Raw genomic sequence first — 60,326 nt, 5'->3', positions numbered from 1 at the left:
GTGGACCTCTTGGCCCACATGGCTGACATGGAGCCAGGAAAACAAATGGGATACGGAAAGGTCAGGGTTTTGTATCCCTTCTTTTCTTCTTGATGGATGGTCCCATCTTTGATCCATGGACTCTCCAAGGCCGATGGAACCGTGCCAATTTGAAAAATAAATACTGATCTCTGTGTGGGACAAGTGGGAAGGAACCTGGAGCTAAGGGTCAGAGCCACAGCAGAACAGAGGGCTGGAGCTGGGAGCTATAAAAACCACACCAGTGCCCTGCCCAAGTGTTGGGCCATGCTGCTGCTGTTGCTGCTGCTGCTGCTGCTAGCTGGTACCCGCTGGCTGTGGGGCCGGTGGAAGCTCTGGAACCTCCACCTCCCACCTCTGGTCCCGGGGTTTCTACACTTTCTACAGCCTAACCTTCCCATCTACCTGCATGGCCTCACTCAGAAACTTGGGCCCATCTACAGGATCCGCTTGGGGCTACAAGGTAAGCCAGTCTTCTGTCTTCATGGGACCCCTTCTTCCCTGCTGACACTGCCCTTTCCCCTCAGATGTGGTGGTGCTGAACTCTAACAGAACCATTGAGGAGGCCTTGATCCAAAAGTGGGTGGACTTTGCTGGCCGACCCCAGTTACTAAATGGTAAGGGTTGGGGCACAGCTCTTCTTCCTTCTCCTCTTCCTCTTCCCCTTCTCCTCCTTCCTTCTCTTTTTTTCCCCTTCAAGCTTGGATCTTACTATATAGCCCTTGCTGAGCTGAAAAACACTATGTAGACCAGGCTGGGCTCAAACTCACAGAGATCCACCTGGTGGGGCCACTGCCCCGAGTTAAGGGCACTTCCTGGACTTTGGGAGGCAGGTAAGGCCTTTTGTTTCCTTGATTGGTTATCAACATGTCTTTCTACCATCCCTCCTGCAGGAAGGATGGATTTGGACCTGTCCCTGGGAGATTACTCTCTAATGTGGAAGGCCCACAAGAAGCTCTCTCGTTCGGCCCTGATGCTGGGCATGCGAGACTCCATGGAGCCTCTGGTAGAGCAGCTGACCCAGGAATTCTGCGAGGTGAGGCTGGGCTCTTGTGGCCTGACCCTCTGGGGTCAGCTTCCCGCTCCCCCAGTACCCTCTGCAGTCTGTCTCTCCTCCACAGCGCATGAGAGCCCAGGCCGGTACCCCCGTGGACATCCATAAAGAGTTCTCTCTACTCACTTGCAGTATTATCTGCAGCCTCACTTTCGGAGACACGGTCTGTCCCCTTGCCCCTCAGGCCATCCCTCAGCCCCTCCTGGCCCTCTGCGGGTCCTGAACTCGGAAGCATGCTCTCCTGTTCCGGCAGGACAGCACTTTGGTGCGTACCATTCACAACTGCGTCCAGGACGTGTTGCAAGCCTGGAACCACTGGTCCATCCAAATATTGAATATCGTTCCCTTTCTCAGGGTGAGGAACTGCACCCCAGACTCCCCTGGGTTGTGGGGGAGGGGGCACTAGTCTCCACCCTGCACAGCTGACTCCCCTTCCTGCCCCAGTTCGTCCCTAATCCAGGCCTCTGGAGGCTGAAGCAGTTCCAAGAGAGTAGGGACCGTATCGTAATGCAGCAGCTGAAGAGGCACAGGGTGAGCGCTGCAGGGGGAACAGCTCCTCTGGCCTCATCCAGTGATGTGCCTGCCGCCCCCCCACATCACCGCTGGGCAGGCTTCCCTCCGCACGCCAGACACTCAGCTTCCCCTGCCTCTGCAGGACAGCCTGGTGGCAGGCCAGTGGAAAGATGTCATCGACTACATGCTCCAGAGAGTGGAGAAGCAAAAAGATGCCAAAGACACCGGGCAGCTCCACGAGGGACACGTGCACATGTCAGCGGTGGACCTTTTAATCGGTGGCACCGAGACCACAGCTACCACACTGTCCTGGGCTGTGGCCTTCCTGCTTCACCACCCTGAGGTGCGCTGTGGGAAGACAAGGCTCCTTCTGGGACCTTGGTCCAGTTGCTCTGCTCTTGACTGCTTGGCCTGGGCTATGCTCACAGAGGGGGTTCTAGGCTCAGCTAGATGGCTGGAGGGAGGGACCACAGGCCAGGCAGCTGTGAGCCACCTGGGCAAAGTCTGGTCCCTAGAGTCCAGCCTTGCCCCTCCTCCTCAGATCCAGAAGCGACTGCAGGAAGAATTAGACCTCAAGCTGGGCCCCAGCTCCCAGCTTCTGTATAAGAACCGGGCGCAGCTGCCTCTGCTCATGGCCACCATTGCTGAGGTGCTGCGTTTGCGGCCCGCGGTGCCCTTGGCCTTGCCCCATCGTGCAACTAGGGCTAGCAGGTGATTCCCCCGGGATACGGGTTGAGGAAGGAAGGCTTCACTGGGCGCTCCTGACTCTACCCTTCCCGCAGTATCTCTGGCTATGACATCCCCGAGGACATGATCGTCATCCCCAACCTCCAAGGCGCCAACCTGGATGAGATGGTTTGGGAACTGCCCAGCAAGTTCTGGCCTGGTACGAGGCAGACGGGAAAGGGAGTGGGAGAGACCCAGCCTCTGCCGGGACCGGCTTCTCTAGCTATCTGCCTACTACCCACAGATCGCTTTCTGGAACCTGGCAGGAATCCCAGAACACCGTCCTTTGGCTGTGGGGCTCGTGTGTGCCTGGGAGAGCCTTTGGCGCGGCTGGAGCTCTTCGTGGTGCTGGCTCGCCTGCTCCAGGCCTTCACGCTGCTGCCGCCACTAGATGGCGCCCTGCCCTCCCTGCAGCCCCATTATGCGGGCGTCAATCTGTTGATTCCTCCCTTCCAGGTGCGGCTGCAGCCCAGGAACCCTGCGCCCCAAGACCAGGGCCGGACATCCTGGACAGGATAGGACGAGCTTCGTGCCTCAGTTTCTCCTTTATTGCTCCATTCCCCTCCCCTCCCCCCTGTAAACATGGTGCTGTGAGATCGTGGCAGAGAAGGCTTCCTCGGCGAGCTAGGCACAGTAGAGGCACACTGGCTCTTCTCTGGGCACAACCCCTCAGTGCTCGGCAGTCATACCGGGGTGTGAGTGAGGTGGGCAGCGGGCTCAGGTGCCCCTGGAGGGGGCCTGGAAGTTTCTGGGTCTCAGCTTCATTTCCGTGAAGGGCACCGAGAACTCGAAGCCCTTCCAGTGGTACCAGCTCACTCCCTGAGGAAAGGGTTGTCAAGGGAGGAGAGTCAGGACAATGCCACAGCAATGCCACCTGATCCATCCCAGCCCTGCTCCTGTAGGCAAACTCCCAGGGCCCAGCCATCTCCCCCATGATCCCTGAGGTGGTGCCCTCTACCCACTAATAAATGGTCTTTTTGAGATCCCTCAGCAAAGTTGGCATAATTGCCTTATTTCACAGAGGAGCCTCTGAGGCATAAGAAGTTCAGCCATTTGAGCTGGAGAGACAGCTCAGTGGTTGAGAGCACTGACTGCTCTTCCAGAGGTCCTGAGTTCAAATCTCAGCAACCACATGGTGGCTCACAACCATCTGTAATGGAATCTGATGCCCTTTTCTGCTGTGTCTGAAGACAGCGACAGTGTACTCATATATAATGGATAAATTAAAAAACCCAAGAAGTTCAGCCACTCATGTGTGAGTACCCCAGCCCAGGCCACCCAGATCCCAACCTGGAGCCCCGGAGCCTCCACAGCCCCCACCTGGTGATCCACCGTGCTCCCGTAGAGCCCGTTGAGGTTAGCGTAATGACAGTTTTTGTACCACCAGGCCCCGCGGTAGGAGACAGCACAGGAGATGAGCAAGTTGTTGGGATCTCGGTCACGGGCGGAAAAGACACTGCCGCTGTGGTAGCTCATGGAGTCGCCTGGCAAGGGCATGGGAAGGGGTGGTGAGGATCACCCTCATGCCCGCCCCCACCCCATCCGGGCCTACACTTACCTGCAGTCCCATGGTAGCCCTCCAGGTGTAGACGGTAGTTCTCCTTTGCCGAGTCTACTCGGAAGAAGTCATACTGGGCGAACACCGCTTCCTTTCCGGCCCGCAGGTCCACACGCATCGAGTAGTCTCCAGCCTGTGTCAGGCTGTGCAGGGCCTCGTTGCCTGGGGTGGAGCATGCTTCATCAGGGTACTGGGGTCCACTGGACTGCCATGCCATCCCTTCCCTGGCTCCCCAGCCCTATGAGGCACGGACCCAGCCAGAATTCCCTGGAGATGTTCCCAAAACCATGGGCATACTCTTCCCAGTCTCTCCAGAAGTCCGTCTGTCCGTCCATGCGTCGCTGGAACACCTGGAAAACAGGCAGGGCCAGGGTCAACCTCTGGGTCCTGGCTTCGGCCCCCGTGCGAGCCGGGCTCTGGACGGAACCCACCAGCCAGCCGCCCCCGTCAGTTTTCATGTCACAAAACACGTCCAAAGGCCGCTCGCGGTTGCCGTTGAGGAAGATGGTGGTGGTCTTCGAGGCGCTGGCCCCATTCTTCAGCTCCTCCGCACAGTCCCGGGGGAAGGGGATCCGCAGCCCACCTGTGGAGAGGAGGTGGAAAGTCTGTTCTCTTCCCCAAATCTCAGACCCCCCGCTGCCCGCTGAAGCTCAAACCCCAGAGCCAGTACCAGTAGTAAAGGAAGTGGACACAGGGGGTGTGAGGCTCTTGTCCCAGACAGCCCGGAGCTGGGCGCTGTAGAGGGTGGAGGGGAAGAGGCGGAGAAGCCTGTGCGAGGTGGTTCCTGCAGGAAGCAGGATTTCCTGAAGACAGACAAGGGGCGGGTCAGGAACGGGTGAGATGGAGACTCTGGGAGAGCCAGAGGTAGCACCTCCAAATCTAGCCTCGGAAAGCCAGTGGCCAGTGAAGCAGGGGTGGGGTACCTGAATCTGTCCTCCAGGCGTGTCAAAGCTGAGCAGATAGCCTGTGGGTGGAACTTCAGGTGCGGTCCAAGTGAGCAGGGCCGTGCGAGGAGTCACTTCCTTGGCCTCCAAGTCCTGGGGGGGCTTTAACCCTGGAAGGGGAAAATGGAAAGGCAGAGATGAGGCCCATATCTGTTCCCTTAAGTCTCCTATGACCCACACGCACCCCTGGCTATACCTGTGGTGAAGGTAATGCTGGCTGGGGAGGTGAGGTTAGGACCCCGGAGACCATGCACGGTGGCGGTGTAATTGGTGTCAAGCGCCAGATCCGTCAGTGGGTACTCCACAGCGCTGCCCGGTGCCGAGGCCTGAAGGGGCGGGGCTGGAAGTGGGAGGGGCGTCAGTTCCCATCCGTCAGTGCCAGATCCTGTTCCCTCCTCCCTGCCTCCAACAAACCCTCTTTAGAGAAGGCTTGATCTCGCTCACCCCCAGGGGATGCCACCTGGACGTTGTATTTGTCCACCCGGTTGTGGGGTGGTTTCCACTGTAGAAGGGCAGATGTGTCCGTCAAGTTTAATGCCTGGAGCTGGGTGGGACCATCAGGAACTGGACAAAAACAGGTAGCTCAGAGGCATTCCTAGCCTTAACTCTCTCAACCCCGCCGGCTTCTTGCTCATCGGAGGCTGGAGCCCCCGGGTCTTCTTTGCCTCCTTTACACCCCTATCCCATTCTGGCTTTCTATTTCTCTACCTCTCCTGGTGCTGGGGGGGGGGGGGCGCGTCTGTCTTACCTGTGGTGAGGAAGCCTGTGAGAGGCTCACTTTCCTCAAAGCCACGGACGGAGACCACAGTCACCTCATAGCGAGTGTCTGGGATCAGCCCCTGGAGGATCTGGGTCTGGGTCCGGCCATCCACCTGCACACTGTGTGGTTCTCCTGCAAACAGGATGAACCCTGAGAACGCTGGAGAGCAGGCAGTGTGCAGGGTGGGGGAGGACAAGAGAGGAGAGCTAGGGAGGACGTGGGGGGAGGGGTCCTCACCTCCATCTGCCAGCTGGTAGGAGATTTTGAAGCTGTCCACCCTGGATGGTGGTGGCACCCAGCTGACTTTGGCTGATGTTTCCCCGATGTCACTGAACTGCAGGTCCCGGGGGCTCTCCAGAACTGAGGGCATAAGGGATGGGTACAGTGGCTAAGGCACAGGTAGGCAGGTTCCTGCCTCTTCCTGTTGTCCCTTTCTGGTAGGTTCCCCAGGACAGGTGTCACTCTCTAGGTGTCTTCAACACGCCCCCCCTCCCCCCGCTCACCACACACATTGTACTGGCTGGTTTGTGTCACCTTGACACAAGCTGGAGTTATCACAGAATAAAAAGGAGCCTCCCTTGAGGAAATGTCACCATGAGATCCAGCTGTAAGACATTTTCTCAACTAGTGATCAAGAGGTGAGGCCCAGCCCATTGTAGGTGGAGCCATCCCTGGCCCAGCCCATTGTGGGTGGTGCCATCCCTGGCCCAGCCCATTGTGGGTGGAGCCATCCCTGGGCTGGTAGACCTGGGTTCTATATAAAAGAAAACTGAGCGAGACAGTAAGAAACATCCCTCCACGGCCTCTGCATCAGCTCCTGCTTCCTGACCTGCTTGAGTTCCAGTCCTGACTTCCTTTGGTGATGAACATCGATATGGAAGTGTGAGCTGAATAAACCCTTTCCTCCCCAACTTGCTTCTTGGTCATGATGTTTGTGCAGGAATAGAAACCTGACTAAGACACACACTTTACATCCTGCGTCCTACCCTGCAAAGTACAAAGCCCGAGCGGGCCCTCACCTGGGCTGAGAGTTCGGGCTGTGCCCTGGATGCTGTCTGCTTTGTGCGGCCCACGCAGCCCATACAGAGTAAGGCTGTACAGGGTGCCGGGACGCAGGTCTCGAAGCACAGCCGAGCGCCGCACCCCTGGCACCATGAGCTCTCGCTGGAGCAGAGGGCGGGGATGTGGCTCCAGGGTACTTGGTAGGGGAACCCCAAAGCGCAGTAGGAAAGCGTCAAAGGCCCCAAGAGGGGCTTCCCAGGTTAGCCGCAGAGAACTGGTGGTCACGTCGGACACAGAGAGCTGGGACAGGCGGGGCCCGGCGTCCCCTAGGGTCTGACCCGCAGGAACTGGATCTGTGAGAAGTGGGTAGGAGAGAAGGGTTTGGAGACAGATGCTCACAGGTTCTAAGGCTTAGAGCGTGCTACTTCGTCATTTCCTCCTGATCCTATTGGTCAGTAAAGTTGGGCTAGTGAGGGTTGTTCAGTGGCCTGAGGTGGAGCAGAGGCAGGGGCGGTGGCCCTACCTGTGGTGCCCTCTGCAGAGACAGGTCCGTGGCGTGTCCCTTCACGGAGGCCGTAGAGGAAGAACTTGTAGGAAGTGCTGGGTTCCAGGCCCGAGATGAGGACTTTGTCCTGGTCTCCATCAACAAGCAGGGCCTGGGTTTGTCCCTCTGTGTCCTGGTACTGGACCACAAAGGAGTCAAAGGGGCCACGGGCCACACCCCAGGAGAGGCGCAGGGAGTCTGTGGTTGCCTCCGTCACCACCAGCATCCCCAGGCGGGGTGCGTCAGGGGGCTCAGTGGGGTTTGGGGCTGATGTGTCCACTTCGGAGGCTGTTTGGGAGAAAGCAGAGCAGAGGCTTTGTGGGGTGCCATGGGGCCCTGCTCTTGCCATTTGCCCTTCAGAGGAAGGATGTTAAGACTGGCTTGGGACTGGAGAAGATCTTCTAGAACCTTCCAGTCCTTGAACTCGTTTTAGCAGTGTGCCCCAGAAGGCCTCTCTGAGACTAGCCCCAGGATCCCACTTGGTCCTTCCTCCACCCCTCCCTGTATCTGGACCAGGGACTCACTTCCTCTCTCCCAGCCCTTGGCACATCAACTCCCCCTCAGCAGTGGCCCCTCAGGCTCTGCCATTGCCCCAACATTACAGCCTTTTGAGAGCAGGGGAAGGTGGCCCTGGCTTGGAAAATCACATTAGTTATGTGCCCCTCTGAAGTAGGTGCCAGTGGCCTCTACCCATTGGATTTTCCATTTAGGAAAACATCGGTGGCTCTCCAGGGCAGGAGGTGCATGCTTATGCTGCAAGCCTGCTCTGCGAGGAGGGAGCCGCTCCACCAAGGGAGCGGGAAGCAGCCCTTGAGGGTGACGAATCCTCAAGGCCTTTCCTTCCTGCTTTGCCTGGCTCCTGTTCTTTCAAATGACTGTTGAACATCTGGGGTGGAGTGGGCACAAACTCTCCCTCTGGTCAGTTCCTTTGTTTTCAGACCAGGCAGGACAGCCTCACCTGTCACTCCGAAGGCAGAGATGGGTCCCAGGCGCCTTCCTCCAGTGAGCCCATAGAGCAGGAACTTGTATTTCCTGCCTGGCTGCAGATCCTCTACGGTGACCTCCCGCTGGTCTGCAGACACGGGCACTGTCCGGGGCTGCCCGTCCCTGTCTTTGTACTGGACCAGGAAGGAGTCAAAGGGGCCCTGGGCCACAGTCCACGAGAGGTGCACAGAATTAGAGGTCTCCCCTGTCACCGACAGGTCACCGAGGAGGGGCTGTGGTGTCTTCTCCAGGGGAGCTGAGGGGAGGGGAGGAAGTTCCGGTTAAGAGACTTCAGGGGAGCCCAAGGGCCCATATGTGGCCTCAGGGACAGACACCCGAGGATAGCCAGGCCTTCTGGTCCTGCTGTGGGATATTGGTCACACCGGTGAGCAGTAGGCTGCTGGTCTGGCAGGGAGGAGGCAGTTGTGCAGGTGCCTACCTATACCGTGTGGCTGGCAAGGGCTGGGCCTGCCTGGTCTTTGAACCCAGGTCAGCCAAGCCTAAAAGGGCTTCCCCTGGGCCGCAGTGGAGAAAGGAAGGAAACATTGTAACTGATGCTGAGGTCCTGCCCAGCCGCAGAGCAGAGATTTGCCTTTGCTGAAAAGACTTGTAGTTAAAGACTGACGACAGGATTAGACCCTGGGCATGGAGCTATGTATGCAAGGCTGGGAGACAGGGCCAGGCTCACCTGTGGTGCCCTCCACAGAGGCGGGGCCCAGCCGCTTGCGGCCTGTAAGGCCGAAGAGCAGAAACTTGTATTTTCGATTGGGCTCCAGGCTGGAGATGGTGACCTCACGCTGGTCTGCAGGCACGGGCACCACCTGGAGCTGCCCTCCCCTGTCCTTGTACTGGACTAAGAAAGAGTCGAATTCACCCTCAGGAACAGTCCAGGAGAGACCCACGGAATTCGGGGTCATGTCTGTCATGGTGAGGTCCCCAAGACGAGGAAGGAGCTTCGTGTCTGAGTCTGGAGAGGAGAGGAGGCTGCTTAGAGAGTGTTTGAGGGGTAACGGGGCTCTGGGTTTGGTGGTCTGAAGGGAGTGATCGGGCAGGGCTAAGCGTGCCTCCCCCGTGCTGTAGGGAGCTTGGAGAAGGAGTAAAGGTATAAATCTGGGTAGACCTCCAAGGTTTGGAAGGTGAAACACGGAAACGTGAAATCCCAAGAGTTGCCACAAGGGGGCAGTAGCTGATGGGGGCTGCTGCCCGGCCCTCACCAGTCTTTGCTTCCGTGGAGACAGGGCCATGGCGCTTCCCACCTTGGAGTCCGAAGAGTAGAAACTTGTACTTGCGGGCCGGCTCCAAACCTGAGACGGTGACCTCACCCAGGTCTCCGCTCACAGGTACCATCTGGGGCTGCCCCTGTGCGTCCTTGTACTGGACCAGGAAGGAGTCGAAGGGGCCCTGGGCCACAGTCCAGGACAGGCGCACCGCACTGGAAGTCACTTCCACCGCAGCCAGCTCTCCCAGGCTGGGCTCTATGGGGGGCTCTGTGGTCAGAGAGGCTGCAGGAGATTGAAGGAGGCTAAGGAAGGCAGGCAGAACCTGCCTAGGGGACCAGGTTGTCCCTAAGCTGCAAAGTAGATTCTCAGGGCCTCTTCTAACTCTACACTCAATCCCAGCCCCAGGCAAAGGCTGCAGGCAGCTTACACCCCTCCAAACTGCCTTTAGCGTAGTGATTCTCAACGAGTGGGTCGCGACCCCCTCGACAATCCTCTAAGGTATTAAACCACCAAAAATATTTTTTTACTTTAAAATACCAAGCCTCCAAAAATATTTACATTATGATATCATGGCGGTAGCAAAATTAGTCAGGTGGTGGTGGCCCATGCCTTTAATCCCAGCAGAGGCAGGGGTATCTCTGTGATTTCAAGGTCATCCTGGTCTACACAGAGAAAGAGAAAGGACAGCTAGGGCTACACAGAAAACCCTGTCTCAAAAACAAACAAACAAACCAGTAGCAAAAATAAATTATGGTTGAGGTCACTGCGACATGAAGAACTATATTAAAGGGTTGCAAAGGGGCTGGAGAGCTGGCGCAGTGACTGGCTGCTCTTCCAGAGGAACTGAGTTCAATTCCGAGCAGCCACCATCTGTAATGGGGTCTGATCCCCTCTTCTGGCACACACGCATACATGCAAATAGAGTGCTTGTATACATAAATAAAAGTTTAAAGGGTTAGAGCATTAGGAAGGTCAAGAATCACTGGTTTGGCAGACGAACGCCCCTCTGCTGCAGGAGTTGCCACTACATTAAAAAAAAAATGCTTAAAAAAACCCACATAGTTCAGTTGGAGGCAGATTGAAACCAGGTAGCCCAAATCTGGGGCATTTTATGAGTCACCAGATACCCAGAGAGACAGCCAGGGCTGAAGGAATGTGGCACTGAATGGGGCTCTGAGGGAGGGAGGAGGAGGTGTGGGGGGCACAGCTCTGAGGACAGCGGCACTGACCTCACTCCATTCTAGGTCAGGGAAGCAGAAGCTCAGTGCATGGGGACGTGGAAGAACAGCAGACGGAAGGACAGGGCAGACAGGAAGGAGGGAAGACGGGCTGGAGAAGAAGGGGAGAGCAGAGAGGCCAGTTCTCACTCACCGGTCACGCCCACGGTGGACACGGGGCCCACTCGACGCCCCTCATGGAGCCCATACAGGTTCATCTTGTACTTGCGCCCAGGATCCAGGTCTCTCACGGTGGCCTCCCTCTCCTGGCCCCCGACACGCATCAGCTGGGGCCGCCCATCACTGTCCTTGTACTGGACAGTGAAGGAGTCAAAGTGTCCCTGGGGGATGGTCCAGGAGAGGCTCAGGGAGTCTGGGGAGGCTCCTGTCACGGTCAGCTCTCCCAGGAGTGGCTCCTCCTCGGTGGGCTCTGGGGCCTCTGTGCTGGGCTCTGTGGGGCTGGGGGGCTCTTCCTCTGCAGCTGAGGAGGAGACAGAGTTGAGCAGGGTCCCCAGGAGATGAGAATGACAGAGAAACCAAAATTACCCAGGGAGTCCTGAGCTCAGTTCAGAGAAGACCCCTTGTGTCCTGCTCAGTTGACAGCTGACCACCATGTTCAAGTCCTGGGTCAGCTGAGGAAACATACCACACAGCAAGGGTCCCTATGGTCCTGCTGCCCTGGGAGACTAGCCAACCCCAGGAGAAGGTACACAAAGACACACAAAGCAGGTCTGTGGTGCTAAGCAGATCAAGGAACTAATAGTAAGAACCCAGCCATTGATTCCTACCTGTTTGTCACCAAAAAGGGGACACCTCATTTTTGAGGGTCCACTTTCTCATGTGTCCAACCTGTGGTCTCCCAGCATCCACTCACCCGTCACCCCAACAGCAGACACGGGGCCCACACGCTGGCCACTGTGGATGCCATACAGGTTCATCTTGTACTTGTGGTCTGGCTCCAGGCCGGAGATGGTGACCTGGTCCTCGTGCCCTGGCACCCGCACCACCTTGGGCTGCCCATCCCCGTTCTTGTACTGGATCACGAACTGGTCAAACTGTCCCTCGGGGACGGTCCAGGAGAGGCTCAGGGAGTCAGGGGTGGCATCTGTCACGGTCAGCTCTCCCAGGAGCGGCTTCTTAGGAGGGGGCTCAGGAGTTGTGGTGGGCACCGCCTGTGTGGTCGGAGCTTCCTTCTCTGGAGTTGGATGGACACACACACACACACACACACACACACACACACACACGACACCACATTAGCTCTTTTCTGTTCTCAGAATATACAGGAGCATTTATAAACAGTTATGAGCCACAGTGGTCCCACCACATCTCTGGTCATTCCACACACACTGCCACTCCTAGACCCCACCCAGATGTCTGCCAACACCCACATGACTTCTCTCTCTCCATCCCTTGTTTCATTTGAATATGCCCCACATAGCCACTGCCCTGGGCCCCCCAGAATTGGCTCTCTTTGCTGTCTACTCTCTTACTGGGCTCAGATCTTTGTCCTGACCACGGTTGGAAATTGCCACCCCGAGGCTGAATCCCATTTGCTGTCAGACTCTTGTTACGTTTCCCTTGGCTACCTCACTCCCCCCACCTCTTCTATCCCAGAACCTTGGCTGGGCCACCATCTCCCCTCACCTGGGTTCTGACCCGGGTCTGACCCCCCTGACTTCAGGCTCACTCCACCTCTCCCTCCAGCCAGCAGTGTTCCGTGAGGGAGCCAAAGCCTTGAATGAGGACTTCTAATGGCACATGCCAGCACGCAGCATAGAGCTGGGTATCCAGTTCTCGGGGGAACCCCAGATTTCTGAGCTATCCCCGCCTCTCCATCAACTTCTCGAGACCATCAGGAACCTCAGAGGACACCACACAAAATGTCTGTTCCCCGTGGACCAGGTAATTTCTAGCCTTCTGCTCTTTGCTCGGGGACACTTCATTCTAAACTGTCACTAAGCCTGTTGGTCTTGGTGGCCTTATGAGCAGGCTGGTTTAGGGGTCTCTATGGGTCTTATCCTTGCCCCCAGGCTGCTCCTGTTTTGTGCCCTGTGCCGAACTTGGACCTTCTGCCTGTCCCCTTGACTGTGAGCCCCATGTTGACTCGTGTGCTTTTTTTCAAAGCTTCACTCTGACAGAGACAAGCATCCGTGACTCTGCTCTGTCAGGCTGTCAGCTGAATGCCCACACAGCACGGCTCTCTTGTGTAATCATGTCGAACACGGACATCACACAAGGCCATCCGGTACTGTGATGGCAAGCTTAGAATTCTATTTGCACACAGACACACTTGAACATTTGAAATGACCAAACGGTCCGGATCAGGTAATGGGTTAAATTCTGCCTCTTCAAACAATTATGGCTTTGTGGTCCCACTAGACCCTTCCCTCAGGTGGAGTTCAGTGACCTCATCGGGTGATGGAGAACCGACCGGGGGATTCATTCAAGCTCAACCCCACTTCCTACTCTTGCACATCAGCTAACTTAAGCCCAACTCCTCTCTAAGCCCCAGAGTCACCCACACCTCTGCCCTCTCAGGGTGTCAGTCCCTGGCTCATCGCCGGTGAATCTTGGAACGCTCTTGGCTAGGAACAACGGGACTCAGCCCCATCGTTCCCAGATCAGGGGACGGATGTGTGTAAGGAAAAGTCTGACATGGAAGGAGGGAAAAAAACAAAGGAAGAGGCTTGCTCACACACAGACTACTTCTACATTCCCACCACCTCCCTGTTTCCTCAGAGATCTTCGCAGAGACAGGGCCTCTATGTGAAGAGTCAGGCCAGCATGTCCCAAGAGACAGCTGACACCTCTGCTGCGGGGCTTTGCTGCTTAGGGACTGAGCCATGAGCCAGCAGCTTGTTTCCCAGGATCCTCTTAGAAACACAGAGGAGCAGGCTCTGGACACCCTGCTGGGTCTGAGCCCAACTCCTGGAAATATCAGAAGTGCCCGGTGGCTCAGTGTGCCTCACAGGTGTTTATATGAAGAAGCTTGGAAAGGAGCATTTAGGACTGATTTCCTTACTCACCGGTCACGCCCACGGTGGACACGGGGCCCACTCGACGCCCCTCATGGAGCCCATACAGGTTCATCTTGTACTTGCGCCCAGGATCCAGGTCTCTCACGGTGGCCTCCCTCTCCTGGCCCCCGACACGCATCAGCTGGGGCCGCCCATCACTGTCCTTGTACTGGACAGTGAAGGAGTCAAAGTGTCCCTGGGGGACGGTCCAGGAGAGGCTCAGGGAGTCTGGGGAGGCTCCTGTCACGGTCAGCTCTCCCAGGAGTGGCTCCTCCTCGGTGGGCTCTGGGGCCTCTGTGCTGGGCTCTGTGGGGCTGGGGGGCTCTTCCTCTGCAGCTGAGGAGGAGACAGAGGTGAGCAGGGTTCAGTTTCCTTGGGTCTTGGGAAGGAGGCAGAAACCATAGCTACCAGGGGATCTGGATGGCCACCAGCACAATAAAACCCCCTATGGCTATGGCCCTGTTGCCTAGGGAACGGGCCAGCTCTAGGGAAAGGAAGTGAGCCACAGCCTTGACCATGGCAGGACACTAGCACCGCCCAATCCAGGGCCCTCATCCCCACTCACATCACCAAGATGCTGAGGGTCACCTGAGTTTTACCTGAGCTTTCCTTTGTCCACTCACCCGTCACCCCTGTGACAGACACAGGGCCCACACGCTGGCCACTGTGGATGCCATACAGGTTCATCTTGTACTTGTGGTCTGGCTCCAGGCCAGAGATGGTGACCTGGTCCTCGTGCCCTGGCACCCGCACCACCTTGGGCTGCCCATCCCCGTTCTTGTACTGGATCACGAACTGGTCAAACTGTCCCTCGGGGACGGTCCAGGAGAGGCTCAGGGAGTCAGGGGTGGCATCTGTCACGGTCAGCTCTCCCAGGAGCGGCTTCTCTGGAGGGGGCTCAGGAGTTGTGGTGGGCACCGCCTGTGTGGTCGGAGCTTCCTTCTCTGGTTGTAGACACAGGGACAGGTTATATCCTCAGTTCCCATGTAAAGGACATTTATAAAATCAAAGTTCCAAACAGCCCAATTACACTGGCCACAGAGACTACTGACATTTCTTTTCCTGTCTTCTACATTGCCACCTCTAGCCCCTCCCTCCTATGCTTTCCCCTCCTGTGTCTGCCATCCACTGACACCCACATGATTTCTTCCCTGCCTCCAGCACCTGACACGTGTGAACATGCCTCATGAGGCCACCACGCTGGGCCTCCCTGCGCTGGCTTTCCTTCCATTTCCTTCCTAGATGGATTCAGGGCTTTGCTCCAAAAAGGCTTGGAACATAATAGCAGCCTGACCCGCCCCTTCCAGACACAGCCCTTCCAGATGCGTCAGTTGTCAGAGGGCTCTGGCTGGGGACAACTGGCTCTTGGTTCCAGTGTGCCCAGATCAGGGCATGGGGTTCTTTGTGGAAGAAAAAAACAAATTAAGTCAGTGAAGTGAGTTAATAGGTGTACCGTGAACCGAGAGGCTCTTTGCTATTCCCTCGTGGGCTGGGTGCACCCAGCGAGGACAGAGTCCTAAGCCAGTGCGTGCTCCAAGGAAGGCCTCTGCTATTGGCCTTCCCCAGCAGATCCTGACGGGATAGCAGGCTCTGGACACGCTGCTGGGTCTGAGTGGAATTCATGGAAGTTGGTGTAGTTTTCCCTCCTAACTGAAGCATCCCCTCCGAGTCTCTCTTCAGGAGACTCCCGGCGCTACAAGGTTTGCAAGGCCTCAGCACAGTTACAGGAATAAACAATTGTGGAGAGAAGTTGTCCGAGAGGGTCGAGCTATGTGGGGATTCTGGGGAAGTACTGTGTGGGCTGCCACCTATGCTGGAGTTAGGTTTGCAGTGATGTGCTATCTGCCGTCCGGTATCACCATGTTCCTACATGGGACCCCACTGAGCACTCTGGCTCGCTGCGCTAGACATGGTTGGAATTGTTTCTTGGGTCTGTTTTGGTGCCTCCTCTGGCATGAATAGATGTTCAGCTCTCCTCAGGAAAGTCAACCAACACAATCGGTGCTGGAATATGGACAGCAGAGCCAGAGGTGATCTGGGGAGACGTGGGTGTGTAGACACTGCAGGGGTGACCCCAACATGGCCACCTTCTCCGTGTGCCATGACATGGTGAGCCTTCTCATGGTAATGCATGCTGCCTGCTATAGGAGACGGGGTGTGCAACTAAAGCCAGGCCTCCGGAGAGCGTCCAAGTGAGAAAACTTAAGATGTCCACTTTCCTAAATTAGAAATGGTTGATGATGGTAAGCAAGTTATGGTGTCAGCTGCATGACCTCTTTGTAGGCAAGGTGTGAAACTGAGACCCGGCTGCCTTCTCAGAAAGAACTCGCCCATACGAGGGAGGAATTGCAATGGGGGAATGTCGTAAGGATGTTCTCTGGCGCAGGACAGGGGAAGTAGAGAAAAGAAGACAAGATGGAGGAATGGGCTGGCTGCTTCTTACAGTCGAGCTGTCCTAGGATACAAAATCTTGGATCCCCTGGGAGGAACTGGGTAACTGAGGGCGAGGGATCGGTAGAAGACAGCAGATCTTAGGTCTGACCTTTACGAGTGGCCTGACCGTGGAGAGAGACCGTGGAGAGAGCAAATCCATGATTCGGTACGCTGACAGGGCATTAGTAATGACTGAACCCAGGAAGCCATGGGGCAGTCAGCATATAAACTGCTTGGGAAAGACTTTCAAACTCAGTTCACAACAGCCTCACTTTGTGTGGCTGTGGATTAGAGGCAGATGGGATTAATCTGAGCGGAGATGGAGAAACAGTATCATAACAGCCCATCCCTCCTCGAGATAAAAGCTTCGTAACCAAAGGCAAAATGGGGAAAATCAATCCCCGATGGAATGGCTCATGTGAGCCAACAGGGACACTTAGTCCCCATAAATACAAGGGCCTTAGAGGCAACAAAGGGGAGAAGGTGTTGCTGGAATGAACCTGGAGTTAGAGAGGGAACAGTAATGTCTGGTTCATCAAGTCAGATAAAAGTGTATTCCCAGGCAAGCTAAGAAAGAAATCTGCAGTCAGATGTCTTCCCAGTGCTCAAGGAGCAGAGGCAGGAGGATCTCTGTGAGTTTGGGGCTAGTCTGGTCTATATAGCAAACTCTGGGCCAGCCAGAGCTACTGCCTCAGTGGCCTGCCGGGACCCAGAATGGGATGTGGTCTTAACGAGTCAGAACCTCTTGGAACTCAGAATGATTCTGAACAGCACGTAAACGATCTTTGTAAAATGCAGAAGCAGTTGAGAGGGAATGAGAAAGGCAAGGCAGACCAAAAAATCTGTTCTGATCACACAAAGGAAAATGTGCTGATATTGGTGTGCGGACAATTCCTACAGGAAAAATCAACAGAATGCCAAACGCTGCGCTAGTGAGCTCCTGATAGGTTGTACTCCCAATCAGCAGTCCAGAGAAGACAGAAATGTTGGGACGGTGCAGATTTAAAAGGTTAAACTCAGTTCTGACAAGCTCCTGACCATCAGTAACATGGAACTGGGGACCCAGCGCCAGTGGCAGGCATGGTATGTCAGAGTGGATCTACGGGTCTGAGTTGGTCCTCCAAGACCAGCAAGCACAAAGAGATACTCGGTGATCTTAAAGCAACAGTGTCCTGGGATAAGGAGGACAGTTTATGTGCAGACACAGGTATGTGCTACGGAAGGCCAGACAGGACAATGTACTTATTCTGTCCGCCTCTGTACTTAACGACCTCTCTTGATCCAAACCATTGAAAACGACCAGATCTTTCTGTGCTGTGTTGAACTTTGGCAGTGTTTCCTTACCAGCACCTTTGCTGCTGGATCTCCAAACCCACCTGCATTCCTTCGGAATGGTCAAGAATGGATCTTCAGAGCACTCCCCCAAGGCTGTCTTTCTAGCCCTGCTTTTTATCACGGGATGGGTCTGTAGCCCCGCATTGTCCACCTCTATGAAAGCGCTGGGTCACATAGATGACACCATGCCAAACTCCGAATCTTTCTGATTGTCTACAAAGTTGGCTGAAGAACGGGACAGTCATAAGTTCCAGAGCCTAAGGACAGAGCCCTCCATTGATGGGAAAGGGGGCGTCCAGAGGCTGCAAGGTTGGTGAATGAGGATCCAATGGGAGGACCAGGCTACCTTCCTATGAGGTTGGGGTTAAGTAGGCCCCAAAGCCAGGGCTGTTGGTTACAACAGGAAATCGGATAGGAGATCTCTGTCACCGAAGACATTGCACACAGGAACCAGATTTGGACTGAAATGGAAGGTCCTGTCCTGCTGGTCTGCACTTATATTACGGACAGGCACCTTGAAGGGTGCTATGGGAAAACTGTTACCAGCGGTCAGTCCTGCTTGGCTGTGAACCCTGAATACTGCAGAGCCACCCATGGAGGCCCACTGGCACAATAGAAGCACAGCTGTTATGGGGACAACATAATTAGATTTAAGGAGGGAATATACATCTTGTACTGTAAACTGGGGGTGTGGGGGAGCCTGTGGCTGGAGAAGACAGAGGCCCCAGTGGGGAGGCAGCATCAGCTGCTGCTTTGTTAAATGGATATAATACACTAATCAAATGGCCTTCTAAAATCTGTCTGCGTCCACGGATTACAGCTGCTAGCAACGTCAATTAAACATGGAAGGAAACTTATTTCCTGCAATTAGAGAATCACACGATTTCTCTTGCGATTTACTCAACTGGTAAAATTAGTGAAACAAAATAAAACAGTAGCTCTGTCATACTCAGCAACAGACGGAAGAAAATAATAAAGAATTTCTATCCCCTACTTCCAAGGCTCAGGGAAAACTGCAGAAAAGTGTGTGGTGGGGGGGGGGGGGAGGGAGGTAAAAGCCAGAGGAAGGAACACAGCATTGTGTAGCTGTTTCCTGAGAACTGAAGTATTCCCTATCGAAGGAAAGCTCATTACAATTCAGGAAGTAGCCAGCTGTGGTGTGTGTGCCTTTGATTCTAGTACTTAAGAGGCAGAGGCAGTCAGATTTCTGGGAGTTCCAAGTAAAGGTTATCTACATAGTGAATTCCAGGACAGCCATGGCTATGTAGAGAGACCTTTTCTCAAAAACAAATCAAAGCAAAACATCCAGAAAGTAAAGAAAAGCTTACTCAGAAAGCAAAGAAAACTTACAAGTCTTAGGAAGCTCCTAAAACCTACAAAACTCAGAGTCTGTCCCAACAGTAGCAATTAGTTTTAGGAGAGATGGAGAAAGTTCCAAGAATGAATCTTTTGTGAGTGATTATCCATGTGGAGGTTGGCTTTTATGTAATATACCTGCATTTGGGTCACCCATATTTCTGCAAGTAACCCCTTACCCATACTCTTATAAGTAACCTACTGATTCAGATGCCAGATTTGTTTGGAATATCTTGTTTGTTGTCAGTGTCCTATCTAGATACATATACCTAGAAAAAGTCAAGTGCCCATACAGCCTTGCTACTGTGACAATAAGTGTTTCCACAAAGACGATAGAAAAGGGAATAAAAATGGGTCATCTATGGGTATGGAGAACTGGCTCAGGGGTTAAGAGTAGTTGTTGGTTTGCAAAGGACCTGGGTTCGATTCCTAACACCCACACGAAGGATCTCCACTTCCTCAAGCACAAATGTTGTACACAGACATATGTTTAGGCTAAGCACCCATATGAATAAAAGAAATCGTGTGATTCCAAGAAGACCTATCTGACATACACTCACCGGTCACGCCCACGGTGGACATGGGGCCCACTCGACGCCCCTCATGGAGCCCATACAGGTTCATCTTGTACTTGCGCCCAGGATCCAGGTCTCTCACGGTGGCCTCCCTCTCCTGGCCCCCGACACGCATCAGCTGGGGCCGCCCATCACTGTCCTTGTACTGGACAGTGAAGGAGTCAAAGTGTCCCTGGGGGACGGTCCAGGAGAGGCTCAGGGAGTCTGGGGAGGCTCCTGTCACGGTCAGCTCTCCCAGGAGTGGCTCCTCCTCGGTGGGCTCTGGGGCCTCTGTGCTGGGCTCTGTGGGTCTGGGGGGCTCTTCCTCTGCAGCTGAGGAGACAAGGCAGTGAGGTAGGATCCCTAGCATTTCCAAGCTCCTATGTCCCTGCTGAGGGGACCTGGACAGTGACCAGCACAGCAAAGGTCTGTATAGCTTTGCTGCCCAGGGAGATTGGCCAGTACAAGGGGAACCCACACAAGCCACAACAGCCTTAGTCACAGCAGGCTTGTGGTATTGAATAGTCCTTGGCCACTGATTCCTTACCCACTAGTCACCAAAGAACAGTAGGTTCCACTTACTGATGGGTCCCACCCTGGGCTCCACATCCACTCACCCGTCACCCCTGTGACAGACACGGGGCCCACACGCTGGCCACTGTGGATGCCATACAGGTTCATCTTGTACTTGTGGTCTGGCTCCAGGCCGGAGATGGTGACCTGGTCCTCGTTCCCTGGCACCCGCACCACCTTGGGCTGCCCATCCCCGTTCTTGTACTGGATCACGAACTGGTCAAACTGTCCCTCGGGGACTGTCCAGGAGAGGCTCAGGGAGTCAGGGGTGGCATCTGTCACCGTCAGCTCTCCCAGGAGCGGCTTCTTAGGAGGGGGCTCAGGAGTTGTGGTGGGCACCGCCTGTGTGGTCGGAGCTTCCTTCTCTGGAGCTGGATGGACACAGGGACAAGTTAGGTCTTTCCTGTCTTCCATCCCCATATGAAGGACATTTATAACCACAGAGCCTTGTGAATATGGCACCACAGGCTTTCAAACCCAGCACTAGACAGGAGCAGACAGATCTTTGTGAGTTCAAGGCCAACATGATTTGTGTAAGGAGTTTCAGGCCAGGCAGGGTTACAGAGTGTAGCCCTGTCTCAAAATTAATAACAATTAACAAGATAAAAATTTAAAGGAAAACAAACTAAAAGCTAACAAAGCCCTGAAAGGCAGGGTAATCAGGCGAGGGTGGCTGCCACAGCTTCCTGCCCTCCCATACTGCCTTCCGCCATCAGACGAACACCCACTGATATCAACACCAGCTTCTTTGTGGCCTCATGTGATCACTCTGAGCCGTCCTGAGATGGTTCTCCCTGCCGTCTCCCTCAGAATGTCCTGGACTTTGCTATGCCCTCCTGTCTGCCTCACCATCTCCCACTGTCCAGACCCCCGCCCCTGCTCTTAGTCTGCCTTTCTTCCTTGCCTGCCCCTCCTTGCTTCACTTTGCAGCCTAAGGTTTTTAAACTCCCGTCTTTGATGCCAGATGCCAGCATTAACCCGGGCTTCCCGAGGTGTCCCAACTGTGTCTTAAAACTGTCCTACACCCTTGAGGCTGTCCCAGAAAATCTGGGTCCTTCTGGACCATGCTTTTCTATTTTAAAGATTTATTTACTTATTATATATAAATACACCGTAGCTGTCTTCAGACACAGCAGAAGAGGGCATGGGATCTCGTTACAGATGACTGTGAGCCACCATGTGGTGGCTGGGAATTGAACTCAGGACCTCTGGAAGAGCAGTCAGTGCTCTTAACCACTGAGCCATCTCTCCAGCCTGGACTGTGCTTTTCTAAGCTCTTTGCACACGTTTGGACTCACACTTTTTAAAGCCATCCCGACCTCATGCGTGTTAAACTGCTGTCTCAGCTGTTCTCTGTAAGCAGGCTGGCTCAGGATGACCCTTCCAGGTCCTTTCTTGTTCCCTACCACAGGTTCATGTTTGGTGTGACTATGAACCCATAGCTCAGGAACCTGGCCATCTTACAGGCTCAAGGCTGCCTCTTAGAGGCAGTCTGCACCTGGACACAGCACCTGTAACTTTGTTACTACACTGTAGGGGTGTACAGTTAAGTAAGACTGTATCCCAGCACCCCTTCACTGTTTCCATGGTGATGGAGCCTCTGTGGGGACTCCTGAGTCACATATTCCCAAGGAGTGCCATCATCTTTGTTGTCAGGAGCTGTGCTATTCAAGGCTCAGCTGTGTACTGGCCTCACAGCCAGGATCACGGGTCCTCCAGATGCCTACTTGTTAACTGATTGGTCCCCAGGGTGACTGGGGCAGAAATAGGACCCCTTAAAAGATGTGGTCTGGTAGGCGTTCCCCAGGTCACTTAGAGTGTGCCACTGAAAAGGACAGGGAGATTGAGCTTCCTCTTTTTCTCTGGTCTGCTTTTGAGGTGTTTGCTAATCCATAGCAGGTTCTGAAGGATCAGGACCAGTCCATCCAAACCAGAGTCAAAGCAAAACTTGTCAGCTGATTATGTCCGTACTTATCACCAGAGTGAGGCTGACACCACAGTTTGAGGAGGGTGCAGACTGCAGATGGACCTATTACATCCTGACCTGCTCTGTGGTGTGACCCAGGCACCGGGAAGTGCTTGCTGGCTAAAAACAAATGCTGATTACAAGGGGACAGCTTCTGAATCCAGGTTGAATGTACTCATGATGGACACAGAGGGTTCAAGGTCCCAAATGGACCCAAACAGGTACATTCTAAACTTGTGACTGGGGCTCCAGTTCCCCCACAGTCCTCCTGGCCTCCAGCTTGTACCACTGGGGTCAAAATGACTGTCCTGGGGGGTCTGGGAAGTAGGGGGAGGAGTCTGTCATCATGGGATTCCCCAGAAGTGGCTTCTCTGGGTGTTCTGTGCAGAGATCTCCTCAGGGCCTCTGACCTGAGAGAATTGGAACTAAAAAGGACACCCAGTAGCTAAACTCCTCAAGCAGAAGCCTTGGGGACTCAGGTGGCCTCACAGGGGCCATCTGGAGAGGACTGAGCCAGCCTTGCTGTCCTGTCTGAGAGTCAGACTGCCCTGTTTCACATCTTTAGGAGGCAACTGGAGCATGTGTGTCAGGAGCCAAAGAACTGCTCACTTCCTTTGACCCAACAGTCTCAGTTCTGGGCATTTATCCTAAGAAAATTATTAAAAGCAGGGAAAGTTACAGCATGGAAGAATTCATAATAAGATTATTTCATGACAGCAAAATGTGTCAGGACCCAAATGGCCCACAATGAATGACTGGCCTTCCTACAGGCCTTTCACCAGAAAGCACCAAATAACCATTAAAATGACGATTAGTGCAAACTGTGTGGTCACAAGGTAAATAGCATAGCATCCAACTGGCACCCAGAAAAGTAAGAGACAGCTGCAAGGGAGCATGGCCAGCTGCACAGGAACATGGCCAGCTGCATGGGAGCACAGACAGCTGCAAGGGAGCACAGTCAGCTGCAAGAGAGCACGGCCAGCTGCAAGGGACCACAGACAGCTGGATTTCAAGCTTTGCATTTCCTGCCATGTTCCTCACACTACAAAAATACAGGCTTGAGAAGAGATTATTGAATCATTATATCAGTAAGAGGGAGGGGGTGGGAAAGGACAATGAGGGAAACGGGTGGGAGACATGGGGGTGGGGGCAAGGGAAAGCAGGGGACATGGGTTCCTCATGGCCACTCCTCTTGCTATGAGCTGCGAATGGCTGTGATGAGAAATGACAAGAGTTACAGAGACAGGAAACTGAGCAGCGGTGAGAATAACGCTTTACCCCCAGCTGCAAACTCTAGCTTTCCCGCAATTCTGCCCAGGCCCCACAAGCCTGCAGTCAAGTCAGACCTGTCAAGCCGGGGACTGTGACATATGATTCCTCTACCTAGATGGTCACCAGGCACAGGAGACTCACAGACTGCCCGCTCTGTGGCTGAGCGGCTGACCTGCCTCACACAGCGATCCTGAGGATGGGTCTGTCCACCTCTGGTCTGCTCTGGGCAGCAGGCCCTGTGACGAAGACCCAGGGACCCAAGTGCGCATGTGATTTGTTCCCTCGCTGCTTAGGGACTAGCAAATTTAATTTTCTCATAATTAGAAATGAACCCCGTTGCCAGGGTGACAGGAAGACAGATGGGGTGCTAAGGAAGAGACACTGCTTTTTTCTGTTTTTCTGTGATTATAAAAGGAATGCGTGGAGGGGAAGGAGAAATGCTTGCCATGTTGGAACATTCACACAGTGCAGAACAGACTAAACCAGAAAAAGGCAACCCAGCAGTGCCGGGAACAACGCCGCATCCTGTCTCACAAAGCACTGCCGTGGGCGCTGCACACCCTCCGGCTCCCCAGTGCTGCGCCTGCCCGCTGGTTGTGATTAACACCCTTACAGGGCTCTCGGCTGAGGTCCCTCTTCTCTCCCTCCTCTTGCTTTTTGCTCTTTGACTCATACTTTCAGAAGTGCAGGCCCACTGTGGTGGGGAGGAGGGCAGGGAGGAGGGTGTGGTGGAGCAGAGCAGCTCACATCACAGAGGCCAGAAAGGAGAGAAAAGAAATCCAGGAGGGTCCAGTCCAAGAGACAGGTCCAAGAAAATGTCCCCAGCAAGTTACTTTCTCTGCCAAGTGCCTGCTCTACCTCTCACCAGCACCTAACAATGTCACAGAGCAACAGTCCACCCAGGCACTGACGTGGTGTGTGGTGGGTGTGTGACTGTGTGTACACATGTGAGTGTATCCACATGCTTGTGTGCATGTGTGAGTCTGTGTGTGCCCATGTGTGTGTGACTGTGTGTGTATGTGTATGAGCATCAATGTGAGAGTGTGTGTGTATTCATGTGTGTACTTATGTGACTGTGTGCATGTTTATGTATGTGCGTATATGTGCATATGTGTGTACATATGTTTGTGACTATGCATGTGTGCATGTTTATAAACATGTGTGTGAGTGTGTTTGTGTGCATGTGTGTGTATATGTATGTGTGAGAGCAGGTATGAGTGTGTATGTTTGTGTTGGTGTGTGTATGCTTGTGTGTCTGTGTTCACAACGGAGCAAGGCAAAAGCAGCCAGCGAACAAAGGTCAAGGCTGTTTAGGAAGGATGTAAAAAGGGAACCCAAACTTAGCCTTGTGGTGACAAGAGAAGGGGACCACACACCCCTGAGGAAGGAGACACACTAAAGCTCCAGTTCTCACTCACCGGTCACGCCCACGGTGGACACGGGGCCCACTCGACGCCCCTCATGGAGCCCATACAGGTTCATCTTGTACTTGCGCCCAGGATCCAGGTCTCTCACGGTGGCCTCCCTCTCCTGGCCCCCGACACGCATAAGCTGGGGCCGCCCATCGCTGTCCTTGTACTGGACAGTGAAGGAGTCAAAGTGTCCCTGGGGGACGGTCCAGGAGAGGCTCAGGGAGTCTGGGGAGGCTCCTGTCACGGTCAGCTCTCCCAGGAGTGGCTCCTCCTCGGTGGGCTCTGGGGCCTCTGTGCTGGGCTCTGTGGGGCTGGGGGGCTCTTCCTCTGCAGCTGAGGAGGAGACAGAGGTGAGCAGGGTTCAGTTTCCTTGGGTCTTGGGAAGGAGGCAGAAACCATAGCTACCAGGGGATCTGGATGGCCACCAGCACAATAAAACCCCCTATGGCTATGGCCCTGTTGCCTAGGGAACGGGCCAGCTCTAGGGAAAGGAAGTGAGCCACAGCCTTGACCATGGCAGGACACTAGCACCGCCCAATCCAGGGCCCTCATCCCCACTCACATCACCAAGATGCTGAGGGTCACCTGAGTTTTACCTGAGCTTTCCTTTGTCCACTCACCCGTCACCCCTGTGACAGACACGGGGCCCACACGCTGGCCACTGTGGATGCCATACAGGTTCATCTTGTACTTGTGGTCTGGCTCCAGGCCGGAGATGGTGACCTGGTCCTCGTGGCCTGGCACCCGCACCACCTTGGGCTGCCCATCCCCGTTCTTGTACTGGATCACGAACTGGTCAAACTGTCCCTCGGGGACGGTCCAGGAGAGGCTCAGGGAGTCAGGGGTGGCATCTGTCACGGCCAGGTCCTCCAAGCGGGGTTTCACGGAGGGGGCATCAGTAGGCGCATCTTCGGGGTCTGAGAAAGACATAAAACAGAATTGTTGCTGTTTGTGCAAGGAGTTCCCAAGTTCCAGATCTCTTAAATACAGGTCAGAAGGAGGCTGAATCTAGGCCGGTCACCCAAGCTTCCCCATGGTCTTCTCGGGACATCAGACAGGTCAGGCCACCTTGTCTTGGCATATCAGGATTCATACTTTCTTTTTTAAAGAAAATATCGATCGTTGGCCCGAACGAGGGGACGCAATGGAGGCAGGTTGGAGCTGCTGCCGTTGCTCTGACCCGCGGTAACCAGCGAGAGCCAGAACATGAAGAAACAGAGCGACTGGGCTAAGGGAAAGCGCCGAGGATGGGCTTTCTGCTGCGCCCGCGAGCAGAGGGACTCCGAGATCATGCAGCAGAAGCAGAAAAGGGCAAAGGAGAAGAAGGAGGAACCCACGTAGCTTTGTGGCTTCGTGTCCAGCCCTCTTGCCCTAGGCCTGTGTGCCTGGAGCCAGTCCCAACCACGCTCCAGTTTCTTCCTGTAGTGCTCACAGGTCCCAGCACCGATGGCATTCCCTTTGCCCTGAGTCTGCAGCGGGTTCCTTTTGTGCTTCCTTCCCCTCAGGTAGCCTCTCTCCCTCTGGGCCACTCCTGGGGGTGAGGGGGTTACCCCTTCCCAGTGTTTTTTATTCCTTTGGGGCACACCCCAAAGTATTAAAAGTAGCTTTGTAATTCCAATATATATATATCTTGGGCTGGAGAGATGGCTCAGTGGTTAGAGCACTGGCTGCTCTTCCAGAGGTCCTGGGTTCAATTCCCAGCAACCACGTGGTGGCTCACAACCATCTGTAATGGGATCTGATGCCCTCTTCTGGTGTGTCTGAAGACAGCTACAGTGTACTTACATACATAAATAGTAAATAAATCTTAAAAAAAAAATACAGCTGTCAGTGAAGAGCTTTCCTTTGGAGGAAGACAGGGCAGGACTCAGGCCAGTGAGTCCCTGATTGAAGGAGTAATCATGGACACACAGGCCTCATTGTATTCTCTCTTATATATACTTCTGGACTTAAAAAAGAAAAACTTTTTATTAGATTTACTTGTTTTATTTTATGTGAACACTTCGCCTGCATGTCTGTCTGTGTGCACACTCAGTCTGTGCACACATGTGCCTCACAGACTCTTGAAGGCCAGAAAAGGGCATGGGATCCCTGCACCTAGAGTTCTAGCTGTCTGTGAGCTACCACAGGATGCTAAGAACTGAAACGGGTCCTCTGCAGGAGCAACTAGTATTCAAACCACTGAGCCCTCTCGTGAGCCCCCACTTTTGGATCTTAAACACTGGTTTGAGGATGGGATTTGATGCTATTTCATGGAACTTGTTTTCCCTAGAGTCCCTGTAGGAAAGCATGCCTGAAACACGCTTCAGAGGCGTTGGGTCCCAGCAGCCTCCTCCAGGCCTGAGCTTACTGTAAAAAGTACTACTGGACCCAGATCCCATCTGAACTTAGGCATGGAAGTCAGGGTTGAGTCTGAGGAGTTTTGGACTCCTGAGTCTCTCCTGTAGGAAACACTGAGGACTGTAGCTGCCTGAGAAGGAACACACACACTCACCGGTCACGCCCACGGTGGACACGGGGCCCACTCGACGCCCCTCATGGAGCCCATACAGGTTCATCTTGTACTTGCGCCCAGGATCCAGGTCTCTCACGGTGGCCTCCCTCTCCTGGCCCCCGACACGCATCAGCTGGGGCCGCCCATCACTGTCCTTGTACTGGACAGTGAAGGAGTCAAAGTGTCCCTGGGGGACGGTCCAGGAGAGGCTCAGGGAGTCTGGGGAGGCTCCTGTCACGGTCAGCTCTCCCAGGAGTGGCTCCTCCTTGGTGGGCTCTGGGGCCTCTGTGCTGGGCTCTGTGGGGCTGGGGGGCTCTTCCTCTGCAGCTGAGGAGGAGACAGAGGTGAGCAGGGTCCCCAGCAGGTGTCCCTGACTCTTGAGAAGGAGAAAGATGCTAAGGTGACCAGATGGGTTCTGATGTCACTTCAGAGAAGCCCTCTCGGAGTCTGCTGGCTTTGTTTACCTAAGCAACATGCTCAAGATTTGGGGGTGACCTGATACAATCTGAGCAGCTACCAGCACTGCAAAGGTTTCTGTGGAACCTCCTCCCCAGGGAGATAGGCCCACCACAGGAAGGACATGCAGGCTACAGGCTCAGCTCTGTTACTGACCAGTTCAATCACTATTGACCGATCAAGTCTAGTTCCTCTAGCCCGAAGGTCCTGGTGAATCCCCCTTGCCCGGAGAGGACCTCCACACCCACTCACCCGTGACCCCTGTGACAGACACGGGGCCCACACGCTGGCCACTGTGGATGCCATACAGGTTCATCTTGTACTTGTGGTCTGGCTCCAGGCCGGAGATGGTGACCTGGTCCTCGTTCCCTGGCACCCGCACCACCTTGGGCTGCCCATCCCCGTTCTTGTACTGGATCACGAACTGGTCAAACTGTCCCTCGGGGACGGTCCAGGAGAGGCTCAGGGAGTCAGGGGTGGCATCTGTCACCGTCAGCTCTCCCAGTTGTGGCTTGGGCTCAGGAGTCATGGTGGGTGGTTCTGTGGACTCCTCCTCCTCCTCTTTCTCCCATGGCACTGATCATAGAAAGAGGGGCATGCCCATGGTTACATTACCACCCTCTGGACCCCTGCCGCTGCTTAGAAGGTCAGAGTCAAAAGTGTCTCTCACTTACCTGTCATGGCCTCAATTTGAGCAGGGCCGACGCGCTGCCCGTCATGGAAGCCATACAGAGTTACCAGGTATCTGTGGTCAGATTCCAGGCCGGTAAGAGTGATGTCACTCTGGTCACCCTCTGTACTGACCACTCTGAGTCGCCCATCTCTGTCAGTGTACTGGACCTCGAAGGAGTTAAATTCTCCCTCAGTCACCACCCAGGAGAGATGCAGGCTGTGAGGCGTGGCTTCTTCCACTATCAGCTCCCCTAGGCGAGGCGCAGCTGCAGGACTTGAAGTTGTGGGGACCTCTGTCCAAGCTTCTGTTGTTTCTCTGTGGCCTGTTTCAGAGAGAGAGCAGGTGGTGCTGAACTGATAGGCTGGAGCGACGTGGATGGGGTGAGGGGGGAGGGGTACAGGGAAGTGGGGGAGGGGGTGAAGGCAGAGGCCGGAGGGTTGGCACAAGCATTTGCAGTGGAAGATGCTGAGTCCCACACAGCTCCTAAATGAGATGCAAACCCTGCAGGACAGAAAGCAGCCCAGTGGCTGCCAGGGCCTGGGGAGGTGAGGGCAAAGAGGACTTGGAAGCTCCGAGCAGGAATGAAGCTGGTCCCCTGGACCATCAGACCACTGAGACAAACTCCACCCAGCCCATGCTGGGCAGGGGAAGGCTACAGCTTGGTACCAGTCAGAGGGGGAACATGTCTCCTGGGAAGAGATGTCACGTGTCTATGAGACTATGACACTTGTCAGCCCAGCAGAGCAGAGCTGATGTGTGGGACTGCTTCTTTTCTGGGGCTGCCCTTCTTTTGAACCTAAATCTCCTGCCAAGAGTTCAAAGATGGATTTGGCCTGTTCAGTCTTTGCTCCACTTCCCAACATGGCTACAGTGAATACATTTCTTTTTTTCTGACCTGTCTCTTTCTTTGGCCTACTGAGGTGGCCAGGCCCCTAACAGATCATGGGTACAGGGGTGAGGGAACTTCTCTGTACCTCCCTGAGCAATTGTTCTGTGACGTATACATTTTTCAAACCCCGTTTGGTGCTATATGTCAATTTTGCCTCAGAGAAGCCTCCCCAAAAAGAAGTGGAGCTGTCACACTCACCAGTCACAGCAATGACGGAAAGGGGACCCACACGCTTGCTGTCTCGAAGGCCATATAGTAACAGCTTGTACCTGCGGCCTGGGTCTAGACCAGGGACTCTGACCTCTCTCTGGCTGCCATCCACGGGCAGTATCTGGGACTGCCCATCCCTGTCCTTGTACTGGACCACAAAGGAGTCAAAATGGCCCTCAGAGACTGTCCAGGAGAGGTCCACGGAGTTTTGGGTCACACTAGTCACCCGCAGTTCCTCTCCCAGGCGAGGTTTTGTGGGGTGCTTTTCTCCAGTGTGCTCCTCAGCATTCCTGGGCTCTGAGGTGGAGACAAATGAGGTACAGAGCAGCTGGTCATGTCTGAATGAGGTACAGAGCAGCTGGTCATGTCTGAATGAGGTACAGAGCAGCTGGTCATGTCTGAGACCTGGAGGTCAGGGCCGGGAGAGGAGAGGTCCCGGCCACAACAATGGCCTTCTGCCCTTCACCCTGCCCAGAAGACCTCACCTGTGGTGCCCTCTGCGGTGAGGGGGCCAAGGCGCTTCTTTCCCAGAAGCCCATAGAGGAGGAATCTGTACTTGCGGCCAGCATCCAGGGTTGGGATGGTGACTGTGCGCTCGTGACCCTTGACTGGCACCACCTGGGGCCCATGTTTGTCCTTGTACTGCACCACAAAAGAGTCAAAGTAGCCCTCGGGGACGGTCCAGGAGAGGCGAAGAGAGTCTGCGGTAGGATCCGTCACCCACAGGTCCCCAAGGCGGGAAGGGGCCCCTAGGCTGGCGTCATCTCGGGCAGCTGACACAGAGAAACATTCTTGTGTTTATTTTTTCCAAAAAAAAAAAAAAAACGATTCTTTGACCACCTCCCACCAGCGCTGGAAAAATCCAGAGTGGCCCAAAGTGGTCAGTGCCTCCCCAGACACTTCTATTACCGCCCCCATCTGCTCCTCATCCAGCCAGAGCCTCCTCCACTTGACCCCTGTGGGGATGGGTCTTCTGTCCTGACTCAACCCTGCCAATACACATCCCAACTTCCCTCCTCATCTTGGCTGACAAGAGGTTCTCTCTATCCCTTAGCGGCTTCTCTTTCCACAGGGGAATAGCTTGTTGTCATTCTGTCTGTCTAGTTTTCTTCCCAGAAACCCTGGCTGAGTGACCTGACTGGTCCCTGGGGAATTCCTTGAGGGTAAAGGATCATCGTGAGAGACAAGACGGGCAAGTGGGGGAGACGGGCAAGTGGGGGAGGCGGGATGCTACAGGGGTTAAGTGTGGCCCACCTTCCTGCTTGGTTTCTCATCTCAGAACCTTGACTCCACAGGGCTTGGAGGAGGCATGGGGCTGAATGCACTGTTACAAGCTATGGGGACTAGTGTTTCAGGGTAACACACAAGAAAACGTGGAGAAGGAATCCCATGACTACCAAAGGAGCCAACTTGGGAAGGCGCTGGCCCGCTTCCCTCCTGGACAGCAAAGCTACTGATGGAATTGTTATTGCCAGAGGCTTCTGGCAATGGGGAGCCCCAGGAGGCGGAGGAGGGCCTGAACAAACCCCAAGAAAGGGTCCAGCTGGGTTGGCTTTCTCTGGTTTCCATCTCCCCAGGCTCTGAGAAGTCTAGAGAGGAAGTTGAGCCTCTACTACAAGTGGATGTGGGGACCAAGGGATGGGAGTCAGGGTGAGAACTAGAAAGACAAGCAACAGTCTCAAGCTGGGACGGACTCATCTGAGGTTGTGGGTTCCTGGTTAGTTTCATTTCTCCCTGAGAGGCCCCAGGTCCCCACAGCCCATCTCCCAGCGAAGGCCCAGCAGAACAAACGGAAGGAAGAGAGAAGATTTGAGAACCCGCCCCTGCATGTTCTCTAAGTGCTTTGGGCTAGAGTGGACAATCGGAAAAGGTGTCCAGCAGGAAGTTCAAACACTGCAGGGAAGGATGGGCCTCGGGTGGGACTCCCGCTAGATTTCACGAAGTCCTTACCTGTCTTCGCCTCCACAGAGACCTGGCTGTGTCGTTTCCCATCTTGGACCCCGAAGAGCAGGAACTTGTACTTGCGGGAGGGCTCCAGGCCTGGGACGGTCACCTCCCGTCGGTCTGCTGCCACAGACACCACGTGGGGCTGGCCCTCCCTGTCCTTGTACTGGACAGCGAAGGAGTCGAATTCACCTTCGGGGACAGTCCACGAGAGGCCCACAGAGTCCGGGGTCACATCTGTCACCACCAGGTCCTCCAGGCGCGGCTCTGGGGGCAGCTTGGAGGCCTCAGTGGCTGGAGCTGGTGCTGGTGGGAGGGGGTCTAGGATGAGAAGAGAGGTCATGTCTGAGCTCCTGGAGGGGAGACCCAGCTCTGTCTTGGGGACTACTGCTGAAGTAGGGGAGGGTTTTCTCTCAATCCTCAGTAGCCTGCAACAGCCTGGTCTTCCATGATCAGCGCGGTATCAGCAGCACTTGGGACTCTCACCAAGAGCAAGCCATGCCTTCCCCATGGCCTTAGAGTTATTCAGAAACATCAAAGCATTGTTGGCACTTAGCACCTTTATGTGAGCTGACAAAGAAGTCCAGGTATCGCCAAGTCATAAATCAGACCATGAGTGTTTTGATAACGGCACCTTGGTCTCTCGGTATTCAAGATCCCAAGCACAAGGATGCTCAATCCCGCCACGCAGGATGGCAGTCTCTGCATATCCTGAAAACTTTAAATCCTCCGCAAATACCTTACCACGCACAGTGCGAGGCAAATACTATGAAACTGTACATGTAGAGGCCTTTGGTGCTGTTCCTAAGCAGCTGTGCACCTCGTTCTCTTTGGAGACAAAGTTCCTCACTGTTCTGGGGCTCACTGTTTAGGCAAGGCTGACTCACTAGTGAGTCCCGAGAGTTTCCTTTCTGCCCCCACCCCACCCCCACCCAGTGCCGGGATTACAAGCATTCTCCACCACGCCCAGCACCTTCCACGGGTTCTGAGGGTCTAACCTCATGTTGGTGCTTCTACCAACAGAGCTATCGTCCTGGACCTGAGGAAGGACATTTTTTGTGGGTCTGGAGAAATGGCTCAGAGGGTGAAGGCACAAACCACTGAGCATGACAACCTGACTTCAGTCCCTGGAACTTGTATGGTGGGTGGGAGCTGACTCCCACCATGCTGTTCTCCGACTTTCAGTCATTCTGTGACCCGTGAGCATCTACACATATGAACACATGTGCGCACACACATGTAAAAGGTTATTATTATTATTGTTATTGTTGTATATCTTCTGCCTATAGCTGGATGTGAAACCTGAGGGCGTGGCACTCTGGTTATACCGTATGAGCAGGGTCCCTCAGGGTCATAGAAATTCTGTTTTCTAGGCGTGAGAGCAGCAGTGTTCCGAGAGAGGTCAGGGGTTCCTCCAGATGCCCAGAGGAAATGAGAGGAAGAGGGAGACTAAGGCCGGAGCTCAGGGAGGGGTGGCTTCCCAGAGGGGGGCGGTGGGATTGGACCAGAAGGAGCTGTGACTTGGACAGGTACCCGGGACCTTGGAGGGGTTCTGCTCCTTGACCCCAGTGAAGGACAGGAACAGGAGGATAACTGTATTCAAGCCACAGCTGGGCTGTAAAGAGACGGGGAGGGAAAACCAAACAGCTGTGCCTAGTCAAAAAGAGGAGGGAGGAGGAGAGAGGGGAGGGAGAGAGGCCGAATGGGAGGCAGGATCAGCGCTAGAGTGCAGATAAGGAAGCCATTGAGGGTGGGAAGGTTCCAGCCTTGGGGAGAAGCCAAAGGTTTGATGTCTGGGAGTCTGGAGGGAGGCCAGTAGGGTCACTGATACATAGGCTGGGGAGTGACCGATAGGAGTCCCAGGCAAGGACAAGGGTTTTGGGAAGAGCTGTGGGTACCCAGGGATGGGCTCTGTCACTCACCTGTCATTGCCGACACAGAGAGGGGGTCTACACATTGTCCGCCATGTAGCCCACAGAGGTTCATCTTGTATATTCTTGAAGGGTCCAGGTCAAGGACGGTGACCTCACGCTGGTCTGCAGCCACAGGCACCTCCTGGGGCTGCCCGTCCCTGTCCTCATACTGGACCATGAAGGAATCAAACTGTCCCTCGGGAACCGTCCATGAGAGGCTCACAGAATTGGGGGTTACACCTGTCACTGTCAGCTCCTCCAGGCGTGGCTCAAGGGGGGTCTTTTCTTCTGGTTGTGGGTCTGAGACAACAACAGTCAGCTAGCAAAGGGTCCTAGGAGTGTTGTGTTCAAAACTGCATTAGCCAGCTACACCCGTCTGCCCCAGCAATCTGGTGACTACAGAGCCAGAAAGATGGCTCAGCTGGTAAAATCTTTCAAGCAAGATCGAGACCCCAAGTCCCAGAAGCCACGGAAAGAGAGGGCCAGACTCACAGAGTTGTCCTGTGTACACGTGCCATGAGGCACACCTCAAATACAATAGCAACAACATACATGCATATCTGGGTTCACCAGGTCCTTGCTGCTGTCAGGCTGAGCTTATTGGGAAGAGGTTTACCAGAAAGCTGATAGAAGCCCTAGTCCTTGGCGACTTGCTCTGCTAGGCTTTCCCAAGCAGGTAAGGCCTTCCCACAACTACTCCACAGCTAGGTAGCCCTTGGCCATGGGATGTGGGACTCAGCAGGAAGGGAGAACAGAAGCGGATCCCAGCCATACTCACCGGTCACGCCCACGGTGGACACGGGGCCCACTCGACGCCCCTCATGGAGCCCATACAGGTTCATCTTGTACTTGCGCCCAGGATCCAGGTCTCTCACGGTGGCCTCCCTCTCCTGGCCCCCGACACGCATCAGCTGGGGCCGCCCATCACTGTCCTTGTACTGGACAGTGAAGGAGTCAAAGTGTCCCTGGGGGACGGTCCAGGAGAGGCTCAGGGAGTCTGGGGAGGCTCCTGTCACGGCCAGCTCTCCCAGGAGTGGCTCCTCCTCGGTGGGCTCTGGGGCCTCTGTGCTGGGCTCTGGGCTGGGGGGCTCTTCCTCTGCAGCTGAGGAGGAGACAGAGGTGAGCAGGGTCCCCAGCAGGTACCCTCAGATCTTGGGAAGGAGGCAAAAACAGTAGCTACCAGGGGCCCTGGCTCAGTTTAGGGGTGCTCCAAGAGGAACAGTGGCCTCGGTCATCTGACAGCTATCTGACATGCTCAAACTCCTAGACAGCCACCAACATAGCCATCCCAGCCAGAGACACAGGTCAGCTCAGGGTGTGGGAACACTGCACACGACAGTAGGCCACAGCTTCAGCCAAACTAGACCTATGGGTCTGACCAATCCTTGGCCACTATTCCAGGCACCAGTCTCCAAAGAACAGTAGGTTCTACTTCTTTATAGGTCCCACCCTGGGCTCCACATCCACTCACCCGTCACCCCTGTGACAGACACAGGGCCCACACGCTGGCCACTGTGGATGCCATACAGGTTCATCTTGTACTTGTGGTCTGGCTCCAGGCCGGAGATGGTGACCTGGTCCTCCTGCCCTGGCACCCGCACCACCTTGGGCTGCCCATCCCCGTTCTTGTACTGGATCACGAACTGGTCAAACTGTCCCTCGGGGACTGTCCAGGAGAGGCTCAGGGAGTCAGGGGTGGCATCTGTCACGGTCAGCTCTCCCAAAAGTGGCTTCTTAGGAGGGGGCTCTGTGGCCTCTGTGCTGGGCTCTGTGGGGCTGGAGGTCTGGTCCACAATGTCTGGTGGGGCTGAGAAGAGATCAGAGTCTCAGGCATTAACGGTGACCAGCTAATCAATGGAGTACCAAAGCATATCGCAATACGTGTTCCTCCATTGAAGGCTTAGGGCGTCTGTGGCCTCTGCACTCACTGTGCAGTCCCTGATACATCACAAACTGAGCTACTGCTGCCAGAGGGGTGGGGGACACCAAGAGAACATGGCACACAGAACCCACAAAGCAGGGCTCATAGGGGCTCACAGAGACGTCAGCAGCAGTCACAATCTGCACAAGTCTGCTCTCTGCCTTAGGTTCTCTGTATATATGTTGTGGTTGCTTAGCTTGGTGTTTTTGTGGAACTCTTAACAGTGGGAGGAGGGGTATCTATAGGTATCTAGGGGTATCTATGACTCTTTTGCCTGCTCTTGGTTCCCTTCTCTTCCTATGTGGTTGCCTCGTCCAGCCTTACTATAGCGTCTGTGCCTGGCCTTAGTGTGACCTGTTAAGCCCTGTCTGGCTGAGATCCCTGGAAGGGACCCTGGGGGTGGTTGGAGAGGGAGCAGACAAGAGGCAGTCTGTGGCAATGGTGTTAGGTGGGGAAGTGAGGAGCAAAGAGAGGGTGCCGTGGAGGCAGGGGTGCTGCACCCCAGCAGTTTGCACATGGGTGCTTGGAGCAGGAACCAACTCTGGTTATTTATTCAGTTGTAGGCAAGGTCTTACTGCGTAGCCCAGGCTATCTTGAGACTCAACAATCCTCCTGCCTCAGCTGTGATTACAGGCATGTCTTACTACACCTGTCTTGAACCTGAGTATACTAACAGCCCTATGGGGTGTTGCTATCTGGACCCCCACTTGGCAGAAGGGTTAAGTGGCTGGCCCTAGGTCCTTAGGGCAGTGAGTTACGAAGCGCCGGGAGCCAGCCAGTTGCCTCCCAAGTACTGCTCTGCTCAGTAGCAGCACAGGACCCGCAGAAGGCAGTGGTTCTGGAAGGAAGGGGCTGGGCACATGGAGAATGGGATAGATGAGACCTGGGGTCAGCTTGACTGGAGCTATGGGAAGAAGCTGGAGCAACATGGCCCCCTTGCACAGAGCAGCCACTTTGGTGGGGGTGCAGGGATGGTTAGCAGAAACACCAGGGACTGACTCGGGCCCAGAAGGAGTTCAGTAAGATCAGCAGTAAACTGTGGCGGGGGGGTGGGAGGGGCGTCTAGGGAGGGTGTAGCATAGAAGAGGGGTCCAATCTTTCAGAATGGGGAAAATGAACTTGGAAGCCATCTGAGGAGCTGGGTGAGGAATCCTGGGATGTGGGGACAGAACTGTCTAGGAGAAGGAGGCAGAGGCCTCCGCGGAAAGGGAAGGTGGGGCTGGAGTAGGTCCTGTGTGAGGCTTGGGGCCAGCAGTGAAGGGAGCCATGCAGGGTTCTGACTCACCCGTTTTGGCCACTACAGACACCGGCCCCACACGCTGCCTGCCACGAAGCCCATAGAGGTTCATCTTATACTTCCTGTTGGACTCCAGGCCGGGGATAGTGACCTCATTCTCATCCCCCTCAACGGGCACGCTCTGGGGCTGGCCCTGTGCATCCTTGTAAAGGATCACAAAGGAGTCGAAGGGACCCCGGGCCACTGTCCAGGACAGGCGCAGGGAGTCTGGGGTCACACCAGTCACGGTCAGTTCGCCAAGGCGGGGCGGCTCCGAGGACTCTCTTGGCTCTGCGGCTGTAAGTAACGGAGAAGCATGAGCCAAGTGCAGATCCAGCAACCTGGGATCGGGGCTCAGATTTGGACCTGGGAATCAGCAGTCTTCACTGTGAGTGCTAAAGCCCTGGGAAGTGGGGCACAGCCAGACTATGACACACCTCCTGGCTTCAGAGAGCACACTGAATGGGAATGAAGGGGCCTAGCTCTGCCGGGAAAGCTGGCTGCCCCTCAGCCTGGGATCAGGGCCAAGGTGTTGGGATTAGCCATTTTGCTGGGTCCTGGCTGAGGATGTGTGTGTGTGTGTGTGTGTGTGTGTGTGTGTGTGTAGAGCAAGAAGAGGTCACATGAGAGAGAGCTTAGGTGGCAGTCACTCACCAGTAGTGCCATCAGCAGTAAGGGGTCCATACCGCTTCTTATTGGCAATCCCAAACAGAGTGAACCTGTACTTGTGATTGGGGTCCAGTGGGGAGATCACCACTGAGCGCTCAGGCCCCTCCACAGGTACCACACGGGGCCGGCCTTCCTTGTCTCTGTACTGGACCATGAAGGAGTCAAACTGGCCTCCGGGAACAGTCCAGGAGAGGTGCACTGAGTGTGGGGTGGGGTCTGTCACCCACAGTTCTCCCAGGCGGGGTGGGGATTCCGGGTCGGGGTCACTCTGAAGCACTAGGAAGAGGGAACAGAGAAAGGGGGTCACGGGAGAAAGAAGTCCTGGGTGTGCTCTGCCATGCCGACTGCGAGCTCTATGGGGGCTGTGCCTGGTTACAGGAAGCGGTGGTCACCCAGTGTTTCGGTGGCTACTCGCAGCCAAGGGAAAGAGGCCGTGAAGCCAAGGAAATCTCCCGGAGGCAGCCTTCCTGCTTCCAACTTAACTTCTAGCCAGTTTTTCCTCTACTCTTGGGGGGTGTTGTTATGGGAAAGAGTCCCACACTGGGTCCTCCTCTTTGGGGTACCCACCCACCTGCTGCTCTGTCCCCGGCTGTACCCATTTTCTGAGTGTATCTGTTTCCATCTCCCATCTGGGCATAGTTCCCAGAGGATTCCATAATTTTCTGTACCCCATAACCTCCACCAGGCAGCTCTAGGTAACGTGCCATTGCTTAGTCCAGCGAACACTTACTTGAGAGTCCCAACTCCTGTGGATGCTGACTCGCTGGCCACACCCTGTTTCCTAGTATCTGGGACAACCCTGCGGCGTCTCTACCTCTACTCCCCTCATATGCTCTCTGTTCCCCACAGCTACCAGGACTCAGTGTAAGGTCTGCCAATCCCTGTCAGGTGCCTTCTGTCTGTCCCTCAGCTCTTCTTGCCTGTGACCTGGTGGCGGCACTCACGGGCGCTGTAAGACCCTGCGCTGTAAGAATGCTCTGAGCACAGCTCTGAGCTCACTGAAACACACGGAAGGTGTTTCCCCAGCGTCTCAGCCTCCCTTGCTCCCCATCTGCAGCTGCTTAGGGGTCAGAAGTGACTGGCCCAGGGACGTGGGGCTATCCTGGAGGTCCAGGCTAGCCCACTGCCATCCCTCGGTCAGCCTCAGCCATCCAGCTGTTGGCTCTCTTCCCTAGCATGCCCCTACAGCAGACACTGTTGTTTATGAGGTCATCATAAATAACGCCCTTGGGGTTCCCAAATGAGGTTGAGGCCATCTTATACAGAACCCCGAGACTGAGCCCTTCAGCACCCCACATGTTCTGCTCTCTAGCCCCAAGAGTGCTGTGCATTCTCTGGGGACCCACCCCCTCTGCTTCACCTACTCCCCGGCCTCTGCTGCCTTCCCTTCAGGGTTTAACACAGCTGCCACGGGCCACAGACAATCTCCCTGGACCCCAAGACTCTGGGCGACCTGCTTCAGCGGTACCGGGCCTAGTGTCTGCTGTCACTCACAGATCTTGGCTTCAGCCATCAAGGGGCCATGCCTCTTTTTGCCGACGAGTCCATACAGGATGAATTTGTACTTGCGTCCTGGTTCCAAGGCTGTGACAGGTGCCGAACGCTGGGGTCCCTCCACAGGTATCACCCGGGGCCCGTCTTTGTCCTTGTACTGGATCAAGAAGGAGTCAAACTCCCCCTCTGGGACAGTCCAGTGCAGGAGCAGGGAGTCGGAGGTCAGGCCTGTTACTGTCAGCTCACCCAGGCGTGGCAGGACCGATGGCTTCCCAGGCTGCTCCTCAGTCCTGTCTGGGGTTTGGGGATGAAAGCAAAGCATGCTGGACCAACTATTCCCCTTCACCCTATGTCTACCCTCTGCCCTGCCTCATTCTTCCTGTCCCTGACCCTCCTGAGAAGGAGACATTTTCTGCTAAGTCTCTGTCCCTCTTCATGTCCCTACCCCTAAGACTTTAAGGAGAGTTCCGAGTCTCCGAGTCTCCTACGGTACTACGGTACTGCGTGACAGTTTCTAGCCTCCCCACTGCTGCTGCAGAGCAGTCTTCAGGCCCCCTAACCCCCTGAGCTGCTCTCTCCCTTGCTACTCTCTCCCAATGGTCAATTTGTTCGAGAACAGGGCCAAGAGTCAACCATCCTGGTCCCACAGGCAGAACCAAGGCGGGGTATAGTAGTTAGGCATCCCAGGCCTTGTCCTCTCCTACCCATCTCTAAAGTCTCGATGTCAGTGGAATATGCTGGACCCTCTCTCTCTCTCTCTCTCTCTCTCTCACACACACACACACACACCCCAGAAGACTTTATCTCCAGGCAATTAAAGAAAACTGACCAATGCAACCACTGGTGCGGTTCCTAGGGGAAAATACATCCGAGGGCCCCATGCTGGGGCTTCATCTGCCTTAGACGCTACAGCCCAGGGCAGAGCAGAGGGACAACCAGGAAGTGAGGCACACACAGAGCCTCCTGGATGGGTCACCGTCCCATCTCTGGCTCTTCTCCATGGCAGACTGCCCCCTCCGTCTGCCTCCCCTCTGAACTCTCACAGCTTTTTCTTTCTCTTCCAGCCAGGCCTGCCCTTCACTGGCCCCGTAAGTCCTGTCCTACCTCTAGAGTCCTGAGATAGCCCCAGCTCCTCCCCCAGTCTCTGGGCTCCAAGCACAGTCCAGAATGTACCCATAATGCCTTGGTAGGTGATAGGAACAGAGGGTTTGCCCCCAGGGGTGATCCCATGGAGGAATAGCGTGTAGGGGGCTCCGGGAGGGGGCGGGGGCACCAGAGCCTGGTGGACATCTCCTGGTAGCAGTTCTTCATGCGCCCACGGCCCCTCGGCCACCTGCATGCGCAGCTGGAAGTGGGCAAAGCTGTCGGGCTGGGCAGTCCAGGCCACACGGAGGCGCCCTGCCTTGTCTCTGCCTAGCACCTTCAACTCTCCCAGCGGGTGGTGCTCCAGGATCAGGATAGGGGCCTGGGCCCCTTGGGTCGTAGAGGGGCCCGAGGGAGGAGGCTCATCAGTAGCCTCCAAGAGGTCAGAGGGTAAGGACCCTGGGAAGGAGCAGAGCGGATAAGAAAAAAACAGGAGAGTGGAACATGAGATCAGGAAGGGCACCCCTGGTCCCTAAGTGTGCCCTCCAGCCTCTGAGGGCTAGAAGGCTTCCCTCCCTTCCCCCAACAGCTCCTCAGCCTTCAATCTTCCCATTCCTCCAAATGGAATCATCCCCTGGGAGCTCATTCCGCACCCAGGCCTGGCTTAGGGCAGGCAGTGAAAGACAAAACCTGCTGTCCCTCCCTGCTGGAGGTTTCCACCACCTCAAGCTCCAAACGTCCACGCTGCCCCACCCGCCCCACCCCGCCCCCACCGGTGTCTCTCCACCTTCCATTAGTGCTGTAGTGAGAAGCCTGGAAGAAAGGAGGGGGCTGTGTTGTTAGGAAAGAGGTGGAGCGCAAACAGGGTGCGAGGTGGACGGTGGTCCAGTTCCTGTGGCGTCTGGGCCCTATGGAGGAAGAACGGGTCCACCCCGACCCTGTAGCCACAAAGCACCCTGTCCCTGGGCCAGGCATCGGTCCTGTGGGAGAAACCAGCTGGAGAGCAGCCAAGTTTGGGAAAGCGGTTCAGGAAACCGTGGTTTCACCTCCCACCATCCACACGCGGCGGATGGCTTTCAATGCCTCAAGCAGGTCTGCATCCCGCCAAGGTCAGCTTGTGGGAAACAACCACAGACCACAGGCATTAGGCACCCTGGCCGCAGTGAGTCAGAGGGAGTCTCTGGTTTCAATCCCACCCTCCGAAACTGCAGCAGCCACAGCAGCCTCCACGGTCTGCATGGGAGGTGTCCAAACTGCAGGCGCAGCTGTACGCAAAACTCGAAACTTCCTCCAAACATTGTGAGATGGTGCTTTTGTGGGTTTAGTCTGTTTGTTTGGTTGTGGGTTTTTTTTTTTTTTTTTTTTTTTTTTTTTTCCAATTAGGGAAAAAAAAAAAAAAAAACTCTCTCAAGTGCAAGGTTCTTGAGTCTGAACTTTACAGATAATTTTGTGTCACTATGTCATGACATTGGCCTTGCTTGGCAAGAGTAGGCATGGCCAAAGAGCTCGGGAACCCAGGTGTGAGCCAGTGGACTACACAAACTGGGTCTGTTTGGCTTTGGTTGTCCTCAGGAAGATGCCGGGACCCTGGGATGGGGTGTGTTTTTTTTTTTTTGTGACAGTGTAGAACAGCCTTCTCTGGTAGTATCCTGTAGCCTGGGGCCAGGTAGGCTGGGAGGTGAAAGGGCATGGTGAGGGGTGGGGGTCTAAGCAGTGAGGTAGCAGGAATAAGCAGGTACAATTCTGAAAGGAGGTGACGCTGAACAGGGGGGTGGGCAGTCCAGGGCCCCAGCCCACACTACCTGTGGTGGTGGTGGTGGTGGTGATGAAGGCGTAGGACTTGGAAGTCTGCCCTGCCCGTACCCCATGGACCTCCACGTGGTAGGTAGTGCCCGGCCTGAGGTTGGGCAGGCGGACAGTGCGTTCCGAACCATCCACAGTCAGCTCCCCGCTGGGGCCCTTGGCTGGTGGCAGCGGCCGCCAGCGCAACACCACGCGCTCGAACTGACCCCGGAGCCCGTCCAGGGACACAATCAGCGAGCCGTCAGCTGCACTGCCCAGCACCTCGGGTTTCGGGTGGCGCGCTGCAGTCACCGGGTGTACACCATCCGATGCTGGGCCCTCGGCACCCTGGTCCGAGTCTCGCTTCCTGGTGCTCTGTGTGGGACTAGTGGTGGGGTGGGGGTGACGTGGCTGGGATGCTGGGGCACCCGCTGTTTGATGGCGCTTCAGGAACTCATGGATGTGGCGCGCCACCGACGCGTAAGTCTGGTTGGCGCGCAGTGGATAGCCGTGGGCTCGCAAGTGACGCTCCAGGTCCTGTACTGTGCCGCGGAAGCGACCCAGTTCAGCCGTCAGGTTACCCCATGGCCGTCGGGGAGGCTGGGGCAGGCTCGGCCGGAGATGCCACTCCTTCTCGCCCCCCTCTGGGGGCAGGAAGGGCCGAGAGGGCCGCGGAGGCCGGGGACGGGGGTAGGGGGGCGGGGCTGGGGGGTGCACCTCCGGGTAACTGTAGTGGCCTGGTGCTGCCAAGCGAGAAAGGGGGAGGGGACAGCAGGTCAGTGTCAGGTTCCCCCACCGCACCGCTCTGTTCCCCCAACCTGGGCGAGGCCTCTTCCCTGAGCCTCAGTCCCACCTAGAAAGAAAAATTAGTGTCCCCAAGCCCCACCCACTCCTTTGCTTTCCAAGCCTGCCATTGTTGGTACCCTAGAAAGAAAAAAAAAAAAAAAAAAAAAAAAAAAGCCAGCAGGCAGGGCGTGTATCTGACGGAGAGAACAGGAAAGGGGGATAAAATGTGAGCTACTCCGAAGAGGGTGTCGCCTCGTCCCAGGAAAAGCCAAGAAAGATCCATCTGGGTGTCTGTTAAGAAGCCTTGAGTGTTGGTGGGAAATGACTGCTGAGACCCAAGCCCAGGCAACCCCAGCCCAAAAGTCAGCAGGACCATGACTATGACTTCCTCTGGTACCCACATCGAACTTCCCACTGAGTATCTAAGTTAGGATAAGAGCCACTGCCCCCTGGGTGGATCACAGCCTCTTCTGTACACTGCTTCCCTCCCAGGGGGCGGTCCCTCCCACAGTCTAACCTGCAAGCTTTCTACAGGACCCCGAGTACCTACAGGCTGTCTCCGGGGGTGCCTTCAGAACAGAGCAAGGCTGTAGCAGGTGTTCTGGGATTGCCACAGCCATCTCTGACCCTCCTCCAGCCTGGGTGCCCAAGGAAAGGACCCCCAGTCTCAGAAACCAGGCTTTTCCCTAACACCCAGAATGCCAGAACCACCGTACCTGTGTTCGCCCTGATGGAAGCTGGGTAGCTGACAGCGTGGCCTCTTTCCGCAGTGACAGTCACCACATACTCCACGCCAGGCATCAGGTCGGTTAGCTGGGTCCTGTCTGCCTCAGGGGGGACTTCCAGTCGCACCCTCTGGTTGCCAGCACTAACGTAGGACACCACAAATCGATCCACCTCAGCCTGGGGGCGCAACCAGCTAAGATCCAGTGTGGTCGGGGTCACAGCTACCACTCGGAGGTCCTGAGGACCATCGATCACTAGTGGGGTCAGACAGAAGAGGGGTCAGTAGTGAATCCTCTTTGCTCTGCCCCAAGCCGATTCCAGCGCCTGTCAAATCCAGAAAACTCCCCCCCAGCCCCCGCTCTCACTGGTAGTGATGGTCTTAGAGGCAGGAGGACCCCAGCTGGTCCCTCGGAGAGCACGGACAGTGACCTGGTAGTCCTGACCAGGCGCCAGTCCTCGCTGATCATAGGCGGAGGCAGAGCTGGGCACCCGGGCTGTGAACGGTGGACTCCCACCCTCCGTCTGCGAGAGAGTGGCAGATGCGTCAGAGCTGGGCACTCGGTTCTTACTCCCCAGTCTCTTCCTTAACAATTACAAAAGGTGTCAACATTGGACCATGTGGGACATGACCCACAAGCAGGGGAGCCAAGACAGCTAGAACCTTGTAACCATGTGTTACCTTAGCTTCGCACCACAGGATTCCTTGAACACCTGTCCTCACATGCACGTACCCCCCCCACACACACACAGACACACCGTGTAGAGGCAGGTAGCTCTCTATGGGTTTGAGGTCAGCCTGGTCTACAGAGTGAGTTCCAGGACAGCCAGGGCTACACCGAGAAATCCTATCTTGAAAAATGAAGCAAAAACAGAATAGGAGCAGGAGCAGGGGGAGGAGGAGCAGGAGGAGGAGGAGCAGGAAGAGGAGGAGCAGGAGGAGGAGGAGGAGCAGCAGGGGGAGGAAGAGCAGAAGCAGGAGGAGCAGGAGGAGGAGGAGGAGGAGCAGGAGGAGGAGGAGTAGGAGGAGGAGGAGAAGGAGCAGGAGGAGGAGGAGGAGCAGGGGGAGGAGGAGCAGGGGAAGAGGAGCAGGAGGAGGAGCAGGAGGAGGAGGAGGAGCAGGGGGAGGAGGAGGAGCAGGGGGAGGAGGAGCAGGGGAGGAGGAGCATGAGGAGGAGGAGCAGCAGCTGCTACTACTACCACCAACAGAGTTGAGTTCCCAGCATCCACAGGAGGTTGCTCACAATTGTCTTTAACTCTAGCACCAGGGGATCTGATGCCCTTTTCTGGCCTCACTGGACACCTAGATGCACATGTGCGTACACATTTGTACACAGGCAAAATAAATAATTTTTATTTTTTTGCAACAGTGTCTCTCTGTGTAGCCCTGGCTGTCCTGGAGCTCACTCTGTAGACCAGGCTGGCCCTGAACTCAGACATCTGCCTGCCTCTGCCTCTGCTTCCCAAGTTCTGGGTTTACAGGCGTGTGCCACCACACCGGAGAAATAAACCTTTCAAAATATAAGAAACCAGAGAGAGAGAGAGAGAGAGAGCTGCAGTGTGTCCCCAGCCTCTCCTCTCACAGGAAACCCCTGTTCATTTGCCAGAACTCACCTGAAGGGTCCCTCTGGTTTCCTTGGTGGCCCCAGATACCTAAACATGTCCTTCAGAGCAAATGAGGGACAGCAGAGATGCCCTTGCATCCTCACTTTTCCTGTGCCTGCTTAGCTGGCTCTTCCAGTGAGACCAGGGCTGCCTGTGTGTGACTTGGATGTCCCCTTAGACATTTTTCTTGTCTCTTCGGCGGCCTTAAACCAAGGCTCACCTGCTCAACGATCCATTAGTACATTTCCTGAAGCTGTTACACCTGGCACTGTGCCAGGTGTTGGAGCTTCAAATAATAAGAAACCATTCCTGTCCCTGGGTTGGGCATAACCTAGAGCCAAATGGAGACCTCTCTCTCCCAGTCTCGAAGTGTGGTAAATGCCCGTGAGAACTCCTCCAGGGTGTTTACAGTTATGAGATTGTGTAGAATGGCCCTGCAGGCTCTAGAGGTCCAGCTGCTGGGGAGGTGGTGGTTGGGGTGCTGGATGCCTGCGAGCATTCTAACAACCCTGGGGGCTGCTCAGCAAGGTCATCTGCTGAGGACGCTCTGTACCGCTTAGCTATGTTGGCCACGGTTAGGGACACCTCCATTCGGCCAGATGGGATTGGAAAATTTGAAAGGCACTGTCCTAAACCAAGAAAGCATAGTAAATACCAAAGTATAAAACCAGATGAGAAGCCACGTGGAGATTTTTGGGTGAGGATGAACTGAAGCTCTGTCTCTGTTTTCTTGGTGGAAAAGTTGCCCTGGGTACTGAGAATCCTGTCCTCTCTGCAGGGCCTTGGGCAGGCCTTCACCCGGCACCCATGACACCCTCCCATCTCCTGGAACCTGCCTGACCTTCACTCCTAATCTGTCTCTCCTATTACATGACCACGAAGTGTCGATCTTTCCCCTCGACAAACTCATCCCGAGTTTTTTGGTTCCTGCCACAACAGAGCCTTGGAAGTGCCTGTGCCAGCCTCACCCACACTGCCCAGCCCCATCATGCCGGTGTGAAGCAGGCACTCTGGCTAGATGCTGGTGGCCAGCACTGCTCCCTGGTAAAGTCTGGTCTCCTCACTGATTATATGGCAACCTTTGACTTGATTCTCAGTATTAGCCTCATGGTCCCGCAGGCAAAGTCCAGCTTGGATGGTTCCCAGCAATGACCTCGTTTTCATCTTCCCTCTCACAGGAGACCCAAGAAAAAGTCCTTCAAGGACCAGGTCTGTGTTCTGGTGAGCACTCGGTACAGCCCTTTTCCAGGCTGCAGAGAACACGCCGAAAAGGAACACCCAAGGGTCTCTGTTTCAGTGTTCAGGTCCCTCGGGTCACAGACTCTCTCATATCTTGTAGAAGAGAGATGGGGAGTTGGAGCTTGAGGCCATCAGCATAAATTTTTGTTCCAATGGGTTCCTACCCACCACCGCCTTCACTCAGATCTTGAGGTGGAGAAAGCATTTGAGAGCCACCAAGTCACTGTACAATCCCCACACACAGGAGGGGAGAGCTAGTCCTGAGTTCTGAAAAGTGTGCACTTGGCCAGGAATAGCAGAGTCTGTTCTGAGAGAGAGGTGTTTGGGGGTGAGGGAGGGAAGCTGGTAGGAACAAGGAAGCCATGGGCTTAGAGGATGAAGGCAGAGGACGATAAAGAGGAATAGGCTCCATATTGGAAGCCTCAGGCCCAACAGAGAGTCACCACAGGTCCTAACAGGACTGAGGACTGAACATGGGCTGAGTGTCAAACACACAGCGTCACACTAGACCTGGAAGGGTCTCATTGCAGAGCAGAGGTGAAGGGCTGAGTGAGGGCGCTTGGGGGTGCGGTGGGGGTGGGGTGTAGCCCGGTGCAGAACAACATACCCCACCCAGTTTGGAGCCGAGGCAAAAGCCGCCACACCTCTCGACAACACCCAAACATGGGGTTGTGTGTATTAGGAGACAACTGGGCCTGAGGGTTTCTCTTATCTCAACTGTTTATTTTATTTCTCCTTCCCCTGAAGGCTCATAGGAAAATTCTTCTGAAAGTCCCACCCTCCAGATTAGAGCTGTGTAAATAAAGTTCGTGCTTACCCCAGAGTGGAAGAACACATAAAGTGTCAGCGCGCTTGTTTTCCTGTCTCGGGGCCAGCGCCAACTTTCTCTTCTCCACTCGCCAAACCCTTGCCTCCCGATTAAATTATTTTTGTATAAGAAATTTAAACAGGAGAAGGGGGGGTATCTTGGTTGTGCCACCAAATAGGGACTGGAGTTTGGAATACAGCTGCAGACCTTCCCGAGGGACCTTCCGTGAGGTAAGGATGGCAGCCAACACCTTGGCACTTTCCTCTCTGCCCCAGCACTGAGGACCTAGGGCTAGGGAGTGTGTCTGTCTGGAGTCCCATCTGGGGACACTAGTATGGTCTTGCCCAGCGTTTGCGGGACGACTTGGGAAAGACGATGACTGAGAAGTGGGAGAAAGGACAGGCAATGCCAGACTGTGTCTGGGCGGTCCCCAGGGAGAGGTCACAGTTTCATCCTCATCCTCACTGAGCTCTCAAAGGAGCAAGTTAGAGGCAGAGGAATTGTGCTGGGAGAAACGGGGGCTGGGAAAGCAAGTGCACAGACTCAGAGTTATTGCTATGGTCCAGACAGCTTGGCCTAAACCAAGAATGATAACATTGAACAGAGCCTGGGCAAAGCCTATATATAGACTAAAGGAATAGCTGGGCTGACTGCTGAGGCCGCCTTCCTCTCCTCCCTCCCTTCCTCTTTCTCTCTTCCCTCCTTCTCTTCCTCCCTCCCTTTCTACCTCCTTCCTTCCCTCTCTTTTTCCCTTCCCTATTTCTTTCCCTCCCTTCCCCCCCCCTTTTTTTTGTACAGACTGGAGTTTATTTAGGGTTAGGTCATGGGGGGAGTTAAGAGGGTAGTAGGCAGAGAGAGAAGAAGAAAAGTAGAGAAGTAGAGGCCGGCCATGAGCAGGTGGAGAGAGAGGGGGAAGGGAATGGGGAGAGGAGGGAAAAAGGGGGAGAGCAAGATCCCTCCCGCCTTCCTTTCTCTCCTTCCTTTTTGCTTATCTATATTTTTTTTCTTTTTTATTTGTTTGGGGTGTTTGTTTTTGAGACAGAGTTTCTTTGCATAGCCCTGGCTCGTCCTATGTAGACCAGGCTGCCCTCAAACTCAAAGATCCACCTGCCTCTGTCTCTGGGATTAAGGGTGTGCTAATCTATCATTTCTAAATGTTTTTGTTTTGGACTTCAAACGAACATGATAAAAACCACAGAGTGTGTGTGTTGAGTGCAGGTTAATAAGTAGAAGCTGAGAAAATGCTGTGGGTCCACAGTCGGCCAGTAGCTCTCCTTGGGAGCATATACGGAAAGGCAGGCATAGGTCAGTAGAGAGTCTGAGAACAAAGCATGGGGTGGGGGGTCCTGAGAATGCGGTGGTGGCTGAGCACCCTGAGCACAGGAAGCAAGGGCAGCACCATGTACCCCGTGTGGTGTCCCACCAAGGCAAATCTATGGGTGAGGAATGGGGACTGACAGACTCAGCAACAAAAACTAACAGCAGGGCTGGAGAGACGGCTCAATGGTTAGAGCACTGACTGCTCTTCCAGAGGTCCTGAGTTCAATTCCCAGCAACCACATGGTGGCTCACAGCCATCTGTAATGAGATCTGACGCCCTCTTCTGGTGTGTCTGAACACAGGGACAGTGTGTTCATATACATGAAATAAATAAATCTAAAATGAAGGGGAAAAAACCCCTAACAATGGCTGCCACACACTGAACAGCCAGGAGTAGTGAGCCCACCATTACCATCAATTCCCTGGTTGCCACAGACCAACGTTGAGGCCTCTGTGCCAGGCTGGGGCAGGCTAAGAGGACATTTGGAGCACACTCAGGTACCAGTCATCTGGAGTCTCATGAGTGTGACTTCTTGCATGAGGCGAGCCCTCCCCCCACTCCCCCCAGTGCTGCCCGTCTTGCCTTACCACGGGGATAAACTGGATTTCATAGGCATCCACAGGACCAGGAGCCCGCGTCCACTCTGTCCGGACTGTCGTCTCCTCTAGAAGATGCATCCTCATGTTCTGGATGGCTGGTATCTCTGCACAGAATGGAACAGGACAGTATGATTAGCTAGGACCTCCCCCCCACATGGCTCCCCCCAAGCCCCCACCCCCATCACTCAGGGCCATACCCACTGACCAGATGCAGGTCCCTCCATTTCCCCATGTACTGATCATAAAACCTTCAAGGAGTTCTAAAGGTCAGACTTCCCACTGGCATGTGCTGGGGTCCTTCTGACTGACCCCTCCCTCCATGTACAGGGAACAACTCCCTCCAATCTTCCTCTAGGTCCCTAGACCTCAGGCTCCCACGAGCAGAAGCCCTGTTCCTGCCCTAGCGCATTGGAGAAGGCGCCTGGCTCACCTTCTCCGCAGTCGTCCCCAGCGTAGCCATCTTGGCAGACGCATCTGCCCTGGATACACTCTCCCCTGCCGCGGCAGTCACCCGGACACGTCTGGATGGCACAGTCTGGACCTCGAAAGCCCTCAACACACACACATTGTCCGTCTCGGCACAGTTCCCGCGGCCCACAGCCCCCAGGGCAGGCACTGGCAGGAGGCTCTTCCTGTCCACAGTCCTCACCGCTGTACCCAGCGTAGCACACGCACACTCCCTGCACACAGCGCCCACGGCCACGACAGTCAGCTGGGCAGGTGCGGGTGGCACACGAGGGCCCGGTGTAGCCTGGGTTGCACACACAGCGCCCGTCCTCACAGCGGCCACGCCGGTGACAGTCGGCCGGGCAGGTGCGAGTGCTGCAGTCTTCGCCAGTGTAGCCCGCGTGGCACACGCACAAGCCATCCTGGCACACGCCGTGCTGGCTGCAGTCGCGCGGACACCGTCTTACGCCACAGTCCTCACCCGAGTAGCCTTCGTCGCACACGCAGAGCCCGTCCAGGCACTGGCCGCGGCCTCTGCAGCCGTTGGGACAGCTGCGTACGCTGCAGTCTTCGCCCGAGTAGCCCACGGTGCACACGCACACGCCGTCCTCGCAGTGGCCATGTCCGCGACAGTCCCCAGGGCACCGACGGCTCCCGCAGTCCTCGCCAGTAAAGCCCGGGTTGCACACGCAACGACCGTCCACGCAGCGCCCGCGCCCACGACAGTCACCGGGGCAGGCACGCGTGCCACAGTCTCGGCCTGTGTACCCGGGCCAGCACACGCAGCGGCCGCTCTCGCAGCTCCCACGGCCGCGACAGTCCCCGGGGCAGCTGCGCACCCCGCAGTCCTCGCCGCTGTAGCCCGCGTGGCACACGCACACGCCGTCCTCGCAGCGCCCGCGGCCCCTGCAGTCCCGTGGGCAGGCGCGCGTGCTGCAGTCGGCTCCGGTATACCCGGGCCAGCACACGCAGCGGCCGTCCTCACAGTGGCCCCTTTGGTTGCAGTCCCCAGGGCAGCTCCGCACACCGCAGTCGTCGCCACTGTAGCCTGGGTCACAGATACATTCCCCGTCCTCGCAGCGGCCTCGGCCACGGCAGTCGCGCGGGCACGTCCGCGTGCTGCAGTCGTCGCCCGAGTACCCGGGCCAGCACACGCAGCGGCCGTCCACGCAGCGCCCTCCGTCGCCACAGTCCCATGGGCAGTTTCTCACGCCGCAGTCTTCGCCGCCATAGCCGGGATCGCACACGCAGCGGCCGTCCTCGCAGCGGCCCCTCTGGCTGCAGCCCCGGGAACAGGTCCGCACCCCACAGTCCTCGCCAGAGTAGCCAGGGTTGCACACGCAGCGGCCGTCCTCGCAGCGGCCCCTCTGGCTGCAGCCCCGGGGACAGCTCCGCACTGCACAGTCGTCACCGGAGTAGCCGGGGTCACACACGCAGCGTCCTTCTTCGCAACGTCCTCTCTGGTTGCAGTTCCGAGGGCAGGAGCGCTGGCTGCAGTCAGGGCCCGAGAAGCCCGCGCGACACACGCACACACCCTGCACGCAGCGCCCGCGCCCCTGACAGTCTCCAGGGCAAGAGGGCCAGCCACAGCTGGGGCCACTGTAGCCAGGGAAGCACACGCAGCGTCCTCTGACACAGCGGCCCTGGTCGTTGCAGTCTTCGGGACAGGCCCTGGAGGCTGCGGGCGGGGATGAGGTGGGCGTCTTGGTGTCCGTAGGGTCTGAGCAGGTGGGTCCACCCCAGCCAGGCTCACAGGAACACGCACAGCGGCTCAGGTCAAAGACACCGTGGAGGCTGCAGAGGCTACGCACGTCCGTCTGGCCTGGAGCAGTAAGAAGTGAGACCCAACCCCAGTAAGTATCCTTCGGACAGCCGATTTTCGGGTCATTTTAGCTCCTCTCTCTCCTCCTCTGTGCCCCCACCCTACCCCACCCCAATCAGCCGCTCACCTGTGCCAGCCTGGGCCGCCGTGGGACAGCACGCTCCAGAGCAATGTTCCTTAAGCCCTTTTACCAGTTCCTCCAGGATCTCCAGCCGGACCCTCAGGGCCTGCACCTCTGAAGCGGGCACCGGGGGTTCAGAGCCCGGGGGACAGCCACAGCCAGCTGAAGGGGGCAGGTTAATCCGGTGGGTGAAAACCACCTGCTTCTCCCCTCCTTCCACAGTGTGCTCATACAGCTGAGAAGAAGGGCCTCCTGGTTGGGGCGGGGGCCGCGGGGCTGGGTGCGTCACATTGGACCGAGGAGAGAAAGGGCCCGCTCTGGCTGAGCTGAGCACCAGGACAGTCAGGACAGATAGGGTGCGCTGGGCTGCCATGGTTCAGGAGGCTGCAGGGAGGAGTGGGGGAAGCAGGTGTAAGAACTGACTCAGGAAGGGGACATCTCCAGCGCACATCAACAGAACACCTACTAGCAACAAATCCAACTCACACACGGCTGAAAATCCAAAAGGAAAGGAGGGTGGGCTTCTCTGGGCACATCTGGTCTGTGTCTTTTCTGATGTCATCTCACCGGCCTCCCTGTGTCACCCGGTCCCTCTTGCCCATCGATGCCAACCGAACCAGTCTCCTGTTTGCTCTGCTTTGTCCCCTTTCCAGAATGCTCTTTTTGAAGCTGGTCTCCTACAAATCTGCCCTTACCTGGCGTAACTAAGGCGGCCCTCATGTCCCCACCCTCCCTGTCTCAGGGGCCTGCTCACATTCTGCAGGGCATTTAGCATTCTGTGAGAACAGATACCTCGTCTGACCTGGCTCTGCTTCGTGTACTTAGCATGAAAAGTGCTGGATAAAGTTGGCGCCAACACATCTCTGCCAAGGGAGTCTGGCAGAGGCTGAGGCCTTCGCCCAAACACCTGGACCAGCTCCCCAGTGCCCAGCCTAACAGACTCCTGTAGGGGCAGGCGTTCTCCCTCCTCCTTCTCCTCTCCCTCCTCTTCCTCCTCCTCCTCCTCTTCCCCTCTTCCTCTTCCTCCTCCTCTCCCTCCTCTTCCTCCTCCTCCTCCTCCTCTTCCTTCTCCTCTTTCTCCTCTTTCTCCTCCTCTTCTTTCTCCCCCTCCTCTCCCTTCTCCTTCTCTTCCTCCACCCCCTCCTCTTTTTTAATGCAGGTCTTCTGTAACTCAGGCTGACCCCACATCCACTATGTAGCCAAGCATGGCCTTGAACACTTGACCCTCCTGTCACTACATCTGCACAGCCAGGATGACCAACAGACTCCACTATGCAATGCTTCCCCCACTTTTTCATTTGTTTGTTTAGTTTTGTTTTTTCAAGATAGGGTTTCACTGTGCAACCCTGGAACTCCCTCCGTGGGCCAGGCTGGCCTTGAACTCAGAGCCCTGCCTCTGCCTCCCAAGTGCTGGGATTAAAGATGTGCAGCACCACCCCCATGCTGCATTTTTATTTTTTTAATTGCTTTAATTTTTTTATGAGCTCGAATGTCTTCCATTAAAATCCACACATCTCTGTAAGCTTATCCCGACTAGCTTACAAGGAAATGAGACCCAGAGAGGAGAGACCGAAGTTGCCATGAGGGGAGATGGAGGATGCTCATCTCCAGGAGAAACAGCTATTATCTGGAGGTGCGCCTCTAGGAAGGTAGCCAGGCCAGCAGTTAGAACCGTAGAATGGGGTGACCCCCTAGTGTTTCGAAGCATATTAAAAATCTAAGTGACCAGGTTCCTGCACGTACCACTCCGCGATGACCCGAATGGCCTCGCTCACAATAGTTCTGGCTCTGTCGGGCCATAGAAACTTGTGTTAATTTATCTCAGTGGCTCCACGCTGGCCCCCAGGGTATTCTCTGACCCGAGTGGTCCGTGAGACACTCCAGTGTAGCACCTTACCACGATGCTTTCACTCACAATACCCTTGGCGGATTGTTACCTGCACATCCCAATTCCGTGGCTTGCTGCGTCCCGCCACGCCCGCCACTGCACCTTCTCTTGAACTCAATTAAGTCGCCATATGAAAGAAAACACCACACAGTAACCTCTGATCCAATTGATAAATTATTTTCCCATCCAGATAGCACAAAATCCTGTACATGCCCATCCCTTAAAAATATTCATAACAATATATCTATGCAGAGATGCGCAGAGAACAATGTTTACATCTGCGGCCATGTTGCGCCCAGCTCCTCCCCATTAGCCCTGCTTTTCCTCTAAAACTTTGTTCCCGCCCACCCTTCCTTCTCGTCCAATGACAGGCCTCGTTCTATCTTGTACCTGCCTTCCTGAATAAAGACATCATCTTCATCCTAGGAATTGTCAAAGCCAAATAAAATATCCATGGTCTGAATCTCATTTATTTGTAAGCCAGTCAGGATAAGCCTAAAGCGGTTGCTCAACAACTCTCAGAACGGTCAAATACCGAGGCTTACAGTCTGGGGGACTTGGTGGAATGAGACCGGGATTCAAACAATGGCCTGTGTATGTGTGTGGTCCGTTGATTAACAAATAAAATACGACGGAAATTAAAATGAAAGGGGTGGGGATGGAGGGATGGCTAGGGGCTTAAGAGCATTTAATGCTCTTGTAGAGGACCCGGGTTCAGTTCCCTGCACCCACATGATGGCTCACAACCCACTATAAGCCCAGTTCCAGAGGATTCGATGCCATCTTCTGACCTCAGCAGGCACTGCACACAAATGGTGCACAGACATACATGCAGCCAAAACACTTTTGCACATAAAAAATAAAACTGTAACTAAATGAAATAAGTAAATAGTGTGGCATTGACTGAGGAGCCACCCAGGGGGAAAGAGTTGGTCTCTACCTTATAGACAAACATAGAAACGTCTGTGAGGCTGACCGTGGTCCTAAACGCAAAAGGGAAAGCAGTGGTTCGCATAGCGGGCTGATAATCTGTCTCCCAGACGGACTTCCTCTGTGCTGGGTAAGGACTCCCCCGGTCTGCATGTCTAGCTCAAGAATTGAAAACATCTGGTCATCAAATGACATCAGGAAGAGAATAGGACAGTCCGACGGCCGGGAGAAAACGATGTGTTAGGTAACCACGAAGGAGAGAACATCTGACGTGGAGGCTGGGGTGATGTGTCCACTGGTAAAGTAGTCGTGAGCATCAGAGCTTGTGAAAGCCTCTGTGTGAAAGCTGGTGCTGCGTGCACGCCTGCAAGCGGTTTCCCAGGGGCCGGAGACAGTGCAGCGAGTCTATCCCAGTGTGTGAGCTCCAGGCTCAGGAACTGTATCTCAGAGAATAAGAGAAACAGAAGGAGACCCCCAGCATCAAACTCGGCCTCCGGGCATATGTGGACACATTGAACGTATACATACATAAAATCTGAAATAAAAACTCCTATGGCTGGAATGATAGCTCAGAGGCTGAGTGTGTGTCGCTCTTACAGAGGATCTGATTCAGGCTCCCAGCATCTAGGCTGGGCAGCTCACCACCACGTGTAACTCCAGCTCAAGGGGATCAACTACACTCCTGTGCACACACACACACAAACACAACTACATAGAAGTGAATCTAAATCTTTCACCAAACAACAAGCAAATCCGAGTTCTCTGCGAGGGCAACAGTCGATCCTAACCACTGAGTTGTTTTTTGTTTTTGTTTTGTTTGGTTTGGTTTTTGTCTTGTTTTTCTTCTTCTTCTTCTTCTTCTTCTTCTTCTTCTTCTTCTTCTTCTTCTTCTTCTTCTTCCTCCTCCTCCTCCTCCTCCTCCTCCTCCTCCTCCTTCTTCTTCTTCTTCTCTTTCCTTTTTCATCGACATTTTGAAATGACTCTTACTATATAGCCTGGGCTGATCTTAAATTTCTGATCTTCTGCCTCAGCCTCCCACATTTTGGGATAACGTGTTCACACCACCACACACTCCTGGCTGTTCGCAGGCTTTATTTCCATTTACTGAAGCCTGCCTAGACCTCGAGAGTGATGGCCGAGACAGACTACTATAAAACAACAACAACAAAGCCTTCCTCTTTTCTACACAGAACGTGGATGGATTTCATGCATGTGCTGAGCAAAGGAAGTCAGACGTGAAAAGAAATGTGATGTTACTGTGGGCACACGAACAGGCAGAGCTAAATGGTGCTCTTAGGAAAGAAGGGATCACAGTTACGGACCCTACAGGCTGGAAGTAGGCGGAAGCATTGTGTGGACAGTCCACACACAGTCAAACCCTGTGCCTGAGAACAAATCCTTGCCTGGTGTCACAGCGGTGCACCAGCCACCACACTTTCCTGCATTTTCTGTCCCTATCTTCCCGTTCTACATGATTGCTGCAGTCCACTCCAAATGGCTTCTCCGCCACCTTCCAAATGACCAAACGACTCCTACCGTGGTCTCCCACAAAAATCTAGGGGATATGTGCCTTCATGTTACTCAACGTTCCGAAAAGTTAAAAAGCTGGCCACCTTTCACTTTTGAAGCATTCAGTGTCCAATATGGCAGCCATCTCTCCTCCCACTGTTTGGGTGCTGGGGACCTCCGTACGAGCCACCATGTGGGTGCAGGAAACTGAACCCCGGTCCCCTCTGCACTTCACCCTTCTGGTCTCCATCTGATTTCACCCAGAGAAGCCTTCTTGACCAGGCTGGGGCCCCTCAGGATTCATGACACACTTCACACAGTTCTGGCTTGTGCTGTGACGATCTGTGGTCTTGTGGGGAAAGGGCGGGGCTGCTGCTTTCTTGCCTCTCCGGCTCCATTATACCAACCATTTCTGTTCTTATTGGTTCTCCACCCAGCACAGCTTTGTGCTCTGTAAACATCTGTTGACTTTAGTGACGATTATAAAGTCCAGTTTAATTCCAGGACTAGCAGCTTTAAGGCCAGAATCAAGAACAGGACCACGGACAGTGTCTGGGCTAGAAGTCCAGTAGGAATGGTAGTTGGGCCATGAGAGTCAATAGCCAGGGGATGGAGGGATGGTTCATCGGTTAAGAGCACTGGCTGCTCTTCCAGAGGTCCTGAGTTCAAATCCCAGTAACCACATGGTGGCTCACAACCATCTGTAATGAAGACAGCTATAGTGTACTTATGTATAATAAATAAGTAAATCTTAAAAAATAAAGAAAAAAAGTCAATAACCAAGAAAGGAGGACCCCAGAAGAACTGGACGGTACAAGCGTTTTTGGGAAACAGGCAGGACATATATGATGGGATCAAATTGGACATATGCAGAGCTGTTGAGCTTACAGTGACTCCTGGGATAAGATAACAAAACTGGCTACGACAACCCCTGTGGGAAACTACCGAGGCGTCTCATATCAGCAGATTCCTTCAGTTGACTGTGGCTCATTTGCACTACGTGAACTACAGTCCGTGTGCTATTAAGTACAATACTATGGGTATCTCTTAATCAAATAAGAAAGCTAGACAGAAAAGATATGTGCTGGGTAATTTATTAAAGAACGTTTGAGCGGGCGGGGTAGTGTGGACCTGTGCAGGCAGATCTCTGGGCTTCATTGGGACAGTCTATATCACCTTTTTTAGAAGAAAGTAAAGGAATATTAGTTGGAAGAAAGAGGATAATAAACTTGCGGTTTTGAGCTGAGAGTGTAGTGTTCTTGGGAGAGGGTGTCCAGGAAAGGCATTAGTGTGGGATTTCTGGGGTGCTAAAAATGTTTCCTTTTGTGCTGGGCTCGGAGATTACACTTGTAATCTCAGGACTTGGGAGGCTGGGGTGGGAGATGCGAGAATCCAAAACCAATCTGGGCTACACTGTAAGATCCCAGCTCAAAAATCCACGGGCTGAGGAGAAAGATAGAGATGGGGCAAATACAGGAAAAGTACGGTGATATCGATGACTGTGTATATGACATTCACGGTCTCCTACTGGGTCTCAAAATAAAAGCCAAAGGGGATGGGGATTGAGCTCAATGTCAGAGCGCCAGCCTGGGGTCAGCATGTCAGAGGTCAGCATGTCAGAGGTCAGCCGGGGGACACGGACGTGAGGAGGGAGACAGTTTTACTTTTTGCATTTTTATTACATCTAATTATTTTGTATGTGGACATGCACATCCCACTCTGACAATATGTGACTGAAGAATAACTTCTGTGAGTCCGTTCTCTCCTTTTACTGTGTGGGTCCCAGGCATCACTTGCTGGGACATCTTGCTGGCCCTTGGAGATATTTATTTACACGCCTACTTATATTTTAAATGGTTTTTGTTGTACCAGGATCAAGCCCCGGGCCTTGTATGTGCTAGGTGAATGTTCCATCTCTGAGCCATAAGCCAAGGCATTGTGTGTGTGTGTGTGTGTGTGTGTGTGTGTGTGTGTGTGTGTGTGTGTGAAAAAAATGGAAGTGATAGGGTTTAGGTTCAGAGGTTCTTTGCTCTTTTCTGTGGGTGTGCTTGTGGAATTATCTGAGCCAACTTGAGAGACAGTTTGAGAAGAAAGGTATGGGGCAGGAGAGAGGGCTTGAACAGGGAGCAGGAAGGGGCAGGGTGGGCTTGAACTGGGATGGGGGTTGAGCCATGTTGGCAGATGCCCAGGTCCTCTGAACAGAGGGGCCGAAAGGGCAGGAGGGAGTGAACGATGGATGTGTTGACTGACCAGGAAGGGCTGTGACTCCCCCTCTCCCAACAGACTCCCATCCTACATTCCTCTGGGTCAGAGAGAAGAGTGTTTTCAGAGACTCCATGACTGGTAGTCAAGAGACAGAAGGACAGCATTCAGCTGCTGGGGTGCCTCCTAGGATATAGGGGGCTCTAAGTTTTATCCCCAGAATCACATAACCAGGTTGGTGACACACACCTGTCATCTCAGCACTTGGGAGGCAGAAGTTGAAGGGTCAGCAGGCCAAGGGCAGGCTCAGCCACACAGCAGACTTAAGAACAGTGTGGGCTGTCTCAAAGTCTAACGTAAAATAAAGAGATGGAAACGCAGGGGACGTCTGTCCCCATGTGAAGGGCCTGCCCCAGGCAAAAGAGCCAGAGACTGGGCTGGGCTTCCCTCTAAGGGAACAGCCACTGCTGGGAGGAGGTGCTGGCCTACCCTTCCTACTACTTTGTGCTTAGGGACCAGAAAATCACCCCTGCACCAAGCACGGGTGCCCTCACACACGCATATGTGAATACAACCACACGTATGTGTCCACAGACATGGGGACAAGTGCATGAATCCACGCAGCAAGGGGAATGAGGCAGCATTTCTGCAGGTGCATGAGTCGCTTGGGCACGCCATTCCCCTTCGTGGCTGTTCCTTGCCTGGTCACTGGTGGGTGTCTAAGAAAGTGGGTTACATCCAGACGGAGGACAGCTGAGAACTGAGCTGTGGTGTGGACAGCACAGGGAGCTGCTCTCTTCAAGTAGGGGGCAGAGGGCATGCACTTCCTGTTCCCTCCTCACCCGGGGGCTTCTACTTGCTCTGTCTTACGAGCAGAGCCTTTGGTTCTCCTCTCTCGTGGGGACAGCAGACTCTCTGCAGCAGCAAAAAGCACAGAAACCCATCGGCTTCACCGAGGTGGGTCTAGAAGACGGGTATAGCCCAGGAGACCATGACCCAGAGCCTCGTTCCCAGGCCCTTCTCCATCCTCCTTCACCGTCAGCACCCTCCTGTTTCCCTTCCCAACGCTTGGAAAAATTTGACCCTTCTCTTGGCACTGGGCAAACAAAGAAGTGGGTGTTTCTTGTGTCTCCCTGTCTATGCCTCTCTGAAGTATGTTGGGGGGCTGGCCTCGCCCTCTTGGCACCCTCCCATGCTTTGAGGACTGGCAGGGTGGGGGCATCTTCCCAAACTGTGACTCAGCACCTTTGGTATTCAGTGTGGGGCCAACTTTGACACTTTACTCACTGGGGACCGTGGGTCCTCCCGGGCTGGAAAGGACCGCGTCTATGGACGGTGTTCTGGAGACAGGGTCTGGTTCTACTCCAGTGTGATACCCGGGTTCTCCTGCCCTCTCCACTCCCAGCAAAGTCTCTCAATGAGAGGTGGGGGTATGAGAAAATGGGGAGTCTCGGATACTGGGTTGAAAGAAGTTGAGAAGAGGGTTCCAGAGAGAAGGAGCTGGGGGGATCCCGGTGCGTCTTATTTTGGGGAGAAAGCACACGGGCCATAGAAATAGAAAATTTGAAAGAAGGATTTCTGGGCCCTCAGTAACTGAAAGGAAGATGGGTTCTGGTCCTGCACCAGAGTTTCAGGGTTTGAGAGGAAGAAAGTTTGACTAAGGGAGGTGCTAGGTCTCCAGGGGTTGGAAGCAGCCAGGGAGAGCGCGGGAAGGGGCTGAGATCCGGGAAGCAGGGGCGGGGCTGCGGTGGCGGCAGCGAAGGCTGTTTCCTGGTCGCTCGCTTCCCAGTAGCCCCCCTCGGTTCCGTTTCCAGTTGTTTCTAAGCCACTAAATTCTTTCCAGGCGAGATAAGAGGCCCCGCCCGCCCCACCCGAGGGCTGTCACGTGTATTGGGGAGTGGGCGGGAAGATTCAGGCGCACAGAAGCAGGGAGCCTGGAAGGGGGACCGAATGAGGACACAGCCCTGTGCCCTGTGGGGACATCAGTCAGCCTCTGTAGGCCCGCTGAACCGTGAGTCATGGGCGCACAGCCCTCGCCAAGAACAAGTTATGGGATGGTCTCTGCAAGCTCCGAGCTCTTCCCAGCCCATGAGTCTTTACTGGGTTCCGTTTCAGCACCTACGAAAGCCCCGTGCTTTCCCAGACCTTGTTCTCAGACCCTGTAACTCCTGCACAGTTAGCTGAAGAAGCCCATCTAGGATGGGAGAAACAGCTTCCTTTGCCATATCCTGGTACCAGTTCAGCAACTGCAGCCCCAGCACTTAAAATCTACAGTGGTTCCCCCAAACGAGCAGCTGGACAGCTCAGCCCAGCTTCCTTGAAGCCCAGACACCTCCTGATCAGCAGCTGTGCCCACCTGATTCATGGGGTCCCACAGTTCGCAGGCCCTCTCAGCTACTAACATCCCCTGAACCTTGGTGCATGCAACACACACACACACACACACACACACACACACACACACACACCACATACTGCCTTCTCCTGCCTGGACACACCTCCAGTGTCATCTGGCATTTTCTCTGTCCCGAGCAGAGAGTCCTGGAAAGCTCGCCCGCCACACATTAGGCTATGGAGCAGCTCAGAAGAGAAATCCTCCACCTCTTTCTCCAGCTTCCCCAGAGGTCCGCTACTTACCTGGAGAGCCTGGTGACTTGTGCTGGCTGCTACACCTCTGAACCTGCACAGTCCTAACTTCAATAAGGGAAGCGTCTCAGGCGGGGTAAGCAACCCTTGGCAGCCCTGGACTCTTGGGAGGGCGAGTGGGGGAACCCTTCACTGGTCCCTTGCAGCAGAAGCTCTGGGAGCCACTGCCAGGACTGTTGATCTCACAGCCTCAACAGAAAGGCAGGGAGCCTCCAGCAAGCAGGGGGAGGAGAAGGGGAGGACCAGTGTGAGGTCAGGGAGGGGAGCAGAGATAGGGCAGGTCTTCTCACCCCTCCAGTCCCTCCCACCAGCCCCTCCTTGACCAAGACCAGAGTGTACCCCCATACCCTCACCTCAACCCCTCTGCCTTATTTTACATACTTTTCACCAACTTCACTAAAATCTCCCACCCTAG

At 54.9% G+C, this 60,326-nt stretch overlaps 3 protein-coding genes across 6 annotated transcripts; 2 read left to right on the top strand and 1 right to left on the bottom strand.

Annotated features, from left to right (window-relative positions):
* Positions 1-285: 285 nt before the first annotated feature.
* CYP21A2 (cytochrome P450 family 21 subfamily A member 2) lies at positions 286-2,848 on the top strand (the record flags this gene model as incomplete). The annotated part of the gene is made up of 10 exons (XM_080937955.1): positions 286-481; positions 546-635; positions 912-1,054; positions 1,140-1,235; positions 1,326-1,427; positions 1,517-1,603; positions 1,728-1,928; positions 2,127-2,296; positions 2,368-2,471; positions 2,556-2,848. 10 exons carry the CDS (start codon positions 286-288, stop codon positions 2,828-2,830), a joined length of 1,464 nt encoding a protein of 487 aa, XP_080794081.1. The 3' UTR covers positions 2,831-2,848.
* A 1-nt stretch (position 2,849) lies between these two features.
* Positions 2,850-60,064, bottom strand: TNXB (tenascin XB). Of its 4 annotated transcripts, XM_080937952.1 has the most exons (44): positions 59,903-60,064; positions 50,743-51,120; positions 48,777-50,615; positions 48,335-48,450; positions 43,143-43,299; positions 42,768-43,031; positions 41,286-42,008; positions 39,574-39,942; positions 38,401-38,694; positions 36,892-37,182; positions 36,247-36,534; positions 34,512-34,847; positions 33,819-34,142; positions 33,050-33,340; positions 31,134-31,448; positions 29,669-29,956; positions 29,172-29,480; positions 28,086-28,406; positions 27,664-27,987; positions 26,956-27,282; positions 25,082-25,378; positions 24,468-24,794; positions 19,856-20,182; positions 19,245-19,571; positions 14,184-14,504; positions 13,570-13,896; positions 11,415-11,735; positions 10,695-11,021; positions 9,318-9,605; positions 8,792-9,070; positions 8,078-8,359; positions 7,099-7,407; positions 6,593-6,928; positions 5,811-5,933; positions 5,562-5,705; positions 5,258-5,377; positions 5,010-5,153; positions 4,793-4,923; positions 4,540-4,672; positions 4,301-4,452; positions 4,123-4,219; positions 3,870-4,031; positions 3,632-3,795; positions 2,850-3,130 (listed from the first exon to the last, which is right to left on the bottom strand). In XM_080937952.1, the coding sequence occupies exons 2-44, from the start codon at positions 51,107-51,109 to the stop codon at positions 3,029-3,031; spliced, it is 13,083 nt and encodes a 4,360-aa protein (XP_080794078.1). In that variant the 5' UTR covers positions 51,110-51,120; positions 59,903-60,064; the 3' UTR covers positions 2,850-3,028. The 4 variants fall into 4 exon arrangements, with proteins under 4 accessions (XP_080794078.1, XP_080794077.1, XP_080794080.1 ...); XM_080937951.1 differs by having other exon boundaries at positions 4,123-4,452; XM_080937954.1 differs by lacking the exons at positions 39,574-39,942; positions 41,286-42,008.
* On the top strand, positions 25,668-25,802 carry LOC308436682 (small EDRK-rich factor 2-like; the record flags this gene model as incomplete). The annotated part of the gene is made up of 1 exon (XM_080937687.1): positions 25,668-25,802. One exon carries the CDS (start codon positions 25,668-25,670, stop codon positions 25,800-25,802), a length of 135 nt encoding a protein of 44 aa, XP_080793813.1.
* Positions 60,065-60,326: the final 262 nt, after the last annotated feature.

This window comes from Micromys minutus (assembly GCF_963924665.1).
Source record: "Micromys minutus genome assembly, chromosome: 25".
NCBI lineage: Eukaryota > Metazoa > Chordata > Mammalia > Rodentia > Muridae > Micromys > Micromys minutus.
The sequence above is the reverse complement of the archived record's forward strand: the minus strand, read 5'-3'. Positions and strand labels throughout refer to the sequence as shown.

Excerpts from the sequence above, each read along its gene's own strand:
- TNXB (XM_080937951.1), bottom strand. The coding sequence starts at position 51,109 with ATGGCAGCCCAGCGCACCCTATCTGTCCTGACTGTCCTGGTGCTCAGC. Across the intron at positions 27,283-27,663 it reads GTCTGTCACAGGGGTCACGG|CTGCAGAGGAAGAGCCCCCC; the intron begins GTGAGTGGGTGT and ends TCTCCTCCTCAG. Across the intron at positions 5,934-6,592 it reads AGCCCGAACTCTCAGCCCAG|TTCTGGAGAGCCCCCGGGAC; the intron begins GTGAGGGCCCGC and ends TTATGCCCTCAG.